We start from the raw sequence: 72089 nt of genomic DNA on the forward strand, positions 1-72089 counted from the left end.
TGAGTTGTAGTATGTTTTGAGCATGAAAATAATAATAATAACAAAGCAATGACGAAGGTCGTCATTGCAATTAGGCCTTTAAAAAAGATGTTGTATTGCCCTTTGCGACCGACCCAAGAAATCTTAAAAAACTACGGTCGGCTTTTTAGAAACCCTATAGTTTTTTTAGGAAAAAAAATGTATTAAAGGATTCAAAACTGAAAAATATCAGCCCAAAGAGGGATATAAAAATATTTTTAAAAATTGAAGAAAACAAAATATTTCCGACCGACCGACCCAGGTTTTGGCACCTAAAGGGCAAAACAACATCTTTTTAAACAATATGTGCAGTAATCGTTTCTTGGATGCAAGTACAATTATGTATTTTCTTCAAATAAAATAGGAATGTATGCATTTGTTAGTATAGGCCTAAATGTGAAAAGCGAATCGGAGAAAGCTTCGAAAGATAGGCCGCACAGTTGCCCATTTACTCCACCGGGCTGGACAGTGGCAATTGCAAATCAACGTCTTACCAATTTGAAGGGATATTAGTGCCGCGCCAGGGTGACATCTACAGTGTGAGTCAAAAAAAGTTCACACCTAGTAAATTGCTAATTATTTTAAAAACCATCTATGAACAGTCAATTATTATACATCTTATGAAAGGGTGTTTTATCCCAAATCATTTGGTATCATTTTTGTGTGGTATGTGTTCACGCTTGGATAAACATGAGGCATTGTTTGCAAGAGTGCAAAAATCGACTTGCGCCAAAGTTGCTTATGTGATGTTTGAATAAAACAATTGGGATTTGGGTATTAATTCGATTTTTGCAGATCCAAATAACATCCCTAACAAAATTAATCATGCCACATATATCAACTATCGAATATCAAAAATCAGCATCCATTGTGCGCGCGTGTGTGTGTGTGTGTGTGTGACTTTGCTTTTGCAAAAAGCATATGCAATGCATTTCATGTGATAAATTCAATTCATTCTCTCACTCCGCTAATCCAAACATAATATATGCTGTAGGCATCCCTTTGGCGCAAGTCGATTTTTACACTCTCGCAACCAAGGCCCCCTATTCATCCAAGCGTGAACACATACCACACAAAAATGATACCAAATGATTTGGAATAAAACAATTTTTCATAAGATGTATAATAAGTTACTGTTCATAGATGATTTTTAAAATAATCAGCAATTTTCTAGGTTTCAACTTTTTTTTTTACTCACACGGTATTAGACAACGAAACACCCATTTAGACCAGAATAAATATCATATCAATCTCTTTACCGCCTCATTTCTGACATGTCTAAATGGGCCTTCAGATATATGAATATGTATACAGTTCAGTTCAGTTTATTTTATTTTTGCACGGCACCCACTTCAAACTGTTCACAAAGGCTGTTCTTCCGCAGGTTCGTGCACAATAAAAATAAATGTACAATTATTATAAGATTAAACATATAACTTACAGATATTAAAAACAAACTTAAAACATTATTATGAAGAAGAAAAAAGAAAATGTACAAACTAAGATACAACCACCAAGTGTATAATTATAATCATGTTTATACTAAGTCAAGGGACCCTCTCACTGAGGCACACACATCGCACATGCACGCGCGCACACACACTATTTTGCATCTATAAAATGAATAAAATACAGCATTATTACTATAGGATTTCCCGGCCAAATTCGCGAGTTTGTCATTCGAATTCATTTACTTTGCATTTAAGTTAGCGCAGATCAGCTTTGACATGCCAATTATCATTCAATTTTCCCGATTTTGTATTTAATTTAGGATTTGGGTCGAAGGATTTCATAGATCTGTCATTCAATTTAGAAACTGCTCAACTAGCATTCAAATTAATCGTCACTTGTCGAGGCGTTATTTTTATCATTCAAATTAACACCTGTCATTCGTATTCGAATTATGTTTATTCAAGTTAGGAATGTTAGGGGAAGAAATGCAACACACGTTCACAGTTTAAAAAAAATGCAATTAAATACAGGATTTGCCATCGGGGTCTTTTCTGTTATTCCATTTCTTAATTTTGAGGAAAAAGCATATTTTGGTAGTCAGACATCGGGTAAAGAAGGGGCGAAATCAAGGAATATGGCATTTCTGAACGGAAATGTTCATATACCCCGGAAAAGTGGGGATACAAAAAGCACCTACCCCAGTCACAATATTGTACCCTTCCTCCATAATGAAATTGTGATAAATTTAAGATGAAAGACAAGACAAACAACTTCCTTACATGAAAATTTACACAAATATTGAGACCATCAAGTCCGTAGATGTAAGTCTTTTTTTTTAACAATCAAACTTAAAGGCTGATGAATATCTAATAAATTTAAAAGTATATAAAGGGTATAAATGCAAGAAAATAAAACAGGATGAAATAAAGATGAAAGAAAAAGAATGAGCTACAGAAAGTGTGTAATAAGCGAGAAATGTATATTGACCATTAATTTTAGTGCACAAAGTGCTAATTTGAATGCTACAAATGAATTAGAATGCTAGAAGTACACCGTCGCGATGTCAGAATATCGTGTTGCGCTAAATCGAATGACCAAATAGCGAAAGAAGCACTTTGTTCATTAATTTGAATGAAACATACATAGATTCTAACGAAAACTTCATAGATTTGAAATCTAGAAAAAGGAATATAAACCCGAGATATAACCGACAGTACTAAAACCGTCGAATTTGAACGCAAGACAAATTAATTTAAATGACAAACTCGCGAATTTGGCCGAGAAATCCTATAATATAAAGATATATAGGCCCTCCTCCTCCTTCTTTTTCTTCTTCTTCTCCTTCTCCTTCTTCTCTTCTTCTTCTCCTTCTTTTTCTTTCTTCTTCTTCTTCTTCTTCTTCTTCTTCTTTTTCTCAAGTGTTTTTATTGTTATTATCAGAAGTATTACTATCACTATTTGATAAATAATGATTATTAGTATAATCACCATCGTTAATTATAATTACTATAGCCTGCATTAAAAACATATTGTTTTTTGTTTAGTTGAAAGCTCTTTAAGTGAACAGAAATATTTCAACCATTTTAAGGTTGCTCTGAAAAAATAATATTTGAGAGTACTACTTGGGAGGTGAAAAAATAATGTTAATTTTTTGTTTAAATTGGTTTAGATTAAACAAATTAATTCCATGAATTTCATTGAAATGTTATAGATGTTCAGAAAAAAAGAAGAAGAAATATATATATATATATATATATTTTAAATTTTGATAATATCTTTTTAATAATAACTTTTTGAAGCAAGAAACAAAACAAATAAATCCTGCCTTCTTTTCGAGGTACTAAACATGGGCCTCGGTGACTCCAATAGTACCATTATCGTTATTATCCTCATTATGTATTATATTTAGGCCTATTGTTATTATTATCAATATTATTATAAATATTACTCTCCTCCTCCTCTTCCGTCTTCTTCTTGTGCTTTAACAAATTATTGAAAAGGCTCATGCACATTTCAAGAAAGTAGTGTGTTCATGAATAACCACCGTAGAGATAAACCTATAGTCTTACGCATGTGTCGAACAGATATAATAAACGATAACTCCCAAATGACACGATACGATACCACTGTGATCAAAATTTTCGACGATATCGCAATAAAATTGAAAGTTACACGGGAAATTATCTTCCTAACTGCGGTTTAGAATACTAACTGAATATAAATCTATCTACACACTTGTGTGTATAAAATAAACAACACGATCGGTATTGAAGTCTTTCGAAAAATAAATAAAGGCTATCGAAATTGCCTTCATAGATTGATCTTCAAAATTGTATATATCTTATCAAGGTTAAAAATAAGTACTGTATGTAATCGACGTAGACACATGCATTTTACATTTCTTTTGATTCACTGAAACATTATCACTAATGTTTTTTGTACAATCAAATTAATGCAATTTAAAAAGCCTTGACCATCACATATTGACATACGTGCACTCTAAACAATGCAAAAATGGTTTCTATAGTATAAGTAAATATGATAGAATATTGAAATTGTCCTTGCTTTGATGTGTTGAAAGTCTTCAATAGCGCGCACTTTTCACATTCATTTTGATTTCACGATCATTCGTCGCCGTCAACCCATCGAATTAATGTTGTTCCAAGTTTGTTTGTTTGTTTTTCTCTAAAAGAGAGAAATAACCGTAGTCTCCTCCACAGCAATTGACTTTCCTCCTTCCCTTAAACCCTTACCTTCTGCCAGTCAGGACCGATATTGATTTTCCACCATCGCAACAACAACAACAAAAAACATATATATTTGTATAGAATTTTAAAAATTATAATTATAATCGAACTATCTACACGTGTCTCCACGCGTAAACCACCGCAAAAAAAAATTTGTTGTTGTTGCGTGTAAATGAAATGAAACTGCATGCAACAAAGGATTTGCGCCTATTCAATGAGCTCTGTGTATATATGATACAGATATGTGAAGCGTACGTTTACGTCCTCATAATACATTTTAAAAAACGCCGCCATTTTGCCGCACCTCTGAACGAGCCTTGATGGGAATGATTTTTCCCTATTGCGACAAGACATGGTGGCATAATTATGCTGAGTAGGCGCCCCTTTGGCTGGGCCAATAGAGTCAATCTTTAGTTTGCTTTTGTGGTGAAGCGGAAAGTTGATTTTGATTCTGTTTGGATGCTCGTTAGACAAACGGAATATCATCAGTCATCAGAATTTAGATATATACAATTATCTACATCTAGTGGCATTTCTAATGAAATAATTTCGGAACCGCCCTTTCACTTAGTTGTATGAAATATATTTGAAAGACAATATCTGTAATATTGCGTTTGAAACACTGTAAAAACTTCTTTTATTAACAAATACATCCATACCCATTATTAACCAACTTTTACAAGAATAGAAAAGTAAGATTAAAGAAACTAGGAAAAAGAGATAAAATAAAAATTAAGGAGTAAAAAGTGACAGAAAGAGGTTTTTTTTTAAAAATAAAAAAAAACGTTGTATTTTATTACCTATAGATGGCTAGTTGTGAAATGCGCACGCGTGTGCGTTCAAAGTAATTTTTTTAAAAGATTCAAGTAGTTCCCTCCCACATAAAATATGGTACGGAAATAAATAAATCAAATCAAATCAAATCAAATTTAATATTCAGACGATAAGATTTTGACCTTTGAACCGAGCGGTGTGCTCGTGACACAACTTTATCCTCTATTAGCTATGATTGTTTCAAGTCAAATATTTCAAGTCAAATAAAGTACAAAATGGTACAACACTCTTATTATACCTCAATATACACGAAATGACAATTTTATTCTTTAGGGCACATGTAAGACAGTAATGTACGCATTCCAGTAGATATAATCCCCTGGCCTGGATGAATGGCATCCACATTCGAAAATCCTACCACCATCGACCACTGGTCTATGAATCCAATTTTCTTATCGTAGCTCTTGAATATTTCCCGAAGCTTCATGTCCAGTTCTCGCGCGTACCAATCGCTTACCATTACAGACGATCCCGCGCTCCCGTGCGAACGGGTATTCGCGCTTTTGATGACGACAAGCGTCTCGGGACTTCGGCGATGCAATCTTTCCACCGCGGCCTTTATCCTCCTCACTCGATGCTCATAGAAACTCATGTTTAAGGTGGTTAGATGCGCCCATAGTGTAAACACGTAGACTGTATCCGGTGTCGCTTGTAGCTCATCAAGAGCTTCCTCAATGTACTTCACTTCGGATGCATCCGTCCAGTTATTCCGGATCGGGTATCCGTGATGGCGATAGTGAACCGTAAAGTTGTTTACTTTGTCTTCGGCGATAGAAGGGCCAACCTTCCAATTAGATTGTTTAGTAGGCGGATTCGGTTTAAGGGAACTCTTAAGACTCATCACGAGGTATTCGTAATACTGTCTCGTGGTGGAGTCACCGTGGAAATACAGGGTTTTATTGGTGAGGCATTCTAAGGAACTGCTAGGGATTACAAAGCTACGAAGACGGCAGTAATTGGAATACCAGTGTCCTTTGAAGAAGTAGCCCGCTGCCATAGGGTTAGAAAGACTGTGGGAACCTACGGTGCAAGGGGGTAACCTCTCGTTAGAGCAATGAGCTGGACTCGATATATCTGAAAGACAAAACAAAAATTATCACTAATTTAAACATGATGGATTTCAAACGAATGAAGGAAAAGAACGTACAGAACTTTCTAATACCTATGTGATATATAAGGCCATTAAAAAAATATACATGTTTAGCGTCCCCGCCCACTTCCTTTTGGGGGCCGCCTTCCATTTTTTTTTTTTTTTTTTTTTGAAATTTTTGGATTTTTTTTTTTTGGATATTTTTTTTTGGTTGATTTTTCTGAAAATGTTTATTTGAAAGAAAAAAAACATGAAAACACTGCTAAAATGGATCTATTTCTGATTTAAAAACAAAAAAATTGTCGGCGGCCATCTTGAATGGCCGACTGTCAGGGAAATGTACCGAGCGGCCATTTTGAGCGGCCATTTTGAAAGGAAAAAAAAAAGGGCCTCCTCCTTCCTATTTTACCAAAAAAAAAACGGACGCTAAACATGTTTTTTTTCTTCTTTGGTCTAAATATCATTGAAATGAATTCGTAGTCGAATGGTTTAATAAGCACTTGACTTGAAATGCAAAACTCGTTGGTTCGTTGATTAATCTACACTTGCCACTCCATACCCAGGAGATAAATGGGGACCTGATGGTAGGATGACGTAAGCCTTTGTGTTATTGCGAAATGTACTCGCGGTGACCATCATATGAATTTGCTACATGTGTTCTCCTGTTACCGCCCTGTTAACGTGTTTTCCAGATAACGAACGAAGCGAAAAGGGCAGTTTTTTCTTCTTTTTTTTCTTTTCGCGTGGGTTTCTTCGCAGTGAGTATGGGCTGTATAAATTCTGAACCAACTATTCATTGATTCAAATGTTTCTGTTTTCCTATGTTTATCTGTATTAATATTCAGATTCATTCAGATTAAGTTGATGAATGCTAATTTATGTATGTTAGTTACGAATGAACGTCCTTCTGGTTACATTACGCGTTAATTCTTACCCTTTTCTGTGAATTGAACATGCATCCCAGTCCTTTAATGGTCGAGTGTACAGCAATATAATAATAATAATAATAATAATAAACTTTTTATATAGCGCTTATTACGAGCAATAAGCGCTTCCAAGTTTGGAAATTATTACCCCGGCTTTAGCTGTGCTGCCATATACGGCGCTCTAGCATTTCAAAGAATTAATTCCTGCCAGGTACCCATTAACATCACCTGGGTTGAGAGTGGCAAATGTAGATCAATGTCTTGGGGTCAAATTTGCCGAAGTTACAGTGACGACATTACATGTGGACCTTATCGGTTCACCTATATAGCTGAGACGATGAGCCGTGCTTAATTAATGCAAAGTCATTGTGAATATGCGTACTTCACATAAGATGATGTCATCAAGTCGATAGCAAGTTTTTAGGTCGTCAACTTCTGATTGTCAAAGCTTTAGATTTTGAGTTTTCAGAGAGCTGATACTCTTCTGACAGACACTAAAATATGGCATATAATTGAAATTAGTGTAATCTATGGCTTATAAGCTCTCCGTTGATATATAATTCATCCATTTTTTTATTTTTTTTCCAATTCGGATATGGTCTTTACGGATAAATATGATCACATAGGCGATGAAAGGTTGGTGAAGGATTAACTCTGTTTCATGAACTAGTTGTGTTAAATACATCTTTAATAATCAAACTTAGGGTGTATACTGCAGTATAAATATTTTCTTTAGAGAGAATGACATTTTATGAACTTTTCTCCTATAGGGCAAACGGGAAAAGCCCTTGAAAAGTACGACATGGAGTTGCCAATTAGCGTTTTATCTATGATGACTTTAATTATTTAGTTTCTAGAATCGTATCTGATTCTCCTCAAACCTTTATAATTGATCTGCTTCTTTGTTTTCTTTCTTTGTTTACAGTAAACGAAATTTCAAGGTGAACTTCCCTTCAAACAATGATCTGACTTATTGTTTACACTCACTTTTTTCTGGCTCAGTCACTGTTACAAAGTTGACTCCTCGCACTGGTATCGGTTGCTTTTGCCTGTGAAAATATAGAAATATATAACGTGGAAATACACTTAAATTGGCACCAATAAGTACAAATTACCTGAGTGCTGAATCAAACATGTTAAAGGGGCACGTTCCCGCCAGCGTCTTATTTTTTCGTACCACGGCGAGGCCGGATTCCTGTTTTATCATGAATATTCATTAGGCAGGGTCGGGGAAAGTCTCGATTCTCTTAAATATTCATATCGAGGTGGGAATGCACGACGCGCGCTATACTCGCACAAAGTGAGAAGATTTAGTTCACGGAGAATGCATATGGGTGAGTAATTGATTGAAATATCAGTAGATTAAGAGAATTTAGTCATTAATTTGAAAAAGCTGTAATTCGTGATCTACTGTAATTTCTTTACATTTTGAGACTGTTCTCAACAGATTTGTGGGGAAAAGGCTAGGAAAATATTTCTCTTGAAATTGCACTTTGATTTTCATCGTCGTGAAGTAGTTTGACTGCGGTTTGCCTTCATGTCACCCTTTAGAGGCCCGGGGTTCCGGCAGGCCCACGTTGGGGAATTTCGGTGCTCATCTGCATCAAGATAAAACTTTCTGATCAGGTTTTATTCCAAATTTGATCGTCATCGTGAATCTAATTCAGTTTTCACCAATCATCCATTGAATTTAAATCTAGATTTAACGTTACACCTTAAAATAATCTATGAAGTATGATTTCTTTAATAATCCAAGAGGGTTAATTCTTGTTTATATCTTTAGTAGGGTCTAGATGTCGACTCTGTTGGCTATACTAGTATTACTAAGACTAAGTGCTATCCGTTCGCTCAGTTGCATCATTGGTGCGTGTCAACTTTTAGACCAAAATTGTTTGTGACCATGGATAATCAAACGGCTCCAAACCATATTTCATTTAGACGTAAACCTGGAACTTATTAATAAAAATATTCAAAAACAAACAAACTAGACCTAGGATTCATTTATTTAATGTTCAGATGTTGTGTGTGTCCAGTGTGCTTGTCAAGTTGTCATAACTTTTCTAGATCTAGACCTATATTAAAGATTTTTTCTTCTCCAAAGTGTGCAGTTCATTTGATAAATCTATTTATGTTGGACGTTGTATAAGAGAAGACCCCTAGGGTAGTCGACAATTATGTTTACTTATACGCAGAGGCGGCGGAGCCTTTGGGCGGAGCAACTTCCAAAGTGGGGGGGGGGGGGGAACCAACAAAAAGGGCACTTTCTTGAAAAAAGGGCACCTTCAGAGGGAAAATATACCATTTTTTTGACATTGGTATATACCCCTATTTTGTGATTACATTATCAGGGATGATTTCAATATTTGTTTCTCTTAATACAGCATTTAAGATATTGCTTAAGTATCATACTTTGCAGTTTTTGGCTTGCAGTGCGAAAAATTACATCTTATAAAGAGGAAAACCCAATCCTGATGGGGTTATATAAGCATAATCTCATAACGGAAGACTGAATAGATCTGTGATAAGTTACATAATTATAACATCTATAACTATGGGCAAGCGTAGCGAGCGAGCTTTGTGGGAAATTGCTTTTAGTCGCTTGAAATTAGGGACACGTTTAATGATGAGAGGAAAAGGGGACACTTATCGAAAGGGTTAAGACACTTATCAGAAAAGAAAAGAAGCATGTGTCAAAGTACAAAGGCTAATTATCAGAGGTGAAAATGGGGCACTTCTTACACCTAAACAAAGAGGCATGCACCAGGGATGATAAGAACATGGGCATTTGTCGACGGAAAAGAGGCACCCATCAGATTTTGATAGGGGGCATTTATAAGCAGTGAAAAGGGGCATTTATGAAAAAGGGATAGGTTCTTTATAAGAAAGGAAATAGGGTACATATCATTGTTAAAAGGGTAATGAGAAGGGGAAGTGGCTCTTATTAAAAAGAAAAAGTGGCACATGTTTAAATAAACGGGGCACTTATCAAAGACGAAAAGTAATACCGGTAATTATGATAAGGGGTAAGGGTGCTTATAAGGAAAAAAGGCATTATATAGGAAGGAAAAGGAGGACTTGTCAAAATAAAAGGGGCATTTATAAGAGATGAAAAGAGTACTGACTAGGAGGGGAAGGGGTGCTTGTCAAAGTAAAACAAGTATCTCTCAGAAGTGAATAGGGTCATTTACAAGAGATGAAAAGGGGCACTTAAGAGAATGAAAAGGAACTATTTTCATAGATGAAAAGGGGCATTTATGAGAAGGGAAAGGGCCTATTTTTAAATGGGGGCACTTATAAGAAAAAGGGGCACTTATTAAAAATGAAAGGGAGCACATGTGAAGATATAAGGTGCGCTTATCCAAGTTAAAAGGGGTAGTTATTAAAAGGGGAAGGGGCACTTTAAAAACTTAATAGGGGCACTTGTCAGAGTAAAAGGGGCACTTTCCTATGTAAAAAGGGGCACTTTTCCTATGCAAAAAGGGGCACTTTTAGGGTACTTGACCAAATGGGAGGGCACTCTGCCCCCCCCCCCCCTCTCGGAGCGCCGCCTCTGCTTATATGGTATGTAGTCCACCTCTTCTTGTTATAATAAACTAATTCTACTTAGTACTGCTTCGTGTTCATAGGCCATAGAAACCACTGTTTGATGCACAAGTTAAATCTTCCATTTAGTTTTACTTTGTACTGTGGTTCATTAAATAGGAATGTTGATTTCCACACCATATTAAAATTAAGGCCAACCATGACATAAAAATATCTATTAATTTGAATTATGCTAGATCTATTTTATTTTGTTAAGGAGAAAGGGATGCCTTGATTGTCGTATTGATTTTCTTCTTCTTTTTGTTCCAAAAGATTGAAACTGAAGAGCTGGAAGGAGGACATTACAACATCTCTTATATTTGCAAGATGAAGCAGAAAGTCCCATGCAGGTACAGTTATCAGGTTATTTAGCACACACATATTAAACGACCACCTATTAATTCACTCAAAAGGAAATGGAACTAAGTTGACATTGCAAGCATATATAGTGGAGGGTATATTTTATTCTAGTTCTGCACCTAGTATACAAATATTGATGTCTTTTCTTTCTATGTTTACAAAGGAAAATTTGTCCTTATTTACAGGAGGTCCTGTGTTTAGAAGAGCCATATCAAATGCACATTGTAAGCACTACATGTAGGGTATACACAGGACCCCTCATTTTTTTTTGTAAGGGGTACTTTCACTTCTTGAGCAATGAAGATGAAGAAGAACACAAAATAAGATTGATAAAAGTCTGTTTATAGGATGTATTATGGTTGATATGTATCCATCAGTATCAGTTTTTAATTGAAGTACATGTACCTACTTTGTTTTCTCTCATGTAGGATGATGCCTCTCTACAGTGGATGATGAAGGCATTCTGGTTTGCAAACTCAGGAGAGGAACAAAGAACAGATGTTGACGGGATCATATCTAGAGATGCGGGCCTACTACACTTCATACGAGCAAGTGTGCTAATATACATGAAGGTACCCCCAATAAATTTTTGTGGAACAAATGTCATGGAGAAAATTATAGATCTGAAACAGATATTTTTCATTGTCAGTTGACTTGTAAAAGAATAATTGACTTAATATCACAATTGTAATTTAGATTAAAAATTAAATGTCAATATAGATGAAATATAAGTCTACATTACGTATGTTTCAGTAGCATTATTTCCAGTACATTCTCTGGTCAAAGTTGTTTGGTCATTTTATGTCCCATACTTAACCGAGTATTATTCAATTACCGGTATGAGCACGAGTTGTATTACATTGTATTACTTATTTCATACCTTGTCTGATCCGAGCTCCAGCAGGCCTATCGTCTTAATGGGATCATCAGTAATAATTTAAGATGCGGTCAGTATTTAAACTAGTCTTGTACAAAAAATAGTTTAGGTTTGCCCACTAGAACCCCAAGTGAATTTCAGTCCTTCCTTTTTCTGAGCAGGTATCAGGGTGTATGTTATTAGTCATTGTTGATTTTTTTATATCTTATTTCATTTTTCCATTCAGACTTGGGTTATATTTTTTTCTGAAAACTAGGCTACAACTTTAGTGATGGATGCAGAAGATATCTACACGAGACTACGTCTTAAAGATGCCACCCTCATATAATGAAAGAGGACAATAGAGATGGGTTTAAACTGGAATATTTACATGATATTTATTTGTATTATATGTTTGTAGAATACTACATTCAATAAAGCTAATGAAGTTTATCATCTTGTCGACTTTCAAATAATTAAAGATAACTAATCCTCAACGAATAAACATTAAAATTCTAACAATGTCAACTACCATCTTATAGGATGAAACTGAGGACTGGGCAGAAAGATTCTCCTTCAAATTTGATTGATAAAGGTCTATCAGTCTATATCAAAGATTGAATTAATCAATGATATTTTGATTATAATTATACATGTTAAAATTCATTTACCTCTATGGACTTCTGTATGGGAAGTTTTGTAGATTATGAAATTATTGCTACTTCAAGTATTGTATGTAAGAAGGTTTGAAAGACAACACTCTAAATGCATTAAATATGGAAACTGCTAATCCTCATTGCCTTTCGTATCCAAACTGGTAGCTTTCATAGAATCATGTTTCGATGCTTCCCAACTAAAGAAAACAGGGGGGGGGGGGGGGCTTGCTATCCTCTTATCTTATCCTCTGTACAAATATGACTATATGTTTATATGAGAAGGATTTAGAAAGTGAAATTTTGAATTATAGCATTACTGTTGGTAGAAGTAATGGCAGTGTCGGGAGGGGGGGGGGGGGTTCCTGGTGAAATTTACGGTATGCCAATGTCAAATTAATAAAAAAGAGAAAACTATTCTTAATAATAAAAATTATACAGTACATGGGCTGGCAAACCAATTACAAATTTCCAGTGTTAAATTCAAATTTTTTCTTTAACAAAATTATGTCAATATATTGTAATTAAACAATGTTTCACTTTCCTTTTTTTCAAGTTAGATATTTGAATAAAATGATTAACATACTTTCCGGTTTCTCTGGCCTCTACATTAAAAATGTTCTACTTCTAGCAAAGCTCCTGGAAAGGCTGTAAAAAGGGAGAGTGAAGAGAATGAAATTGAAATGTGGACAGTAATGGAGTGAATATGGAATGGTTGATGGTAGTTGATAACGAGTGAATGCAAATGAGTGGCAACAAGTACGACTGAAAGTGAGACAGAAAGGAATTGCAACAGGTTGCTCAGTCAAGAGAACAAACCTTGCAGAAGATAGTTTTCGAAAGACAGAGAAAGACAGAAAAGGGGAATTATAAAAAAAGGAAAAGGGGGCATATGTCAAAGGGGCATTTATGAGAAAGGGTTGGGGTTGGGGCTCCTATTAAACAGGGAAAGGGGCACATTTCAAAAGGTAAAAGGGCACTTGTTAGAAAGTTTAAGGGGACGTGTGTCAAAGTAAAAAAAAATGAAAGGGCTTTTATCAGATATCACAAGGGGCACTTATGAAAATGGAACAGTGGCACTTATTATGAAGTTAAAGGGGCATTTGTTGAAGAAAAAGGGGCACCTGTCAGATTTGAATAGTGGGTAATTATCGCCAGGGCCGTAGCCAGAGTTTGGGGGGGGGGGCACATAAATGTAATTGATCGACGTCCTGGGGAGGGGTCAAAAAGAGTTCAACCGATCTTGGATTTTTTTTTCTTCTTTTTTTCTTCAATGTATGTGAAAGAATATGTAGGTTTCTCTCGAGTTAGTCTCATCATGCGTGGGATCTGTGGGTGCTGGGGTTCCTGCAGCAACCCTGTACATGGATTTTCTTCAGTGGGTGCATATAACTCGTGGACTTCACATTGTAAACCTTCAAATGATGAATTATCATCGAGTCCCCCACCCCCCCCCCCCTTCCCTCATTATTTTAGAAAGAAACCAAAGAGAACTTTTAAGAGAAAAAGAGAAAGGAAAGGAAAAAATGGTAGCTAGGCCTAAACAAAAACAAGAGGCAAGATAAAAGAAAACAAGATTGAAGATATGGTATCAATATTATCTTGCTCCTTTCCCTTTTTCTTTTCTCTTCTTTTCATTTAAATTTTCTTGCAATTTATTTCTTTCTTCCTTGGTATCTATTCCGTATTCTTTATTTCTTCCATTCATTTATTATTTATATATATTTTACTTTTTAACTTTGTTATTCTTCTTTCTAATCCCATTTTTCTTTCTTCCTTTTCTTCCTTATGCAGTTAAGTGAGCATAGATCATAGAAATAATTTAAGTGCAATACACAAGTATTTTATTTTTGATAAATGTCTGTACGTAGGCCTATTCTTGTTATCTATTTTATACAGTTTATAATACTGTATCACATATTCAATACCATAATGCAACCTCTGCTTGTAATATTTAAAAAGCAAACCTAGAAATGATTATTTACCAATTCATGAAAAGAACTAGACTCCCATTAATCTCAGAAAAGTAGGCCTAGGCTACTCACAAATTACCTATCAAGACTCTTACTTGAAATATATGCTATATATCTTGTCTACCGGTACTGACATTTTGGCATTTACTAGTAATTAAACACAGCATTTATGACTGTATTATCTAAATGACCATGACATTGCTTTACTATGTCATATTATAGGCCTGCCATTAATCCAACGAACTTGTTATACACGATATTCGATGCTGCGCATGCCTCGATCATACATGAATATTCAAGAGAATCGAGACTTTCCCCGGCCCTGCCTAATGAATATTCATGATAAAACAGGAATCCGGGCTCGCCGTGGTACGAAAAAATAAGACGCTTCCCGCCAGCGACTTTGCGTTTTACACCCTGGCCTGGACATTTTCCCGGTAAATAGCAATGAAACTGCTTGAATGAGTCTAGTCTACGCTCCTCGATCTACATGTGCATGTATTTTCAAATAAAAATTTCTTATAGTCATTTCTTGCATCTAAATCTTAACACACTGTCAAATTATCTGTTCAAATTTCTACTATTGTTTGCTTTCACTTTTACTACATATTTCTTCTTTATATAACTATTTATGCATACACATACTCCTGTATCTTTTGTATTACTTCTCTGACATTGAAGGATTAGATTACCTTCACGAAAAAAAAAAGTATATGAATGTAAAGCAGTAAATAAAGTGCAAATGAATTCATGTAAAACTGGTGTATAATTTCCTTTATATGTTATGTGTCTGTACATTACACTAGACAAAGTGATGAATGGAAAAAGAGAGAAAGAGAGGTCTTATAAACAAATATCATGAATTTAAAATGAGAAAGAGAGAAAGGGAGAGAGAGACAGAGGTCTTAGAAACAAATATGAATTCAAGAAGTGAGAAAGAGAGGGGGTCTTAGAAACAAATATCATGAATTGAGAGCTAGAGAGAGAGAGGTCTTAGAAATAAATATCAAGAAATGAGAAAGAGAGGGGAGGGGGTCTTAGAAACAAATATGAAGAGAGAGAGAGAGAGGCCTTAGAAACAAATATGAAGAGGGGGTTAATGAGAGAGAAAGAAAGAGGGGTCTGAGAAATACATACGAGAGAGAGAGTGGGTCGAGAGAGAGAGGTCTTAGAAAACAAATATGAATAGAGATGGGGGGGGGGGCGGGGGAGAAATGGGTCTTAGAAAACAAATATGAAGAGAGATGAGGGGGGGGGGAGGTCTTAGAAAACAAATATGAAGGGAGAGGGGTCAAGAGAATTAGAGAAATTAGGTCTTAGAAACAAATGACATGAATTTAAAAAATGAAAGACGTGATCCCACAATAATAGAAAATGGTACGAGTGCAATATTTAAATCACAGTTTATGTATTACATTACCATTACACATATTATGTCGAGTGTAGTCTGTGTATGTGTCGTATGTGTACACGTGTGTTAGGGGGGGGGGGGGGGGTCCGAATCAGCAAATGGTTTGAAAGTAGGCTACACGTCAAAAATTGAAACCCTGAAGAAGGCGGAATTAAACCACAAAAACCATAATATTATTTGGTTTCTCTCTTTCCTTACTTTGATTAATTCCTTCTCTAATTTCTCTCTTTCTTTCAAGTTAGTTTTTGTTTTCTCTCTCTGCTTATGACATTCTTTGTTTCCTCTCTGTTCTTTAATTATTTATTGTTTTTCTCTATTTCCTTCTGTTGTTATTCGTTGTTTTTCTCTCACTCGTACGTCTCGATACAAAAGTACCTGTACCGCGTACCGCGACACTGGACATATAGGACGTACGTTGAGCATTGCAGAAGAGCTACGTGCGCGCGCAATATCTTGTCATGGATAGACTTTTCCCAGTCGGTTCCTTGAAATTTATTGGGAAAAGGTCCAGGCCAGGGTGTAAAACGCAAAGTCGCTTCCCGCCAGTGTAGTTATCGCTGCTCTAGTCATCGCCATCTTGGTTCAAAAGATCGAAGTACGCGCGTCCTGGCCTGCCTTCGCCAAGCCAGCTGATCGCTGCCGATTGTGACGTCACGAAAGTGGGCGGAAACAGCAGCCGAATCTTAGAGCCGAACTGCGATTGGTATTACTTCGGCACATGTATACGATAATTGGCATTGTGCTGGCATTCGGAACATGCCTTCTGCTTAAGAGCCGTATTCTGTTGGTGTCAATAGGCAGCTAGCACCGTCCGCCAGCAGGTACGTATTTTGAACGCCCTCTGGAATACGGGGAACATGCCCCTTTAACATATTCTTGCCTCGAGAGTACAGTGGCTGGTATCATATTAAATGACAACACCACAATTCTTTAAAACTACCCAGGACAAAAAAGTGAGTTATTGAGTAATTCAATGTAATGGATTGCGCGATGACATTTAAAGCCCCACTGTCCTACTTGTAGCTACTTGCTCCCTCTATATAGAGAACTTCCCAATCGGTGCCTGTTGGTCCCCCATGATCCTCTTTTTCTTATGTTAGTTGAGAGCTGAGTAAATGAGATAGCCACCTGTCAGTGACCTCGCTGTGTGGTCTAATCCCTTCTGGCCCAGTAGTATTGACGGTCTTTAAAAACTCTATATCCCTCCACTGCCGTCAATGAATATGAATTCTCTTAGCTTTTGTCCTAGCCCAGTGATCGCTCTAAATGACCGCCTTTTTTGATATGTGATAGTTTGATTATTGTGGGTATTACCCATGACAAGCAAATGAATTTAAACAAGGGCATCCGGAGGTAAAAAATCTCCAAAACTGTTCAGGGAGGTGGATGGTCTATACAAATACACCCCCACCCAAACTTTTACCTTGAAAAGAGGGGTATATTTGTAACAGCCGTTCTCTCTCCCACCCCCCCCCCCCCCCCCCCCCCCCCCCCCAAAAAAAAAAAAAAAAGCAGGGAACTTCCCCTATCCTCCTGGATACGCCCGCGCTTACCTTCCAAATAAACTCTCTTCATCCTTTGTCAGCATGGCAGATCGGTAAAGAGCCGCTGAGTATTTACTGTTGACACAAGTCCAAGCAAAGTCTGAACAAGTCAAATTGGTCTTGGTTGGCGCTGTGCAGAACCACGGCTCTGCTATCGCGTGTCTCGTTAAATCACATACGGTTGCCTGTTTGAGGGGAGAGGAAAGAAGAGAGAAGGAGAGAATGGGAGAGAGTATGTGTGTGTGCGTGTGTGCGTGTGTGCGTGTGTGTGTGTGTGTGTGAGAGAGAGAGAGAGAGAGAGAAGAGAGAGAGAGAGAGAGAGAGAGAGAGAGAGATGTTATGCATACTGTTTTACCCGGAGATGGATTCCGTTTTGATCTAGTTAATGAAGAACAAGTTTTAAATGTTATTAAGAATTTAAAAGATAAGAAGGCCTGTAGTCCAGATAATGTACTAGCTGAATTTTGGGAAATTATAATGACTTATGTTCTCAAGCCTTTAACATATATCATAAATTTGTCTTTTGAGCAAGGTGTTGTCCTTCTACAATGGAAAATGTCTCGTGTTCCTCCAGTTTTTAAATCGGGAAAAAAGTCTGATATGAACAATTATAGACCAATATCAATTTTTCCGGCGATAGCTAAAATTGTTGGAAAATTTGTATTTGATCAACATTACGGTTATATGGATCAGAACGGAATTATAGGTTGCAATCAGTCAGGTTTTCGCCCGAAACACTCTACAATGACATCTCTATTGAACGTCACGGAAGACTGGCTTGATAGTTTAGATAAAGGTAATCTTGTAGGCGTGGTGACCCTTGACTTAAAAAGGCCTTTGATACAGTAGACCAGGCGCGCCGGAAGCAGTTTGGGACTTGGGGGGGGGGGGCAAACATTCCAGGGGCAGTGACGTAATGAGAAAAAATGTTCGGAAGGGGGGGGGGGCAGACGAAAAATCTGCATCACCACCAGTCTTCCACGTTACATGCAGGTCCCGCGGGAACGTTTTTCAAAGTGGAGTATTATCGATCAGGTAGAGCGTAAATTTGCGTGGGGTCCAGGGCATGAGCCTCGGCAGGGGGTCAAGGGGCTGAGCCCCCGGCAGCTTAGGGGTTTTAGGTATTTAATTACGGTTAGATGAGCATCCAGGGGCCCTCTGTAAGGCAATCGACGTGTTCCAAGGGGGGGGGGTAGAGCCCCTAGAAGCTCAGAGGTTTTAATATTTAACTACGGTCAGATGAGCATTCAGGAGCCGTCTTAGCAGCGCCCAAAATACACAGGGGCGAGGGCGATTCGCCCCCGTGAGCTCCATAATCGCCCCCGTCAGGTTGCCCACGGGGGCGATTGCAAAATAAAAAAATCGCCCCCGTGGAATTATAAAAAAAAGATTATCTTTTCTTATATAACTTTAACACAATATTGAGTATCAATTTTCAAACCTTAAACCAATAGAATGGAACTTAGATGGCGCTTTCCCTCCCATCTCTATGAGTATTACCGATACAAACAACGGAAGCTCGCAGTGCACAGCTAATGCGGCCGTCATACTGCGCCGGTAGTACGTACCGGTGTGCACGCTGACGCCCAATATCTGCTGGAGCTGGAGACGATCGCGCAAGGACTGAAACATGGAGAAGTTTTTCGTTGTGAAAAGTGAGAATCCTCTGAAATCTGGTTGTTTTAAAAGACCAGCAAATAATGTAACTCGACCAATAAATCAATATTGAGAAGAAGATCAGCAAAGATGTTGCAGGGGTGTTGCAGGGGTGGATCTAGGCGGTTTAGGGGGTTTAATCCCCCGATCCCCCTTGGGCTGCCATGTGAAAATGTGATGTGCATAGAAAAGTGCTATCGTGTGTCCAGACCTACACAGTAGTAGATTTCAGTAGATGCCAGGAAAACATCACTAACGGGGGATCAAAATAGCACCAAAAAAAATCGCCTCGCCGCTTCGCGGCTCGTGGACGATGCTCCACATCGTATTTGGTTTACCCCCCCCCACCCTTAGCAAAAAGCTAGATCCGCCCCCGTGTTTTGGAAGGATATGGTAAAGACTAAAAGTAAAGAAATAATGTAAATAAGGTTGCTACGAATAATGAGGACGACATTATGTGCAGAACGGGAAGAAATGGAGAGAATGTCATCACGGGTAGGCGCAGATCCAGGATTTCTTAGGGGGGGGGGGGCAAATTTGAAATTATGCGAGCCAAATATTGGTACGTAATGGTGACCGGCATTGACGTAAATGGGGGGGGGGGTGCAGGGAGGGGCGATTTTTCCACTCCCTCCTCCGCAAAGCGCCGAAGCTTTGACGTTTTATTAAATCATTAGAGAAAGAAGGCGATTCGTTGCCCGTTCTCGACTCATAAACTTCGTCTGAATTCAGTTTCTCCCTTCGAGCGCGATATGCAGAAGCTTTGACGTTCCATTGAATTATTAGAGAAATAAGACGTTTTGTTGTACCGTTCTCGAAAATAATACTCATCTAAATTCATTTACCCCCCCCCCCCCCGTCCGCGCGAAGCGCGGAAGCTTTGACGTTTCATTAAATCATTAGAGAAAGAAGACGATTCGTTGTACCGTTCTCGACTCTTAATCCTTGTCTGAAGCCAGCCCCACTCCCCCTCTTGCACGAAGCGCGGAAGCTTTGACGTTTCATTAAAGTATTAGAGAAAGAAGACGATTCGTTGTACCATTCTCGATTCTTAATTCTTGTCTGAATTCGGTTCCAACCCCCCCCCCCCTCCCGCGCGAAGCGCGAAAGCTTTGGGGTTTCATTAAAATTATTAAAGAAAGAAGACGATTCGCTGTACCGTTCTCGACTCGGCTCAAGGGTTTTAGGCACTAAATTACGGTCAGCTGAGTATCAAGGGGCCCGACTTAGGGCCCTCGGTTGGGTCCAGGGCCAGAGCCCCGGAAGCTCAGGGATTTTAGGCGTTTAATTACGGTTAATACCTTATTTTGTTGTGACACTGGCAGTTAACTATTTTTTCTGACTTGCTCTCTTTCTTTCCATTTCTCTTTATATACTTTTTCAAAAAAAAGTGGAGGGGGGGGGGGGTGGGGGAGGGACCTCAAGGCTCCCGATTCCCGCCGTTCCGCGGGCCCTGACGTGTAGGCCCCTAGGCATCTCAAGAAGCATATTTCTTGCCTGGCTGTAAATTTAGGAATGTGTCATTTTACAACAAACGCATAAAAAAGTATAATTTACTAAAAAATCTCGGACAATTATGTCATTTCAGCATTATGTGTAAACCACCGTTATGGAATTAGAAATAAACCACGTTTAATTTAATTTCCCCCGAGCCCCCTCCCCAATCAGTACGCCAGTGCCCCCCCCCCCTGATTTACACTTTAAATAATAATAATAATAACAACATTTATAATGCGCACATATCCACCCCAAGAGATGCTCAAGGCGCCTAACAAGGTAACTGATCTCCCTAAGTTTTTTCTTTCTCTTTTTTTTCTTTCCCTTTCTCTCCTCTTTTCCTTTCCTTTCCCTTCCTTCTCTCTCTCTTTTAGGTTTTCTATCTCCCCTTCTTTTCACCTTTTTTTCCCCTCTCTTTTGGTCCCTTTTAGCTCTCCTTTTTTCATTTTCCTTCCTTCTCTCTTTTTTTTTAGCGGGGGCGGGGGGAGGCAAAGGCCTTTTGCCCCACCCCCATCCCGATCCGCAACTTGTTGGCGGGAAAATTGCAACTGATATCCCCCTTCTTTTATTTACTTCTTTCTCAATTTTCCTTCCCTTTATTTCCTCTTTAGTGACTGGTCCCTCAGAAACTAGTGCTAAGCCAGTCACAGAGAATTCATGATTTCAACTGATGCCTGTCAGTGCATTGTAAATTTGATTTTTCTTCAAATTTCATTTAAAAAATCTTTTCATATTGAGAAATATGGTGCATCGGCGTATGTGCTATGGTTGGAGCGTTGGATGCGTTGAACAGCGTTGGTGTATTATGAGGATTTATCATATTCATATTCTGAATATTTTCAGCGAATTGAATAATATTAAAAAGGATGCAATTCATAGTTGTACTCGATAATTCTCCCTTAACATATTCTCTCTCTCTCTCTCTCTTCCTGTCTTGCATAAATAAAATATGAAAATAATATTTTGCCTTGATTAAGAACAATTGAAATTTTATCAGTATTAAACAGGGAGAAGGAAAGGGGAGGAAATTAATCAAAACAAACATTGAAGAATCCAATTCAGTGTTCTTTTGTGATTCATAAGAATGAAAGTACATTAAAAGGTGAAATAATAAATTGAAGAGCGATGATAAATCAATTCCTTGACGTTGATTGATTGAATAAAAAATAATGAAACAATATGGTCTGAAGGTCATATATCTTCGAATATTAGAAAGTTTCATCCACCATCGTGTTGTTGAACACTATTTGCAATTTAATTTTAATGCGGTGACTTGTCGGTTACGAGCAGAAGGTCATTTCAGGCTTCTATATTCTATAATACTATCAACAGATATCTAGATAGAGACATCTCGTCACATCAAGCTACGAGAAAGTATATCATCATCTCACAGAATTCTACTCGAACACCGCATCGAAATTCTTTTCACCCTTTTTTTTCCTTCTTCCTTTTTTTTGGTCCCTTTTAGCTCTCCTTTTTTCCTTTTCCTTCCTTCTCTCTCTCTTTTTAGCGGGGGCGGGGGGAGGCAACAGCCTGGGAGGCAAGGTCCTTTCGCACCCCCCCCCCGATCTCCTTCTTCCCCCTTTTCTTTTCTTCTTCCTCTTCTTTCTTTCTCTTTCTCTGCTCTTTCCCTTTCCTTCTTTTCCTTCTCTCTCTCTCTCTCTCCCTCTCCCTCTCTCTCCCTTTTTTGCGGAAGGGGGGGGGGGGCAAGGCCCGCTCACCCCCACTGGATCTGCGCCTGCATCTACATTATATCTACTAACGTTAGACCCTAATAATGGATCTAGAATGTTGATTGACCTGGTCTCAGTGACGGGTAAACTTTTTTTTCTCAATTACTAGGTCTATAACCATGAAAACCGTCTAATTTTACTTTAGATTTTTAAACAGTAACAGTTACGACCTAAATTAGGCCTAAGGCCAAGGGCTGTACTCTACATTTTAATAACAAATTTAACGTTAACGTTAGACTTAACTTAAACTGTTGTTTCTCTGTGATACAAGTGGGATGGGAACACTTTTTTTTTCAACAGCAAAAAAAAAATCTTTCCCCTTTTTTTTCCTTCTTTTTTTCCCTTCTTTTTTTCCCCTTCCCCCCCCCCCCCCCCCCCCCTGGATCCGCCACTAATCACGGGGAAAAAAGTATTCAGCATTGTAACAAGTAAATTCCTAAGAGGGAAAATGCCGACTTAAATAAATGATAATGATAAAATACCAAGGAATTTAGGAGTGTCATGGGTACCAATTCAATGGAAATTTGTATTAAAATAAGAGCCCCCGTCAGCACTAAAAGAGCCCCCGTGAGAAGGCTCACGGGTCTCTTTTTTTGGGGGGGGGGGGAGGAGCCCCCGTGGACAAAAAATTAATTTAAGTCCTGCGTCTTAGGGCCCTTGGTGTGGTCCAGGGGGCAGAGCCCCCGGAAGCTCAGGGGTTTTAGGTATTTAATTAAGGTCAGATGAGCATCCAGGGGCCGCCTTAGGGCCCTTGGTGGGATCCAGGGGGCAAAGCCCCGGAAGCTCAGGGGTTTGAGGTATTTAATAACGGTCAGATGAGCTTCCAGGGGCCCGCCTTAGGGCCCTTGGTGTGGTTCAGGGGCAGAGCCCCCATGAGCTCTGGGGTTTTAAGCCTTTAATTACGGTCAGATGAGCATTTTTATACCTTATTTGTGACATTAGCAGGTCACTTATTTTTTTCTCCGTCTTTCTTTTATTTCTTCTCTTTAACATACTTTTTTTCAAAAAGGAGGGGGGGGGGGGCTCGAGCCCAGCCACTTTGCAGAGAATGACACAAAGGCTTCTATAAATTAGCGTATTTCGCCTGACTGTAATTTCGGAATTTCTTATTTTCCAACAAACGCATAAAAAGGTAAGACTTACAAAAAAAATGGAAAAAAAAATGCCGGAAGATCATGTCACAACATCAAAATTAAGAAATACATACCCCCCCCCCCTTCCCTCCATCAGCGTTCAGAGGCTCATGTCTTCTCATTCCTATAACAAAAAACTTTCCCATTCTCGCATAATATGTCCACGATATGCGTGTATTGCTATTATAGAGACCTCCATTGATAAATACCGTATACACTGTAGGTGACATGCGCAATGTTTATGAAATTTAATTCCTGTGAACTTTCCTTTTCTTTGAATGGAATTGTACAGTGCGTCCCAGAAAAAACGAAACCGAGAAGTATCGATGTTCTATCATAACTCAATCACAACTATAATTAATGAATGATACATATTTGGAAAGCTTAGAGTCTCCTCTTTCAGTTGATGCTATTCAGATGATGTATATTTCACGCATGAGTGATTAAAAGCAATTTGAAGGAAGGAAACTAAAAGGCATTTGGCGGGCGGTATCTGAATTTCGAAGAAAAAATCACATTTCTAGAAAGTTGATTTTCTGCCCTTTCATATGACACCTCAATCAGGAAAAATGAGCGAGGAATGACAAAGTTCTGTTTGTTTAAAGTAGTGCTTGCATTTCCATAATTTTATTGAACGAATTCGTTTTCACTGGCTGCCTGCCGTATCAATAAACGAAATTAACAAAAGACTTAACTCCGTTTCGTTGACAATCAGCCGTAGACGAGAGTCTTCATGCATAGCTGATTGTTAACGAAACAGAGTTAAATCTTTTGTCAAATCGGTTTTTTCCAATGGGGTTCATTCCAATTCACAAAAGATGCAATGTGGAATACCGCAGAGGTCAAATATTGGCCCATTGTTATTCATCCTGTTTATTAATGATATGCCTTTATGTCTGAAAACATGTAAAATATCTTTATATGCTGATGATATGTGTCTATATTACGCTAGTGCAAATCATCAAACTCTTACTGAATCATTAAATGCAGACTTATTACTTATTGATATTTGGTTAAAAAGGAACATACTTGCTTTAAATGTGCCAAAATGTGAATTACTTTTTATTGGAACGAAGAAACGGCTAAAAAATATTGTAGTACCAGATGTTTACATACAAAATGTTCCTCTCAAACGTGTAACCCACCGTAAGTATCTTGGAATAGTTATTGATGAACATTTGGATTGGGGTAAACATATTTAATATTTAAGAAAGAAGGTATTAACAGATATAAATTTGTTGAAAAGACTTAGACCATATGTTACACAGCAAACTGCACTTATATTTTATAAATCAGTAATTAAATGTATATAAGTTTGATTACTGTAGTGCAATTTGGGGGAATGCCGGAAAAGGAAGTTTAGACAGTTTGCAAAAGCTACAGAATAGGACACTCCGGGTGGTAATTCAAGTTGAATGGAGGTTCCCAAGCCGAGATTTAAAACGGAGAGATGAACATGTTCTATGTATTTTGTATAAAATAGTGCATGAAATGATATATGGTGGGTTTAGAAAGTACTTTTTTTTATTAAAGAATATCATTATGGCTTGAGAAATGCTTATAAAACCTTAGAACTGCCAAAACCACATATGAATTTAAAAAAGGAACTTATGTTATAGAGGCATTAAATCTTCGAATCAGCTACCTATGAACGTACAAAATATGTCTTTCTCTGTATTTAAATCAAGGGTAATATGAATATTAATTTTATATTTTGTTCGCTTAAATATCTATTTATATAACTATAACATCTAAAATAAACGCTGTCTGGAAAGGGGGGGGGGGGGGGGGCTTGGTAGTAGTATCTTGGTTTGTAAATTTTCATTTTTCTTTGTATACTTATGTTTTTTGCTTTTGTTTTTGTGTTTTTAATATTCCATATGCTATGATATGTGTTATCTTATAATTGTACATGTAATTTTTATATTGCGCACGGACCAACAGAAGAACAGCCTTTGGCTGAAGTTGGTGCCGTGCAAAAATAAAATAAACTGAACTGAAACTGAACTGAGTGAGAGAGAGAAGGGGTAGGAAAAGAGGGGAGAGAGGGGAGAGAGGGAAAGGACAGAGACTTGCCGTAACCATGAAAACGATCATAATCACAAACCCTGCAATTAGTGTAGAATCAAATGTGTGACGTTACTTGCGCCCCCCCCCCCCACCCCTATATTTTCCTTTATAAGTTATATAATTATTGCAAATATGTTTTTATACAACTCCTCACTCCTGTATGTAATATAAATTCCGTCATAATTGACAAGTTTCAAGTTTATAAAATGTGTTGTACAGAGCAAATTGAATAGGAGCTCTCATGATAAGTCACAGTGTTGCCAATTTGTCTTTAACTAATGACAACTTCAAATCTTCATGACCTTCCTATTTCTAATCGGATTTTGCTCGAACTTTCACTAATATGTTTCACTCATTTTTATGGAACTTAACAAAAGGGTGGACTTCGCTTTTAAAAGGTGGAGTTTTATCACAGAGCGAAGGTAAACTCTAAAAACAATTGTATAAACAGCAGGTGCTGTGGTCTAGTGGTACATTAACTCGCACCCATAGGCGCCGGAAGAAGGGGGGAAGGGAAGGCGCCCCCCCCCCAACCAACAAAATGAGAGGGAAACGCATTCTCGCCCCCCCCCCTCCACAAAAAAGCAGTAAAAGAGTACAGATTGTTTGTATTTTTTAACCAAAAAGAACATAACAAATAATAAAACCTGAATTGAACCACATATCAATTGGTTGACTTCAGAAAAAAGGAAAGTTAACAGGAATTAAATTTCCTATACATTCTGCATGCCCCTAGATTTATCAATGGAGGTTTTTATAATAGCGATACGCGTATATCGTGGAAATATTGTGAGAGGATGGGAAAGCGTGTTTGTTTTTATTGTAGGGGTGAGAAGAAATTAGCCCCTGAACACTGGCGTACTAATAGGAGGTTCTAATTCGATACCAGTGATTTACAAATGTTCCTGAAATGACATGATTTTCCGGTATTTTTTTCATTTTTTTTTGTAAATCATACCTTTTCACCCATCGAGGGCCCTAAGGCGGGCCCCTCGATGCTCATCTGACTGTAACTACATACCTAAAACCCCTGAGCTTCCGGGGGCTCTTCCCCCTGGACCTAACCAAGTGCCCTTAGGCGAGCCCCTGAATGCTCATCTGACCGTAATTAAATAAATAAAACCTCTGAGGTTTCGGGGGCAAAGCCCTTGGACCCCACGCCAATTTACGCTCCACTCGCTTCGCTCGCTACGCTCTACCTGTTCGTTACTACTCCACTTTTAAAAATGTCCCGTGGGGCCTGCATGTAAGAGTGGTGGTGATGCAGATTTTTCTTCTGTCCCCCCCCCCCCCAAAAAAAAAAAAACGTCTCTGCTCATTACGCCACTGCCCCAGGAAGGTGAGCCAGCGTGGCCGGTGAAAAAAATACAAATATGGTAGGGTAGCAGCGAAAATTATGCTAAATCGCCAAATTTTATGCCCAACCCCCAGACATCGAATTTGTAAGGAAATATCTGGCGCCGACTCAGCAAGCCGCTGAATAAGCGGGAGTGGGGGGAGGGGGGGGGGGGGTAGTAAGAAGCAATTTTTTAGGAAATATTTCGCGCCGACTGCGCCAGCCGCTGAATAAACGAGGGGGGGGGGGTAGTAAGAAGCATTTAAGGGAGAAATATGTTGGAAAATGTATGCAAATTGTGCTAAAAATGCTCAAATTATGCCAGAATTTTGCTAAAAATCGCCAAATTATGCCAGGCATAATGCCAGATACTAAAAGGGACAAAATTATGCCTGAAAGCATAATTATGCCAGATCTGGCAACTTGAGGTGAGCACCCTGGAATGTTGCCCCCCATCCCCCCCCCCCCCCTAATCCGAAACTGCTTCCGGCGCGCCTGCTCGCACCTCATTCCTAGGATAAAGGGTTGACATCCCAGCCCGGCATTTGACAAGACATTAATCCGCATTTGCAACTCTCCACCAAGATGTAAATGGGAACCTAGCTTTCGCTGGAGTAATAATTGCTGGGCCCTCAGAAAGACCAGTATTGATGCTGATGAAGCTTCCTTTGGTTAAAATTGAATATTATGCTCCTTCTTCTTCTTTTTTTTTCTTTTTCTCCTTCTTTTTTTTATTCATCTTCTTCTACTTCTCACCATCATCATCATTATCATCATCATAATCACCATCATCATCCTCATCATCATCATCATCATCATCATTTTCATCGTCAACGGTGGTGGTGGTGGAAGTAGTAGTAGTAGTAGTAGTAGTAGTAGTAGTAGTAGTAGTAGTAGTAGGAGTATTAGTAGTGGTGGTGCTGGTAGTAGTAGTAGTAGTAGTAGTAGTAGTAGTAGTAGTAGTAGTAGTAGTAGTAATAGTAGTAGTAGTAGAAATACATTTAGTACAAACAAAAGAAGGGTAAATTATTTCCTACTTACATTGGGTACGGGAGTAATTATGTTGCACACGGTGTCTTCTACAACAGATTTATTTCCAATCGTCCCGGTGAATCGTCCATTGTAGCCACATCTTGTTGGGCAAGTATCCCTTGCTCGTCTCAATACATTCACAGCCTCGGCTGGATGGACGAGACTTGCACGAACGAAGGTTTTCCCGACCCATCGTAATGTGAACGATGCCTAAATGTGGTGTCAGATGAGAGATAAAAGATGGCATATATCGTAATACATTTGTACAGAAGAAATACGATCGCATAAACTTTCGAAAAATTATTCCAAGGCAATTCCAATGACCTTACACGTCACCAATTAAAATGTGCTAATGTTAGTCCCTATTGGCGCTGAACATAATCTGTTCTTGATTTGTCTCGGATATAGAATAATTGAAAGTACACCTGATTTGATTTCGATATGAGGAGATAGCGCGACAAGATTATTATAAGAAGAAGGGGGGGGGCATCATTTCTTTTTACGAACCTTGTACTTGCCATCTCCAAGATAAGAAACTTCTCCATCGGCAGATGCACCGGCTTTAAGGTCATTATTGTAGATCCTGACCCGGATATAATCTCCTCCGTTTACTTTTAATTGATTCTTACTGTCTCTGGCCTCGATGATGACATCCAGACGATCACATATTTGGTATTTCCTTGAGGCATCGATGATGTAATACGTAGAATTCTTATCGCTCGTAACACCAGCGGTTTCCTTAAAGAAATAAATGAAAATAAAAGCATTTATTATGATAAACAATAATTGTAATATCAATAATGATAATGATAAGAATAATAATGATAATAACTATATCAAAAAATGATAATAATCATTATTACCTAGGGTTGGTCAATTCTGCTGGCCCTGCAATCATCATTACCCTAGCAATCGCCAGGTAGCTATTCAAACCTGAGTGCTATTTTTGGAAACGATCAAACAATTTTCCTAAAGAGTACTGCGTATAATGTTTTTGCAATTCCAATTAAATAATGACAGGGCCCATTTACAACACATTTGATGCATGAGACGGATAAAGGCGTAATCTTTAAATTTTGTCCATTTTGGGCCACTTTTCGAAGCCTTTCTTTCGCCCTTAGGGCTACCTATTTCCTATTTCCACTATCACAGAAGCTACAGACTTCTCACAAATTGCTCTGGATAGTCTGAGAGAAGTTCTTTCGTTTGACACGTAGTAACATGGGCGTCATTGCACGCAAAACGCTTTGACACGATTGCATTTCTGGTTCTTAGAATTATTATTACTATTCTTCAATCTTATCCTTATTTTTATAGTTATCTTTTGTAATACGTCATATGCCCAGGTTTTACTACTGTACTTCATCAAAGATGTCTTCCCAAAACTCTTAATTCGCTGCTAAAATATTATCAAGAGAAAAAAGGAAACATTGGAATAAATATTTGTTAAATAAAGTAATATCTAAAGAAGATCAAAATTAAGAATAAGGCGGAATATGAAATAGAAAAAAAAACATAAAGTAGAATATAGATCATATTAAAGATAAAGTTGAGTTCTGGTCATGCAATTGCATTGTGAAAGAAACGGTTGGGAATCGATCAGAAAAAGTTGATCATGTAGCATAAGTATTGGTGTGCACTGCAAGGTTTTGGAATAATCAAAATGAGGAGACATTGTCAATACATGTGTTTATCAAAATGACATGAAAACATTGGTTTACTCACGGGTCTCGAAATATTGAGGTGTGGAGTTGTTTGTTGGACGGTAGAAGCGTAATGTCCTCTAGTACTAGTAGATCCAAAGACCTGTTGGAATATGAAAACAAATATTAATTCTAACATTGAGAACTGGTCAAGCTTTACAAATGTGTCTTATTTATTAATTATAATTCTGATTAAGTTATGATAAAATATCAATAATTATTGGTTTCGTTTTTTCTAGGACGCACTGTTTATAATATATAGTTCGCTGATAACACCATTTTCGGCGGCTTGAATCAATAAGCCAGTTCGTAATTGCATAGTGCGCATGTGCCAAAATCTGGAACGAACTTTTCCAAATGTAACATGAACATATTAAGAGAGTTGAGAGAGCAATCGCGTTACCAGGTGGGGGTTCTTGGGGTGTGCTATGTTAATAATTATTATTATAACTATTATTATTGTTGGTGGTTTTTGTATTCTTTTAATTATCAAGATTATTATAGTCATTATTATGAGGTGGGCTGTATAAGGTACATACCACCTTATAATTTCGTTAGAATTGCCTTTATTTATTTATTATTCTTTATTTTTCTTATTTCGAACCACTTTTTTGTAAGCACGATTACTTAAAAATGGCTCAATCAAATGCATTCAAATTTGGTACACATATGTATAGGCATATGTACAACGCACAATAACGTTTTCAACATTGACCGTCACTGATGACGTCATCTAGGCGCCATTTTGTAAAAGTTTATGAAAATCAACTCATGATCATATCTTCATAACCAAAGGTTATTTCTCATTCATATTTATCATGATCAAGGTCAATATCCGTCCGGTCAATTGCAGGTCAAATAACGCGCGCGTGTGCGTACGTCCGCGCGTCAATGCGCGTGCAAAATTTTGAAATGCTGAAAATCGTCTCAAAATAATTTTGCATACGTTTTAGGTCATTCTAAGCATTTTATAAAAAATCGCGCACACACGCATGCGCGCGCGTTTTTCGCGCGTAAAACTAAACACAACTTAGAATCGCCATTTTTTTTCTTTCATGATATTCCACATATTTTTACAAACAAATTGATACTATTTTTTTATCTCTTTATGACAATTAATAACGGAATGATCGAACGTTTGACATAAATTTCCGTGCGCGTGAGCTCTTGTAATACATAGCATATATTGGAAAAATCATGCCTATGCAAATATCCATTATAGCTCTTTGTGATGCACCGGGGCCCTCAATTTTTTCATATTTAGATAGAGGATGAGTCGGAGATATGATTTCATGTCTCATATGGCCATTAAGTGTATCGTGACATCATCATAATGGCCTTCGAACTCAAAATACGAATTTGCATATTATGACGTCAGCATATTTATGGAAAATCGATTGTATCTCTGTAAATATTGCTCAATTTTCTTCCAAATTTCGATATGGTGTAGCTAAGACAATTCTCTACAAATTTTGATTCACGATTTTTCATTTCGACAAAAGCATCATGGCGTATTTTTTGCGATTAAAGGAGGAATGTCAATTTTTCACATTTTGCGTGTATTCTCTATGGGACATGATTTTTTTTCTCAAAACTCGATTCTACATTCCCGTCTTTCGCGAGCAATATCTTTGTCGTTTAAGCTTCATTTAGGCTGAACTTTGAGTATGTTGTAGCTGAGACAACAAGCTATCTCAAATGTGCCCTTTATTTTGTCTCAAATTTTAATTGGACCAGCCCACCTATACTTGTTCCAAACAAGTATTACAAATCTAGTCAGGTGGGCTGTATAACGTACAGACCACCTTATAATTTCGTAAGAGTTGCCTTTATTTATTTATCAGATGGGATGTATAACGTACAGACCACCTTATAATTTCGTTAGCATTGCCTTTATTTATTTATTTGTTATTTATTTATTTTTCTTATTTCTAACCGCTTTTTTGTAAGCACGGTGACTTGAAAATGGCTCAATCACATGCCTTCAAATTTGGCACACATATGTACAAAGCACAATAACGTTGTCAACATTGACCTTTACTGATGACGTCATCTAGGCGCCATTTTGTAAGATTTTACGAGAATCAACTCATGATCATATCTTCATAACCAAAAGGTATTTCTCATTCATATTTATCATGATCAAGGTCAATATCCGTCCAGTCAATTGCAGGTCAAAGAACGCGCGCGTGCGCGTTCGTCCGCGCGTCAATGCGCGTGCAAAATTTTAAAATGCTCAAAATCGTCTAAAAATCATTTTGCATACGTTTTAGGTCATTCTAAGCATTTTATAAAAAATCGCGCACACGTGCATGCGCGCGCGTAATCGCGCGTAAAACTATTACACAACATAGAATCGCCATTTTTTTTCTTTCATAATATTCCACATATTTTTACGAACAAAATGATACCATGTTAATCTCTTTATGACTATTAATAACAGAATGATCGACCGTTTAACATAAATTTCCGTGCGCGCGAGCTCTTGTATTACATAGCATATATGGGCAAGAACTTGCCTATACAAAATCCATTGTAGCTATTTAGGATGCAAGGTGACGCCAATTTTGTTTTCATATTTTGATAGATAATGAATTGGAGATATGATTTCATGTCTCATTTGACCCTCAATTAACTCATGACGTCATCAAAATGGCCTCCGAACTCAAAATTCCAATTTGCATATTATGATGTCAGCATATTTTTGGATAATTGATTGTATCACTGTAAATATTGATCGATTTTCTTCTTAATTTTGATATGTTCTAGCTGCGACAATTTTCTACAAACAAATGTCTACTATTGTTCATTTCGACAAAGGCATCATGGCGTTTTTTGCGATTGAAGGAGGCATGTCAATTTTTCACTTTTTGCGTGTATTCTCTATAGGACATGACTTTGTCTCAAAACTGGATTCTACATTTCCGTCTTTCGCGAGCAATATCTCCGTCGTTTTAGCTTCTTATGGAAAATTGATTGTATCTCTGTAAATGTTGATCGATTTTCTTCCAAATTTTCATATGTTTTAGCTGAGACAATTTTCTACAAATGCAGTGACCACGATATTTCATTTTGACAATGGCATCATGGCGTATTTTTGCGATTAAAGGAGGCATGTCAATTTTTCACATTTTGCGTGTATTCTCTATGGGACATGACTTTTTCTCAAAACTGGATTCTACATCCTGTCTTTTGCGAGCAATATCTCCGTCGTTTTAGCTTTGTTTACGCTGAACTTTGAGTATGTTGTAGCTGAGACAATAAGCTATCACTAGTGTGCCCTTTATTTTTCGATCAGATACCGGGATCATGCTCATATTTCAATTACAAAGTGGGATTTGTGCATTCCATTTTCCGTTTACGTGTAATCTCTATGGGAAATGTTTTGGTATATCGGTAACGCACTTGACTTCCGACCTCGAGGTCCCTGGTTCGAGTCCGGGCGTCACCAACAATTTTTTTCTTCACTTTTTTTTCTTTTTGACCATTCACTCTACCATCTCCTTTGAATATTAAAACACGTACAATCGCAAATAATGTAATAAACAACCATATTTACTTTATTATTACCCTATTATCACTTGATCCATTACTTTTTGCGTGTAATCCTTATGGGAGATGACTTTTTCTCAAATCAGGATTCTACATTCTTGTCTTTTGCGAGCAATATCGCCGTTATTTCAGCTTGATTTTTGTTGATTTTTGAGTATGTTGTAGCTGAGACTATATACTATCAAAATGTTCTCTCATTTTTTTCAGTCTGATGTCATCATGGTCTGTTGATGATAATCATCAACATCATCATGATGATCATCATCATCGTCATCGTCATCGTCATCACCATTACTATCAAGATCATCATCATCATCATCATCATCATGATCATCATTGTTTACATGTCTATATAACTTCTCCCTTTCTCAATATAGTAAATATTATAATCTATCATAAGACTTGAAGACAGACCACCTAATTCGTCCCCATGACGATTTAAATGTCTAGTTAGGTGGTCTGTCAATGACAGATCACCTATTGTTTTCGTCAGAATTTTCTTTCTTTCTTTATTTATTTATTATTATTATTATTTATTTTTATTTATTTCTTCACACTTTTTTGTTCACAGGATAACTCAAGATCGATTCAATCAATTTCCTTCAATTTTGGCACAGTCATAGGCCATTGTCATGAGACGTGACAGTAACATTTTCAAGGTCATCAAATTTTCATGACGTCATCCAGGCGCCATTTTGTGTTTTTTTTGGTACTTTTTACTCATGATCATATCTTCATAACGGAAAGGCATTTCTCATTCATATTCATCATGATTAAGGTCAATATCCGTCCGGTCAATTTCAGGTCAAAAAACGCGCGCGGATGCGTACGTCCGCGCGTCAGCGCGCGCGCAAAAAATAGAAATGCTCCAAATCGTCTTTAATTAATTTTGCATACGTTTCAGGCCATTTCAAGCATTTTTAAAAAAAACGCGCACACGCGGATGGGCGCGCGTTTTCGCGCGTACTGATATTTTGCAACATAGAATCGCTGAATTTTTTCTGTCATCATGTTTGACACATTTTTCCAAGCATTTTGATACCTTGTTCACCTTTTACTGACCAGTAATAACGGAATGAGCGTCCGTTTAAGATAATGTCCGTGCGTGCGAGCTCTCGTAATACATAGCATACATGGGCAAAAACATGCCGATACAAAATCCATTGTAGCGCTTTAGGATGCAAGTTGAACCCAATTTTTTGTCCATATTTTGATAGAGTATGAATTGGAAATATGATTTCATGTCTCATTTGACCCTCAATTAACTCATGACGTCATCATAATGGCCTCCCAACTCAAACTTTCAATTTGCATATTATGACGTCAGCAGATTTCTGGAAAATAGACTGTATCTCTGTCAATATTGATCAATTTTCTTTCAAATTTTGATATGATCTAGCTGAGACAATTCTCTACAAATGCAATTATCACGATATTTCATTTTGACAAAGGTATCATGGCGTATTTTTGCGATTAAAGGAGGCATGTCAATTTTTCACATTTTGCGTGTATTCTCTATGGGACATGACTTTTTCTCAAAACTGGATTCTACATCCTGTCTTTTGCGAGCAATATCTCCGTCGTTTTAGCTTTGTTTACGCTGAACTTTGAGTATGTTGTAGCTGAGACAATAAGCTATCACAAGTGTGCCCTTTATTTTTCGATCAGATGCCGGGATCATGCTCATATTTCAATTACAAAGTGGGATTTGTGCATTCCATTTTCCGTTTACGTGTAATCTCTATGGGAAATGTTTTGGTATATCGGAAACGCACTTGACTTCCGACCTCGAGGTCCCTGGTTCGAGTCCGGGCGTCTCCAACAATTTTTTTTTCTTCACTTTTTTTTCTTTTTGACCGTTTCACTCTACCATCTCCTTTGAATATTAAAACACGTACAATCGCAAATAATGTAATAAACAACCATATTTACTTTATTATTACCCTATTATCACTAGATCCATTACTTTTTGCGTGTAATCCTTATGGGAGATGACTTTTTCTCAAATCTGGATTCTACATTCTTGTCTTTTGCGAGCAATATCGCCGTTATTTCGGCTTGATTTTTGTTGATTTTTGAGTATGTTGTAGCTGAGACTATATACTATCTAAATGTTCTCTCATTTTTTTCAGTCTGATGTCATCGTGGTCTGTTGATGATAATCATCAACATCATCATGATCATCATCATCATCATCATCGTCATCCCCATTACTATCAAGATCATCATCATCATCATCATCATCATTGTTTACATGTCTATATTAAACTTCTCCCTTTCTCAATATAGTAAATATTATAATACATCATAAGACTTGAAGACAGACCACCTAATTCGTCCCCATGACGAATTAAATTTCTAGTTATTATTATTATTTATTTTTATTTCTCCCCGTTTTTTGTTCATCGGTTAACTCAAGATCGGTTGTGTTAATTTCTTTCAATTTTGACACAGTCATAGGTCATTGTCATGAGACGTGACAGTAACCTTTTCAAGGTCATCAGGTCATCGTGACGTCATCCAGGCGCCATTTTGTGAAATCACGTTATCCATCATATCTTCATGATGCCTAAGCAAAGGTCATTCATATTCATATCACATATACTTCAGGTCAACGGTCAACAAGTCATGTCATCAAAGGTCACATAAAGGTCATGACGCTCACGTACGCGCGCGTCAAAATTTTAAAATGCTCAAAATCACTTAACTATTAAACGAGAGTACGAATCAGGTCAATTTAAGCATTTCAAAATTTTCTGTCCGTACGTGTCACCGGGCGCGTTGCGCGCGCTCATAACGCGCGGAAAAGGTCAAATTCAAATTGTTTACATGATTTAGATTCCTCTTACCGTAAATGACAATTTACATTAATTTCAGTCACTCTTGACCTTTCATAAGGCCGTGAGCGCGCGTCAAAGTTCAAATTCCGCGCGTGCTGCTATGGGCAATATAATGTAAATTTGATCAAAAACATGCTACTTTATAAATCGAAATAGCTCTTCAGATAGTCCGTCGACCCCCAATTTTTATATCATGGTTGGAAAGAGCATGAGTTGGAGATATGATTTCATACCACTCTGACTCGTACAAAGTGAAACAAAATCTTCATATTTGCATCTAAACTAAAGAAAATGTATTTTGTTGATGACGTCATTTTTGTCTTTGTTTAATTGAGATTATCTCGGTTATCAGTAATCGATTTTCTCCCAGATTTCGATATGTTGTAGCTGAGATAATTCTCTATCACAAACATGTCATTTATTTTTTATTTAAATGACGTCATCATACTTAAATATTCGATTAAAGACGACAATGCATAATTTGTTATATTTGCGTGTTATGTCTATGGGAGGTCACTTTTTTCAAAACATGAATCTGCATGACAAGGTGTTTTGACCAGTATCTCGGTTGTTATTCAACAGTTTTCTCCCAAATTTTAGTATGTTGTAGCTGAGACTATTTGCTATCTAAATATTTCCTCATTTTTTTTAAATTAGTTGTCAGGATCATGCTTATGCTCATCATCATCATTAACATTATCGTTTTTATCGTCATATAACATTATCATTATCATCATCATCATCACCTTTACTATCATGATCATCACCATGTTCATCATGATCATCATTGTTTACATGTCTATATAACTTCTCCCATTCTCAAATCTATCATAAGACTTAGACAGACCACCTTATTCGTCTTCGTGACGAATTAAATTCTAGTTTATTTTTATTCTTTATTTTTCTTATTTCGAACCACTTTTTTGTAAGCACGATTACTTGAAAATGGCTCAATCAAATGCTTTGAAAATTGGTACACATAGGTATAGGCATATGTACAAAGCACAATAATTTTTTTAACATTGACCTTTGCTGATGACGTCATCTAGGCGCCATTTTGTATAATTTTACGAAAATCAACACATGATCATATCTTCATAACCAAAAGCTATTTTTCATTCATATTTATCATGATCAAGGTCAATATCCGTCCGGTCAATTTGAGGTCAAATAACGCGCGCGTGCGCGTACGTCCGCGCGTCAATGCGCGCGCAAAATGTTAAAATGCTCAAAATCGTCTCAAAATCATTTTGAATACGTTTTAGGCCATTCTAAGCATTTTATAAAAAATCGCGCACACGCGCATGCGCGCGCGTTTTCGGGCGTAAAACTATTGCATAACATAGAATTGCCTTTTTCTTTCTTTCATAATACTCCACATATATTTACAATCAAATTGATACCACGTTTGTCTCCTTGTGACCATTAATAACAAGATGAGCGTCAATTCAAGATAAATGTCCGTGCGCGCGAGCTCTTTTAATACATAGCATATATGGGCTAAAACATGCCTATATAAAATCCATTGTAGCTCTTTAGGCTGCAAGGTGACCCCAATTTTGTTTTCATATTTTGATAGAGAATAAATTGGAGATACGATTTCATGTTTCATTTAACCCTCAATCAACTCATGACGTCATCATAATGGCCACCGAACTCAAAATTTCAATTTGCATATTATTACGTCAGCCAATTTATGGAAAATTTATTGTAGCTCTGTAAATATTGATCGATTTTCTTCCAAATTTTGATTTTTTCTAGCTGAGACAAATTTCTACAAATGCAGTAACCATTATCTTTCATTTTGACAAAGGCATCATGGCGTATTTTTGCGATTAAAGGAGGCATGTCAATTTTTCACATTTTGCGTGTATTCTCTAAGGGACATGACTTTTCTCAAAACTGGATTCTACATTCCTGTCTTTCGCGAGCAATATCTACGTCGTTTTAGCTTCGATTACGCTGAACTTCGAGTATGTTGTAGCTGAGACAATAAGATATCTCAAATGTGCCCTTTATTTTGTCTCAATTTTTTTGTTGGATCAGCCCACCTATACTTGTTCCAAACAAGTATTACAAATCTAGTTTATTTATTTATTATTCTTTATTTTTCTTATTTCGAACCACATTTTTGTAAGCACGATTACTTAAAAATGGCTAAATAAAATGCCTTCAAATTTTGCACACATATGTATAGGCATATGTACAAAGCACAATCATGTTTTCAACATTGACCTTCACTGATGACGTCATCTAGGCGCCATTTTGTAAAATTTTACGAAAATCAACACATGATCATATCTTCATAACCAACAAGTATTTCTCATTCAAATTTATCATGATTAAGGTCAATATCCGTCCGGTCAATTTCAGGTCAAATAACGCGCGCGTGCGCGTACGTCCGCGCGTCAATGCGCGCGCAAAATGTTAAAATGCTCAAAATCGTCTCAAAATCATTTTGCATACGTTTTTGCCCATTCTAAGCATTTTATAAAAAATCGCGTACACGGGCATGCGCGCGCGTTTTCGCGCGTCAAACTATTACACAACATAGAATCGCCTTTTTTTTCCTTTATAATGTTGCACATATTTTTAAAAACAAATTGATACCATCTTTATTTCTTTATGACTATTAATAACGGAATGATCGACCGTTTAACATAAATTTCCGTGCGCGCGAGCTCTTGTAATACATAGCATATATGGGCAAAAACATGCCTATACAAAATCCATTGTAGCTCTTTAGGATGCAAGGTGACGCCAATTTTTTTAAATATTTAAATAGAGTATGAATTGGAGATATGATTTCATGTCTCATTTGACCCTCAATTTCCACATGACGTCATCATAATGGCCTCTGAACTCAAAATTTCAATTTGCATATTATGATGTCAGCATATTTTTGGATAATTGATTGTATCACTGTAAATATTGATCGATTTTCTTCTTAATTTTGATATGTTCTAGCTGCGACAATTTTCTACAAACAAATGTCTAGTATTGTTCATTTTGACAAAGGCATCATGGCGTTTTTTGCGATTAAAGGAGGCATGTCAATTTTTCACTTTTTGCGTGTATTCTCTATAGGACATGACTTTGTCTCAAAACTGGATTCTACATTCCCGTCTTTCGCGAGCAATATCTCCGTCGTTTTAGCTTCGTTTACGCTGAACTTTGAGTATGTTGTAGCTGAGACAATTAGCTATCTCACGTGTGCCCTTCATTTTGTCTCATACTTTAGTTGGACCAGCCCACGTATACTTGTTCCAAACAAGTATTACAAACCTAGTTTATTTATTAGGTGGTCTGTCGATGACAGATCACCTATTGATTTCGTTAGAATTTTCTTTATTCTTTATTCTTTATTTCTTTATTTCTTTATTTTTATTTCTTCCGTACACTTTTTTGACCACACGTTTACTCGAAATCGACATGGTCAATTTCCTTCAAATTTGTGTCAGTCATCAAGCCTTATGATTTCAAGTTTAATTTACCTTTTCAAGGTCATTAGGTCATCGTGACGTCATCCAGGCGCCATTTTGTAAAAATCAGGTCATTATCATATCTCGATAACGAGTAATCAAAAACAAACCATATTTGGTATACATCAACTTCAGGTCAAAGGTCAACTAAAAATGTTAACAAATTCCGCGCGCGCACCTCGACGCGCACGTACACGCGCATCAAATATTTATAATGCTCCGATTCGTTTAAAATTAATTTTGCATACGTTTAAGGCCATTTTAAGCATTTTTAAAATTTGCGCGCGCGTAATTATGCACGCGCGTTTCCGCGCGTATCCGCGCGTCCTGGCATTTTGCAACATGGAATCGCCAAATTTTTTCTATTATCATATTTATTACATTTTTCCAAGCATTTTGATACCTTGTTTATCTTTTTCCGACCAGTAATGACGCAATTAGCGGCTGTCAAAGTTGAACGCACGCGCCGACCTGCGCTATCTGTATCCACAATACATGGGCAAAAACCTGCCTATACAAAATTCATTTTAACTCTTCAGAATGGATAGATACCCCCCAATTTCTTTCATATTTAAATAGATTATGAGTTGGAGATATGATTTCATGTCTCATTTAACCCTCAATTAACTCATGACGTCATCATAATGGCCTCCGAACTCTAAATTTCAATTTGCATATTATGACGTCAGCAGATTTTTAGAAAATTGATTGTATCTCTGTAAATATTGATCAATTTTCTTTCAATTTTTTTTTTGTTCTACCTGAGAATATTCTCTACAAAACCAGTTTCCACAATTTTTCTTTTTGACAATGGTATCATGGCGTATTTTTACGATTAATGGAGGCATGTCAATTTTTCACATTTTGCGTGTATTCTCTATGGGACATGACTTTTTCTCAAAACTGGATTCTACATTCTCGTCTTTCGCGAGCAATATCTCCGTCGTTTTAACTTTGTTTACGCTGAGCTTTGAGTATGTTGTAGCTGAGACAATAAGCTATCACTAGTGAGCCCTTTATTTTTCGATCAGATGCCGGGATCATGCTCATATTTCACTTCAAAGTGGGATTTGAGAATTCCATTTTCCGTTTACGTGTAATCTCTATGGGAAATGTTTTTGTATATCGATAACGCATTTGACTTCCGACCTCGCGGTCCCCGGTTCGAGTCCAGGCGTCTCCAACAATTTGTTTTCTTCATTTTTTTTCTTTTTGACCCTTCACTGTACCATCTCCTTTGCTCATTAAAACACGTAGAATCGCTAATAATGTAATAAACAACTATATTTACTTTATTATTACCCTATTATCACTTGATCCAATATTTTTTGCGTGTAATCCTTATGGGAGATGACTTTTTCTCAAATCTGGATTCTACATTCTTGTCTTTTGCGAGCAATATCGCCGTTATTTCGGCTTGATTTTTGTTGATTTTTGAGTATGTTGTAGCTGAGACTATATGCTATCTAAAATGTTCTCTCATTTTTTTCAGTCTGATGTCATCATGGTCTGTTGATGATAATCATCAACATCATCATCATCATCATCATCGTCATCACCATTACTATCAAGATCATCATCATCATGATCATCATCATGATCATCATTGTTTACATGTCTATATAACTTCTCCCTTTCCCAATATAGTAAATATTATAATCTATCATAAGACTTGAAGACAGACCACCTTAATCGTCCTCGTGACGATTTAAATTCTAGTTATTCTTTATTTTTCCTTTTTCGAACCACTTTTTTGTAAGCACGATTACTTAAAAATGGCTCAATAAAACGCCTTCAAATTTGGCACATATATGTATAGGCATATGTACAAAGCACAATAATGTTTTCAACATTGACCTTCACTGATGACGTCATCTAGGCGCCATTTTGTAAAATTTTACGAAAATCAACACATGATCATATCTTCATAACCAAAAGCTATTTCTCATTCATATTTATTATGATCAAGGTCAATATCCGTCCGGTCAATTTCAGGTCAAATAACGCGCGCGTGGGCGTACGTCCGCGCGTCAATGCGCGCGCAAAATGTTAAAATGCTCAAAATTGTCTCAAAATCATTTTGCATACGTTTTAGGCCATTCTAAGCATTTTATAAAAAATCGCGCACACACGCATGCGTGCGCGTTTTCGCGCGTTAAACTTTTGCACAACATAGAATTGCCATTTTTTTTCTTTCATAATATTTCACATATTTTTACAAACAAATTGATACCATGTTTGTCTCTTTATGACTATTAATGACGGAATGATCGACCGTTTAACATAAATTTCCGTTCGCGCGAGCTCTTGTAATACATAGCATATAAGGGCAAAAACATGCCTATACAAAATCCATCGTAGCTCTTTAGGATGCAAGGTGACGCCAATTTTTTTTTAAATATTTAAATAGAGTATGAATTGGAGATATGATTTCATGTCTCATTTGACCCTCAATTTCCACATGACGTCATCATAATGGCCTCCGAACTCAAAATTTCAATTTGCATATTATGATGTCAGCATATTTTTGGATAATTGATTGTATCACTGTAAATATTGATCGATTTTCTTCTTAATTTTGATATGTTCTAGCTGCGACAATTTTCTACAAACAAATGTCTAGTATTGTTCATTTTGACAAAGGCATCATGGCGTTTTTTGCGATTAAAGGAGGCATGTCAATTTTTCACTTTTTGCGTGTATTCTCTATAGGACATGACTTTGTCTCAAAACTGGATTCTACATTTCCGTCTTTCGCGAGCAATATCTCCGTCGTTTTAGCTTCGTTTACGCTGAACTTTGAGTATGTTGTAGCTGAGACAATTAGCTATCTCACGTGTGCCCTTCATTTTGTCTCATACTTAAGTTGGACCAGCCCACGTATACTTGTTCCAAACAAGTATTACAAATCTAGTTTATTTATTATTCTTTATTTTTCTTATTTCGAACCACTTTTTTGTAAGCACGATTACTTAAAAATGGCTCAATAAAACGCCTTCAAATTTGGCACACATATGTATAGGCATATGTACAAAGCACAATCATGTTTTCAACATTGACCTTCACTGATGACGTCATCTAGGCGCCATTTTGTAAAATTTTACGAAAATCAACACATGATCATATCTTCATAACCAAAAGCTATTTCTCATTCATATTTATTATGATCAAGGTCAATATCCGTCCGGTCAATTTCAGGTCAAATAACGCGCGCGTGCGCGTACGTCCGCGCGTCAATGCGCGCGCAAAATGTTAAAATGCTCAAAATTGTCTCAAAATCATTTTGCATACGTTTTAGGCCATTCTAAGCATTTTATAAAAAATCGCGCACACACGCATGCGTGCGCGTTTTCGCGCGTAAAACTTTTGCACAACATAGAATTGCCATTTTTTTTCTTTCATAATATTTCACATATTTTTACAAACAAATTGATACCATGTTTGTCTCTTTATGACTATTAATGACGGAATGATCGACCGTTTAACATAAATTTCCGTTCGCGCGAGCTCTTGTAATACATAGCATATAAGGGCAAAAACATGCCTATACAAAATCCATCGTAGCTCTTTAGGATGCAAGGTGACGCCAATTTTTTTTAAATATTTAAATAGAGTATGAATTGGAGATATGATTTCATGTCTCATTTGACCCTCAATTTCCACATGACGTCATCATAATGGCCTCCGAACTCAAAATTTCAATTTGCATATTATGATGTCAGCATATTTTTGGATAATTGATTGTATCACTGTAAATATTGATCGATTTTCTTCTTAATTTTGATATGTTCTAGCTGCGACAATTTTCTACAAACAAATGTCTAGTATTGTTCATTTTGACAAAGGCATCATGGCGTTTTTTGCGATTAAAGGAGGCATGTCAATTTTTCACTTTTTGCGTGTATTCTCTATAGGACATGACTTTGTCTCAAAACTGGATTCTACATTTCCGTCTTTCGCGAGCAATATCTCCGTCGTTTTAGCTTCGTTTACGCTGAACTTTGAGTATGTTGTAGCTGAGACAATTAGCTATCTCACGTGTGCCCTTCATTTTGTCTCATACTTCAGTTGGACCAGCCCACGTATACTTGTTCCAAACAAGTATTACAAATCTAGTTTATTTATTATTCTTTATTTTTCTTATTTCGAACCACTTTTTTGTAAGCACGATTACTTAAAAATGGCTCAATAAAACGCCTTCAAATTTGGCACACATATGTATAGGCATATGTACAAAGCGCAATCATGTTTTCAACATTGACCTTCACTGATGACGTCATCTAGGCGCCATTTTGTAAAATTTTACGAAAATCAACAAATGATCATATCTTCGTAACCAAAAGCTATTTCTCATTCATATTTATCATGATCAAGGTCAATATCCGTCCGGTCAATTTCAGGTCAAATAACGCGCGCGTGCGCTTACGTCCGCGCGTCAATGCGCGCGCAAAATTTTAAAAATGTTCAAAATCGTCTCAAAATCAGTTTCCATACGTTTTAGGCCATTCTAAGCATTTTATAAAAAATCGCGCACACGCACATGCGTGCGCGTTTTCGCGCGTAAAACTATTGCATAACATAGAATCGCCATTTTTTTTCTTCCATAATATTCCACATATTTTTAAAAACAAATTGATACTATGTTTGTCTCTTTATGACTATTAATGACGGAATGATCGACCGTTTAACATAAATTTCCGTGCGCGCGAGCTCTTGTATTACATAGCATATAAGGGCAAAAACATGCCTATACAAAATCCATCGTAGCTCTTTAGGATGCAAGGTGACGCCAATTTTTTTTAAATATTTAAATAGAGTATGAATTGGAGATATGATTTCATGTCTCATTTGACCCTCAATTTCCACATGACGTCATCATAATGGCCTCCGAACTCAAAATTTCAATTTGCATATTATGATGTCAGCATATTTTTGGATAATTGATTGTCAGTATCACTGTAAATATTGATCGATTTTCTTCTCAATTTTGATATGTTCTAGCTGCGACAATTTTCTACAAACAAATGTCTAGTATTGTTCATTTTGACAAAGGCATCATGGCGTTTTTTGCGATTAAAGGAGGCATGTCAATTTTTCACTTTTTGCGTGTATTCTCTATAGGACATGACTTTGTCTCAAAACTGGATTCTACATTTCCGTCTTTCGCGAGCAATTTCTACGTCGTTTTAGCTTCATTTACGCTGATCTTCGAGTATGTTGTAGCTGAGACAAAAGGCTATCTCAAATGTACCCTTTATTTTGTCTCAATTTTTTGTTGGATCAGCCCACCTATACTTGTTCCAAACAAGTATTACAAATCTAGTTCATTTTTCTTATTTCTAACCACTTTTTTGTAGGCACGATTACTTCAAAATGGCTCAATCAAATGCCTTCAAATTTGGCACACATATGTATGGGCATATGTACAAAACACGGTAAGGTTTTCAACCTTGACCTTGACTGATGACGTCATCTAGGCGCCATTTTGTGAAATTTTCTGAAAATCATCTCATGATCATATCTTAATAACCAAAGGTATTTCTCATTCATATTTATCATGATCAAGGTCAATAAAAGTCCAGTCAATTTCAGGTCAAAAAATTGCAGGTGAAATAACGCGCGCGTGCTCGTACGTCCGCGCGTCAGTGCGCGCGCAAAAATTTCAAATGCTCAAAATCGTCTCAAAATTATTTTGCATACGTTTTAGGTCATTTTAAGCATTTTTTAAAAAATCGCGCACACGCGCATGCGCGCGCGTTTTCGCGCGTAACACCATTACACAACATAGAATCGCCTTTTTTTTTCTTTCATGATATTTCTCATATTTGTTCGAGGAATTTGATACCATGTTTATCTCTTGATGACCATTAAAAAGAATGAGCGTCATTTCAAGATAAATGTCCGTGCGCGCGAGCTCTTTTATTACATAGCATATATGGGCAAAAACATGCCTATACAAAATCCATTATTGCTCTTTGGAATGAACCGTGACCTTCAATGTTTTTTTCATATTTAGATAGAGTATGAGTCGGAAATATGATTCCATGTCTCATTTGGCCATTAAGTGTATAGTGACATCAACCCTTCGAGGCTATCAAGAAGACCCGTTAAGTGCAAAACATTCAGAGGCGCTCGTATTGGAGATGTTTGTGACATTGTTTGTGAGCAAGCTATTCAGCAAAATGCTAAAGAAGTAATCCTTCATCTAGGTTCGAACGATGTCACTTCACACGACGCAGATGAAATTGTTGCAAAACTTGAGTCCCTGGCAGAACAAATTGTCAAACTGACACCAGCCAAAAAAATAGGTGTCAGCAAGCGATTTCGAGAAAGTGCGCAGTGTAAATGAAATGTTGAAACTTCTAGCCAATCGCCGCAGCTGGGGAGTCGTGGACAATGAAAACATCACTCCTGACACACATCTCGCTGCTGATGGCGTACACTTAAACGGCTACGAAGTACGTGTATTGGCACAGAATATCATCGCATATCTTCGAGGATCCCGCCCTGCGTTTCATCGTGACCAGTTTCCATCAGCTACTGTTTATGTTTCTGATCCGGCTAGTTTGGATAACAAATATGCTCGGTTCCAATCTCAATATCCTGATGCTCCGTCTTTTCAGATGACGAGCAAAGCGAAATTCCGCAAGAAAGCGTCCGACCGTGTTTTCCCACGAGACTGGCTAGATTGTCTACAAACAGCCCGGAGACTCCTCAACAGTCACATAGATTAGACAATAGTCATGAAGACATTGATGACTTCAATCGATCAAGTGATTCAGTTCGAAATAGTGACAATGCAGACAGTAATAGCAATCAAGAAGCCTATCTTGAACTTGCTGATGATGGAAGTATACCAGTTATTTCAAAACGAGGATTACGTATGTGTCATTTGAATGTTAATTCCTTACCAAATAAACTTGACGACCTAAGGTATTTGTTAAGAAATTCTCCCTTCGACATCATTGGCCTTACTGAGACTCATTGTGATAACACGGTTAGTGACAACGAACTGCATATTGATGGTTATGATTTACTAAGGAAAGATAGATGGGTGGGGCGTGATGATTTATTTGAAGAACACCCTCCACTTTCAACATGTGAAAGATCTTGGGTTAAACTTAGAAACTATTTGGATAAAAACCAAGGTACGGAACGTGAAATCATTTTTAATTTGTGTTATGTACCGTCCGCCGAACTCTTCAGTTGATTATTTTGATTTAATGTCTGCTATGATGAGTAATGCTCTAGATTTTGATTGTGAACTGATTATATTGGGGGACCTCAACTGTGACCTACTTTCTGACAATGTCGATTCATCGACACGATCTCTTATGACTGTAATGCAGGGATCACTTTTGTCACAGTTGTTTGAGATTCCTACTCGTGTGACCCAGCATTCTAAAACACTTATTGACCTTATTTATACAACATGTCCTGACGATCACAGTATTTCAGGTGTCATAAAAACTCACATTAGTGATCATTTTTTGATATTCACATGTTTACATTCTAGAAGTGCTGGGAATGTTCATAACGATATCAAATTCAGAAACTTAAAAGAATTTAAGCAGGAAAATTTTGTCAACGATCTCTTTAACTTAATGTTTAGAGAATTAGCTTGTGTTAGCAACGTTGACACAGCTTGGAAATTGTGGTACAATCAAGTAATGTCAGTTATTAATAAACATATGCCATATAAACGCAAAAGAATGAGGAAAAAACCCTCTCCTTGGATCACAGGTGAAATTATTACATTGATAAATAAAAGAAAGTATCTCCATAACAAGGCTTTAAAGTTTAACTCCTCAGGATTATGGAAAGAATATCGTAGAATACGTAACATGGTAACAAGTTTAACTAAAAAATCTAAACAAAAGTATATACAGGGTTTATTGCAAGATAAGTCTGGTGACCCCGGTGCATTATGGTCTATTCTAAAGCAACTGTCCTCTAGCACTGGTCAGCTTTCCATAAAATTGAATATTAATGATGTTGAAATTTATCAGCCTGAAATTGTTGCCGAAAAACTGAACGACTACTTTATTGATAGTGTTTCAGAACTCCTGGGAAAAACAGATTGGAGAGCCAGTGAAACCACAAGTCCAGATGTAATTGTCAGTTGTCCATTGCCACAGGAGAATTGTGAGGACCTTGATCATGTTGATCGTCAAATTTTTGATATTCCTTCAATCACCTACGATTTTGTTGTAAAAGAAATTGATAGCCATTCTGTAAAAAAAGCGACAGGGCCTGATGACATCTCTGTTAAAATGTTGAAAATGATGAAATATGCCACAAATGTAATAGATGGTCCTATTTATATTTTCAACCTTTCTTTGTCAAACGGGCATTTTCCAAAAGCATGGTGCTTGGCCAAAATTCGACCTATTTTTAAGGGCGGTGATCGATTATGTATAGAAAATTATCGACCAATATCCTTATTGTCAATTGTTTCAAAAATTTTGGAGAAATGGGTACAAAAGCATTTACAGACATACTTATTAAATAGCGATTTCTTCAGTGAAAGTCAATTTGGCTTTAGACCGAAGCATTCATGTGAAAGTGCTCTATTGTGTATGGTTGATGACTGGGCAACTGAAGTTGATAGGAGTAAATTTTGTGGGGTAGCGTTTATTGATATGCGTAAAGCCTTTGATTCTGTTAACTACGATGTATTGCTGAACAAACTTTCTATGATAGGATGCTCTGAGAATGCATTGGCATGGTTTAAATCCTACTTTTGCTTTAGGGATCAATTGACAGAAATAGGGGGTAAATTATCCAATACAAGGTCAACTATCTCTGGGGTACCACAAGGCTCGGTTTTAGGGCCCCTGTTGTTTACAATATATATTAACGATTTGGTTTCCAGTATAAAGTCAGGAAAAGTTGTCATGTTTGCTGACGATGCAACTCTGTATGTTAGTGGTAGTAATCTTGAATCGGTTGAAAGTCAACTAAATTCTGCAATGAATGAAGTCTACAAGTGGACATCTAAAAATAGATTGGTACTAAATGATAAAAAAACGAAAGTGATGCTTCTTGGTTCTCGACAACGATTGAATACCTTGTAGGATAAAAAAATATCTGTTATAATTAATGGTACCTTACTCGAATGTGTATCTGAATATAAGTGTCTGGGGGTGTCGATTGATGATACTCTGACATTCAAATCTCATGTTACTTCTATTGCAAAAGTCATGAAACAAAAACTTGGCCTAATTAGAAGAAACAAGTATATATTTAATGTTGATCAACTCAAAAGATTATATTGGGGATTTGTTCTCCCCCATGCATTATATTGTTCAACCGTCTGGTCATCTTCATCCGAATCTAACTACAAAATATTAAACACGCTACACAAGCGCGCAGAATACATTGTACATATTGTAAGTGGATATACTTGGGAAACCTCATCGGAAACAGTTTTTCGAATACTAGCCTGGCCTACTCTAAAATAACTGTTTAACAAGTCAATATCATGCATGGTGTATAAATGTGTAAGTGGGGTAGCACCATCCCAGTTAAGTAGTAAATTTGTTCTAAATGACAATGTCTCTACACGTGTAACACGAAGCACCAACAGGTTGTTATTACGTATCCCTCAATGCAAAACTCAATTTTATCGGAGGACATTTGTACCAGTTAGTGTAAATGAATGGAACTGTTTGTCCGATGAATGCCGATCTGCCCAGTCCTTAGCCATTTTCAAAAAATGTATCAAACCTTGCAATAAATAGCTTTTTTTAAATGAAGGTGGAGGAGGGGGTTGCAGTGAGGTCAAATTCATTTTATGCTTGATTTTAATGTAATTTTTAGTTTGTAAACAGGTGGTAAACAGGTGTGTGTGTTAGCTTTCGTTACCCCTGTCATTTCTATATATAATATTGTTCATTGTCATATTTATGTTGTTTTTTAATCAGAGCCCTGTTCGGCCGTCAGATGGTAAAACGGTCTAACTCGAAAATCGCTGTTCTGAGAAAAATGACTTTGAAGTTTAGAAGTTTCAGCTTTTTTAGGAAATGGGTATAATCCATTTTTAGCAAAGGGACAAGAAGAAGCATATTAAACACTGATAACTGAAGAATTTTGTGCTTATTTGGGGTTTTAATTATTAAAAAAATGAGATTTTTGTGCAGATAGACTGTTTAAAAACAGCACATGCATACACTCCCACTACACATCATAATATGGTAAAATGGTCTATCTTCGAGAAAGACCATAAACACTATTGCCATAATACTAACTCGAAGATAGACCATTTTACCATCTGACAGCGATGATTAAAAAATCTCAATTCAGAAGGTTAAAAGGTTTATGTAAAATATAGCTCGTTTTACCCCCAAACGATATTACCGGCAATGGGCTAACTCACAGATAGACCGTTTTACCATCAAATCTGAAGGAAAAATACAAAAAAGTACCAAGATAGCGGAAATTATCTCTAAAAGAAGACATGATGGGATTTTCTCAATAGCACCATTGGAAATAGCGCCCTCACATGACCCGGAAAGTGAATTTACCTCAAAAAGTCAAAATTTCGAGTTAGACCGTTTTACCTTCTGACGGCCGATTTGTATGCCTCGATAATACAAAAAATAAACAATAAGATTCTTCCTCTTCCCCTCCTTCTTCCTAGTACATGTAGTAGGAGTAGTACTAGAAGCAGTATCACAATAATAATGACAACAATGTTTATTATGGTTGGTGTTGTTACTAATGTTATTTTTGTAATTATTATGTTTGTTATTGTGATCCTTATCATGATTATTATCGTTAAGATAAGTTATTTTTGTAATTATTATAATCATTATTATTGTAATCATTATGATGAATATGGACATGATGATTTTGATGACGATAAGTATAAGTATATAGTATTATTTTAATTGTTATCATATCATTATTATCATCTGTATTATCAGCATAATCTACAATGGCAGTAGTGTAGTATAGTACATGTAGAATTAGGCCTTATAGTAGAGGTATCATTCTGATCATTATTAGTCTGATTATCTTTTGCAATACGTCTAGACGATAAACTCATAACAATCGACAATTGTCATGAATCATTGTCTTTAAGTTTACCATTTAATGCATCTGGTTCGAATTTTGCTCAGGTATTTGGTACTGGATGATTTAAATGGTAGAAATTAACTTGTGTCCTATTCATTCTAGTCTTATTCATTTGCATTATGCTTTATTCATTCAAATTCTAATGTTTCTGACTGTTTTAAAGACAATATCTTATGTGTCGATCATAGTTCTATGTAGCTTGATATCTCACGGTAATTTAGAGAAAAGCAATGCAAGCAATGATTTCTGAATAGTAGCGACTATCGCGTTCGCCTTTGCTGTTCTTCAATAATATTTGACAAGCAGTATTAATTAATTTTTCAAGGACTCATGATAAATTCGTTTAACAGTTGATTACCCTCGGTTGATTCTTTTGTTCGGATTATTTGGCGGGGAAAATAAACGTGAATGTATTATTATTATTATTTGTTCATCGTCGCTACGATGCTCTTTGAATCAAAAAAAGCTTTTAGTGTTAGGCTTCCTGAAAGAAATTTCAATTGTTGTTAAGAAATGTTTGGTTGCACTCTGTAGATTATGATGATGTGTTTGATCTTTTTTTCAATACAAGATCAAACACATGATGAAAATCTACTGGCTGGATGCCAATAAGTTCTTGACAACAATAACAAACAATGAGCTAGTGCTATTCGGTGTGGCGTACACATGGCAATCACATGGTAGATAAAATTATGATCATCAGTACTGGGTCAAATAAATTAAAGAGAACTGAATTTGAACCCGGGCCATAGGCTATCCCCTCTCGTTCTCTCTCCTTCTCTCTCCCTCTTCGTCGCCTTACTTTCCCCTCTCTTACATCCCTGTGCATTTTGTATGCCTCGATAATACAAAAAATAAACAATAAGATTCTTCCTCTTCCCCTCCTTCTTCCTAGTACATGTAGTAGGAGTAGTACTAGAAGCAGTATCACAATAATAATGACAACAATGTTTATTATGGTTGGTGTTGTTACTAATGTTATTTTTGTAATTATTATGTTTGTTATTGTGATTATTATCCTTATCATGATTATTATCGTTAAGATAAGTTATTTTTGTAATTATTATAATCATTATTATTGTTATCATTATGATGAATATGGACATGATGATTTTGATGACGATTAGTATAAGTATATAGTATTATTATAATTGTTATCATATCATTATTATCATCTGTATTATCAGCATAATCTACAATGGCAGTAGTGTAGTATAGTACAGTACACGCCGAAAATCTCCGCAACACGATTTACACGATTCAAAATTTACACGATTCGAATGCTCGCGGGAATCGTGTAACCATTTATTTTACACGATTCGTCTTTTGCCAATTAAGCGAAATTTGAATCGTGTAAACGTGTAATCGTGTAAAATTACACGATTCCCCAATTCAAGTCGAATCGTGTAATCGTGTAATCTGCATGCCGAAAATCTCCGCAACACGATTACACGATTCAAAATTCACACGATTCGATTGCTCGCTGGAATTGTGTAACAATTTATTTTCAGTGGTGATGGTGAGCAGATTACGATGTCTAGTTTAGTAGAAGCAGGAATAACCAACAGCTGAGAGAGGGGGGGGGGGGGTGAACAAAGACAACGGGGACGAGGGGGAGAGCGAAGATTACGCATTCTGTCTCTCTTATATAATTATTTTTAATTGCGGTGTGTGTCTCTAGTTTAATTTTAGACTGTTTGAAAATGAAAAAAAATCAGTTCACTTCCCGAAAAGCACTCTCGGATGAAATCCTCGGTGAGAAAAAAAGAGAAAAAAGTGATGAACGACAAAGGAAGGGGGGGGGGGGTATTCCTTAGTTGTAAATAAATATAAAAATATTATAAAACTTAAAGGAGGGCTAACATAACTAAGTATGTTGTGATACTTTTACATTACAAGGCAGTACCAATTAGAAGTATGTTCACCAGCTCATTCGTTACTATAAATGTCGTTATACTATGTATTTTATTCCGTCATTATCCATGAGAATGCGAGTGGCGTCATTTTCCCCTACGAGAGTTCCTGGCCTTGGCTGGTAATTATGTTTTACGTCATTGGCAGCTTGAAAAAGGTCACAAACAATTACACTTTGATTACTTATTGCTTTTTTGACTTTCCTCATTTTTGTAAATTATTTTTTACAACATTGCATTTAGCTACATGTATGAAGAGCCACGGTCAAGGATTAATGGCACACTTCCTGTCACATACAAAGGAAGCTTACACTGAATGTAGCCTGTCATTTGACCCTCGCCGGGGACAAAGGGCGTTGCCCTAGCTACAGGTAGTGTTGTAGATCATTACGTAAAACCTATTGTTCAGAGGGTCACATGTTTAAGGGGGTCAAAGTAACAAGGGGCAAATGTAATAGAAACCCCTATAGTAGAAACGCGCTATGCATATACGCCCTGCACAGCTTCCAACATACAACAATATACAAGAATAACAGGTCAAAATTAAGTCAGCTTGAACAGGATAACCCACGAAAGCTCGAGAGCTTATTTCCAGTGAGGTCCCCGACAAACATGTACACAATTAATAAGTTAAAATAGTAACATTTAGAGACAGATAAGAAAAAGAAAATCAAACTTATTAAAGATAATAATGATGATAATGATAATAACATCATTGAACTGATGATAGAAATGATAATAAGTACAAGAAGAAAATAAGAAGGAGAAGAAGAAAAAGAGGAGGAGCTAGGAGGAAGAGGAAAATAATGATGAATATGTAGAACTTTATATTACGTAAAAAAACATAAGTATGTACAAAATGAAAAGGTATGAACCCGCAGAAGAATACAAATTTCAATCATATAATATGTCATTCGCTTCGATCTTCTCTGACTCTCAAGTGTTAGGTATTCCTTTAATTTCCTCTTAAAATAAGCAAAGTTTTCTATTTCCTTTATATCATAAGGAAGGGAATTCCTAATTTTGTATGCCATCGTAATAAAACGAACTACAAATACTAATTACTCTTTCTGGCAAGTTAAAGTTGAATCGGCTATTCCTTGTATTATAATCATGTGAGTCAGTAACGAGATCGAAGTTGGAAGAAATATAATGATATAATGCACGTGATGCAATACGAGTTCAAGACATCGGGTTTTTAGCACGGGAGTAAAATCTTCAATTACCTAAAAAGCACTAACCAAAAAAAAAAATCTGGACAAATATGTGCTTGTGCTATCACTGTCATTTGTATATGGTCACAAAATAAGATTTTAGGCCCTGTATTAGGCGAAGTTTCAAGGACGAAATTTAATGCTAGGATACAAAAAATAAAAAGTATGGCCGCCCTCCTAGGGGGCAAATGTAACAACGTTATAACTAGTATAATTCTCCCCACGTAACTGGAAAAAATATAATGTAGATGAGTCAAGCATATGTCATAGACATAATTTGTTTTAATTTTTTTTATTGGGGTTCTTTAAAATATTGTTTAATTGATGAAAATCTATCCGGCGCATAATCTTTGGGGAAAAAAAAGAAGAAAACAAATCTATTTTTCTGAGGGAAATATGATTTGTAGGTACAACTGTATTTGGTTAGGATTGCCCCATAGGTGTGTTACAATTACCTCGTGTTGTGGGGCAATTGTAACAGTTGACTACCGGTATTGATATGATAATGACTTGATAATAACTTGTTTCACTTAACTCAAACCTCGTCATATTTCAAGCCAAGAAATGCATCTTTCATTTCATATACCTTTAAGCAAGTAGCCTATATAACTATAATAAAGTTGAAATGTCAGAATTTTATTTCAGAATTGGAAACAGGTATTACAATAATATTGTCCTCGGTCCCCCCTAAGGATCTAAGCCACTGGTTACACGACAGGGGCGGATCTAGCCGGTGGTGAGGGAGGGGCCCCAATTCATGAAAAAATATTCAGCGGCGCATAAGTGTGTGGGGTGGGGGTAGTGAGCACTATTTTTGTTTTACTCAACAACCCCCCCCCCCCCTTGAGCGAAAAATAAAAAGGTAAAATTGTGGTAATCTTTTTTAAGACCTTTTTTCCCAGGGTGGGGGCCCGTCTTTTTTCCCTTTTTTTTTTAGATGTAAAATTTACGGTGCACTAGAAAAAGTGAGGGACCAACAGTCCTTGTGTTACATTTAGCAAGCGGTACAGCACCCCCCCCCCCCACGATTTTTCAAGTACCCCAAAAGTGCTTCTTTTTACATAGAAAAAGTGCCCTTTCAACCTTGTAAGAAGTGCCCCTTTGTAGATAGGAAAAATCTCCCTTTTACTTTGATGAGTGCTCCTATTAATTTTTAAAAGTGCCCCTTCCCCTTTTATGTCAAGATCATTAATTTTTTGGCTTTCCATTTTTTGGCTTTCCTCTTTTTCGTAAATTACATTTAACAACATTGCATTCAGCTACATGTATGAAGAACTACGGTCAAGACTTAATAGCACACTTCCTGTCAAATACAAAAGAAGCTTACTCTGAATGTGGCCTGCCATTGACCCTCGCCGGGGGCGTTGTCCTAGCTACAGACAGAGATGCTTACATAATACCTATTGTTCAGGGGGACCCCCTTTGAACATAGGATCTCCTGAACAATAGGTATTACGTTCGGATCTAAGCCACTGGCTACAGAGTACAGGAAGCAGTAGCAAGACGAGAATGAATATAATACGTGAATGGCCAACTGGCTTTGCGTTACGTTTAGCTAGCGGTACAGTGCCCACCCCTCCCTTTTTCAAGAATCCCCAAAGTGCCCCTTTACACGTAGGAAAAGTCCCCATTTTACTTTGACAAGTGCCCGTATTTATTTGTAAAAGTGCCCCTTCCCCTTTTCAACTCTGAAAAGTGCCCCTTTCATTTTGACACTTTTTCCTTTTTTTTTTTTTTTAACACGCGCCCCTTTTCCTTCGACGAGTTCCTATTTTTCTTTACAATAAGTGTCCATTTTCAATTCTCATAAGTGTCCTTTGTAATGTCAATTAAGTATTATCCCTCTTTAGGTACGAGAAGTGCTCCTCTTCACTTTTGATGCCCCCATCAACTCCGATTAATGCCCCTATTAAAATCTGATCAGTGCCCCTTTTCTTTCAACTAATGCTTTTTTCATCCCTCTCTCTCTCTCTCTCTCTTTCTCACTCTCTCTCTTTCTCTCAATATCTTTCCACTGCCCCCTTTATCTTTCTCGCCTCTCTATCTTTCATTGTGTTCCACTCTTATCTTTTTTATTTTTCTCTTTTCCTCTCCGTTTCAAAGCCTTTCTACTTCTCATTTCTATTTCTTTCACTATGTTTCGCCCTTCTTTTCTTCCGATCAATTTTTTTTTCGTTTTCCTCTTTTCTCTCTTGCAACGTTTTTCTTATCTTTATCGTGCCATTTCAACCCTCATTTTCTTTTTATAATGTTCCCTTCTCCTCGTAGGTATCTTTTTTCCTGTACTTTTCATCTATCATGTCTTCTTCTTTCTGACGTTTTCCTACCTTGTCTCATGGTGCAGGTTAGTAGAAAGTGATGAGGTTTATACACGAATATAAAGTACAGTAATTACCTGATGTAGGCAAGTGGGTGTAAAAAGCAATTACTTGGTTTAAGCGAGTGGGGAAAGCAAGACACGATTAGCAGATTGTTGCAGCTGGTCGAATCATCCTTCCAATGCCCTTATAACCATTATAACTATTTACACGATTACACGATTCAGAGCGACAGTCTTCAATCGTGTAAATTTACACGATTACACAGTTACACGTTTATTGCATCTGGTCGAATCATCCCACCAACGCACTTTATTATTTACACGATTACACGATTCAGAGCGACAATCTTCAATCGTGTAAATTTTCACGATTACACAGTTACACGATTCAGGTGAATCGTGTAAACCGTGTAATCCAAAAAATATATCGTGTAATCGTGTTGCAGAGATTTTCGGCGTGTACTGTACATGTAGAATTAGGCCTTATAGTAGAGGTATCATTCTGATCATTATTATTCTGATTATCTTTTGCAATACGTCTAGACGATAAACTCATAACAATTGACAATTGTCATGAATCATTGTCTTTAAGTTTACCATTTAATGCATCTGGTTCGAATTTTGCTCAGGTATTTGGTACTGGATGATTTAAATGGTAGAAATTAACTTGTGTCCTATTCATTCTAGTCTTATTCATTTGCATTATGCTTTATTCATTCAAATTCTAATGTTTCTGACTGTTTTAAAGACAATATCTTATGTGTCGATCATAGTTCTATGTAGCTTGATATCTCACGGTAATTTAGAGAAAAGCAATGCAAGCAATGATTTCTGAATTGTAGCGACTATCGCGTTCGCCTTTGCTGTTCTTCAATAATATTTGACAAGCAGTATTAATTAATTTTTCAAGGACTCATGATAAATTCGTTTAACAGTTGATTACCCTCGGTTGATTCTTTTGTTCGGATTATTTGGCGGGGAAAATAAACGTGAATGTATTATTATTATTATTTGTTCATCGTCGCTACGATGCTCTTTGAATCAAAAACAGCTTTTAGTGTTAGGCTTCCTGAAAGAAATTTCAATTGTTGTTAAGAAATTTTTGGTTGCACTCTGTAGATTATGATGATGTGTTTGATCTTTTTTTCAATACAAGATCAAACACATGATGAAAATCTACTGGCTGGATGCCAATAAGTTCTTGACAACAATAACAAACAATGAGCTAGTGCTATTCGGTGTGGCGTACACATGGCAATCACATGGTAGATAAAATTATGATCATCAGTACTGGGTCAAATAAATTAAAGAGAACTGAATTTGAACCCGGGCCATAGGCTATCCCCTCTCGTTCTCTCTCCTTCTCTCTCCCTCTTCGTCGCCTTACTTTTCCCTCTCTTACATCCCTGTGCATTTTGTATGCCTCGATAATACAAAAAATAAACAATAAGATTCTTCCTCTTCCCCTCCTTCTTCCTAGTACATGTAGTAGGAGTAGTACTAGAAGCAGTATTACAATAATAATGACAACAATGTTTATTATGGTTGGTGTTGTTACTAATGTTATTTTTGTAATTATTATGTTTGTTATTGTGATTATTATCCTTATCATGATTATTATCGTTAAGATAAGTTATTTTTGTAATTATTATAATCATTATTATTGTTATCATTATGATGAATAAGGACATGATGATTTTGATGACGATTAGTATAAGTATAATTATAGTATTATTATAATTGTTATCATATCATTATTATCATCTGTATTATCAGCATAATCTACAATGGCAGTAGTGTAGTATAGTACATGTAGAATTAGGCCTTATAGTAGAGGTATCATTCTGATCATTATTATTCTGATTATCTTTTGCAATACGTCTAGACGATAAACTCATAACAATTGACAATTGTCATGAATCATTGTCTTTAAGTTTACCATTTAATGCATCTGGTTCGAATTTTGCTCAGGTATTTGGTACTGGATGATTTAAATGGTAGAAATTAACTTGTGTCCTATTCATTCTAGTCTTATTCATTTGCATTATGCTTTATTCATTCAAATTCTAATGTTTCTGACTGTTTTAAAGACAATATCTTATGTGTCGATCATAGTTCTATGTAGCTTGATATCTCACGGTAATTTAGAGAAAAGCAATGCAAGCAATGATTTCTGAATTGTAGCGACTATCGCGTTCGCCTTTGCTGTTCTTCAATAATATTTGACAAGCAGTATTAATTAATTTTTCAAGGACTCATGATAAATTCGTTTAACAGTTGATTACCCTCGGTTGATTCTTTTGTTCGGATTATTTGGCGGGGAAAATAAACGTGAATGTATTATTATTATTATTTGTTCATCGTCGCTACGATGCTCTTTGAATCAAAAACAGCTTTTAGTGTTAGGCTTCCTGAAAGAAATTTCAATTGTTGTTAAGAAATTTTTGGTTGCACTCTGTAGATTATGATGATGTGTTTGATCTTTTATTCAATACAAGATCAAACACATGATGAAAATCTACTGGCTGGATGCCAATAAGTTCTTGACAACAATAACAAACAATGAGCTAGTGCTATTCGGTGTGGCGTACACATGGCAATCACATGGTAGATAAAATTATGATCATCAGTACTGGGTCAAATAAATTAAAGAGAACTGAATTTGAACCCGGGCCATAGGCTATCCCCTCTCGTTCTCTCTCCTTCTCTCTCCCTCTTCGTCGCCTTACTTTTCCCTCTCTTACATCCCTGTGCATTTTGTATGCCTCGATAATACAAAAAATAAACAATAAGATTCTTCCTCTTCCCCTCCTTCTTCCTAGTACATGTAGTAGGAGTAGTACTAGAAGCAGTATCACAATAATAATGACAACAATGTTTATTATGGTTGGTGTTGTTACTAATGTTATTTTTATAATTATTATGTTTGTTATTGTGATTATTATCCTTATCATGATTATTATCGTTAAGATAAGTTATTTTTGTAATTATTATAATCATTATTATTGTTATCATTATGATGAATATGGACATGATGATTTTGATGACGATTAGTATAAGTATATAGTATTATTATAATTGTTATCATATCATTATTATCATCTGTACTATCAGCATAATCTACAATGGCAGTAGTGTAGTATAGTACATGTAGAATTAGGCCTTATAGTAGAGGTATCATTCTGATCATTATTATTCTGATTATCTTTTGCAATACGTCTAGACGATAAACTCATAACAATTGACAATTGTCATGAATCATTGTCTTTAAGTTTACCATTTAATGCATCTGGTTCGAATTTTGCTCAGGTATTTGGTACTGGATGATTTAAATGGTAGAAATTAACTTGTGTCCTATTCATTCTAGTCTTATTCATTTGCATTATGCTTTATTCATTCAAATTCTAATGTTTCTGACTGTTTTAAAGACAATATCTTATGTGTCGATCATAGTTCTATGTAGCTTGATATCTCACGGTAATTTAGAGAAAAGCAATGCAAGCAATGATTTCTGAATTGTAGCGACTATCGCGTTCGCCTTTGCTGTTCTTCAATAATATTTGACAAGCAGTATTAATTAATTTTTCAAGGACTCATGATAAATTCGTTTAACAGTTGATTACCCTCGGTTGATTCTTTTGTTCGGATTATTTGGCGGGGAAAATAAACGTGAATGTATTATTATTATTATTTGTTCATCGTCGCTACGATGCTCTTTGAATTAAAAACAGCTTTTAGTGTTAGGCTTCCTGAAAGAAATTTCAATTGTTGTTAAGAAATTTTTGGTTGCACTCTGTAGATTATGATGATGTGTTTGATCTTTTTTTCAATACAAGATCAAACACATGATGAAAATCTACTGGCTGGATGCCAATAAGTTCTTGACAACAATAACAAACAATGAGCTAGTGCTATTCGGTGTGGCGTACACATGGCAATCACATGGTAGATAAAATTATGATCATCAGTACTGGGTCAAATAAATTAAAGAGAACTGAATTTGAACCCGGGCCATAGGCTATCCCCTCTCATTCTCTCTCCTTCTCTCTCCCTCTTCGTCGCCTTACTTTTCCCTCTCTTACATCCCTGTGCATTTTGTATGCCTCGATAATACAAAAAATAAACAATAAGATTCTTCCTCTTCCCCTCCTTCTTCCTAGTACACGTAGTAGGAGTAGTACTAGAAGCAGTATCACACATTAGGAAAACATCTCATTTGAGCTCTGCTCACCAGTTCACCACTTTTCCTGGAGCTACCATAATCTGATAGGAGCACTGACCACTGATAAAGGGATTACCAGTAGGGTCCATGGGGAGAGAGACAGCGGTCAATCATAGCCTAGTTACTGATAAAGGGATTACCAGCTGGTATCTGATATCCAGTCCAGATTCATAGTCTTCTCATCGCAGACCCTACACCTATATTTATAATAGGCCTGGATTCAGTGTGTCTATTAAGTCTCACTTCATATTGTTTTTTTAGCAAGTACTAGCTATTTAAGTTTCTTTTACGTAAAGAAGAGAACATTGATGTGCTTGGCAATGGAAAAATGCAGAAGGAAAATATAAAGGGAGGATAAAATAGGGAAAGACGGGTGATAATAAGGAAAGATGGAAATGGAGGGAAAGAAGGAAGAGAAAATAAAGAATAGCATAAGGAAAGATGGAAAAGGAAGATAAAAGAAGGTTTAAAAAGAAATACACAGGGAAAGATGGAAACAGAAGATAATGAAGGTTAGACATAAAGAAATACATGAGAAAAGATAGAGAGAATAAAACAAGGTGAAAATAGAGGAATACATAAGGAAAGGTGAAAATTAGAAAGACGGAGAAAATAAAGAAGGGCATAAGGAAAGATGGCTAAAGAAGATAAAATTAGGAGAAAATAAAGAAATATATAATGAAAATTAGAAAAGAGATGTTGAAAGAAGGAGAAAAATAAAGAATAATATCAGCCGAAAGGTATATAGAACAAAGGTGATTATAGTGAAAAACATGAGGAAACATGGAAAGGAAACATGGAAAGGAAACATTGAGAAGATAAAGAAGTTAATTGGACAAATAAACTTTTAAAAAAACACCAACCAACAAGCGTTAACTGGACCAAACTTTGATTGGTCATGTTGCTGCATAATAACCTAAAAAGGGCGACTTGAAATAATCGCACTGTCACAAGTATTTTAGTTTTTCTGCATAAATATAATCATTACCTTAAAACATAAAGGTTAGATGGCTTATGTATTGAATCAAATCATTAATAGGCAAGCTTGCCCAGTACCTCTTTGATCAAACGACACGGCAAATTTTTAAGAACGCTAAAAGAAAATACACTGAAAAATGGCCGCTCAGAGTGCCGGGCGCATTCACGATACTGCATGTGGCAAGCTGTTCCGAATTGGGTGGTGGAGTAACGCCTTTAACAGAGGCTATATTTGTCGACCTTACCCGACTTTCAAATGGAGAATCTCACTTTTCGGTGAACGGGGACCGAAATACCCCACTTGCGTGTCTGGTATTACAGACCGCTTTCTTTCCCGATATCTTCGCGTACACCAAGCTTCGTGAGAATGAGCAATCTCAGAATCTGGATGAATGTTGTCCTTGTAGTGTGAGGTTCATGAGTAATTATTGTTATAAACTACGACATATAGTATGGATGATAATGTTTGTCAAGTTTATTGCGGACTGTCATCCTCATAAAAGTATTAGATCAAGTAAAAAGGCTTCAATTAAAATAGTTAAACATGACCAGAAATCATTTCGATGTTAAGATATTTTTTGACGCACTTCTCGTCATGATATTGAATTTATAACATACAATGAAACGAGGACATCATAATCATAAAGACGTTCGTTGTGGAGATATGTATTTGCTTATTAATACATACAGTGACAAAAAGAATAATGTGCTATAATCATGAGCAAAAAACCAAGAGGTTTCAGAGAAAGGTAAAAAATCATCCGAGCAGTCAATTAGGCAATTCTTCAACAATCTTTAGTATCAAAAAGTGAAAAGGTTTAACTGTCGTGATAAAAATGAGCTTGTCATAGAGATTTATTATACAAGTGAGCATCGAAAGGTTTCTTTAACGAACTGCTATAAAATTTTGAAACCAAATACACTTGTGCTGAAATTTCATATCCTCAGTATCGAGAAGCATAATGTTCCATTATGGTTGCATCAACTATTGTAAAATAGATTAAGTCCTTCGATGTCTTGTAATGCCCTAATTACTCGGCTAATTATTATCTTTCTAAAGGATTGTAGATTTGAGAGTTTCTGTTTCTTTCGTGTTACATGCAATGGACATTCAATCATCACGGCTTGATGTGTTGTGGGGAAATAAATATTGTATCCTATACGTATACAGATTATATTAAATCGAATAAAAGTTTGATGAAATTCAATTCTTATCTTGCCAGAATCATCATTTTTTTAAATACCGTCTTTATAACGAATTCCAAGAAATATGCCGTCTGCCTAAACAACCACCCCCCCCCCCCTATTTCAAATTTGACGTCTGAGCCCCGGCCACTCCCTATTTTCAAATCCTTGATCTGCCGTTTGGGGGGGGGGGCAAGAAATAGGCAAAGAAAGTTGATTAGACCTTGAGATTACGCACGGAATAAATGTAACGAAAACAATATTTACAACATTCTATTCTTGCTTTAATACCTCAAAAATATTTAACGGTCAAACCAACAAAATGTATGTTTTCCCGGCCTTTCCTTATAGGCCTAGGCCTACACCATTTTTCTAAACGCGTTCGAGTTTATTTCGTCTATGCGAATAAATTTGGTGGCGGAGTAACGCCTTTAACAGAGGCTATATTTGTCGACCTTACCCGACTTTCAAATGGAGAATCTCACTTTTCGGTGAACGGGGACCGAAATACCCCACTTGCGTGTCTGGTATTACAGACCGCTTTCTTTCCAGATATCTTCGCGTGCAAGCTTCGTGAGAATGAGCATTCTCAGAATCTGAATGAATGTTGTCCTTGTAGTGTGAGGTTCATGAGTAATTATTAATTGTTATAAACTACGACATATAGTATGGATGATAATGTTTGTCAAGTTTATTGCGGACTATGTCATCCTCATAAAAGTATTAGATCAAGTAAAAAGGCTTCAATTAAAATAGTTAAACATGACCAGAAATCATTTCGATGTTAAGATATTTTTTGACGCACTTCTCGTCATGATATTGAATTTATAACATACAATGAAACGAGGACATCATAATCATAAAGACGTTCGTTGTGGAGATATGTATTTGCTTATTAATACATACAGTGACAAAAAGAATAATGCGCTATAATCATGAGCAAAAAAACCAAGAGGTTTCGGAGAAAGGTAAAAAATCATCCGAGCAGTCAATTAGGCAATTCTTCAACAATCTTTAGTATCAAAAAGTGAAAAGGTTTAACTGTCGTGATAAAAATGAGCTTGTCATAGAGATTTATTATACAAGTGAGCATCGAAAGGTTTCTTTAACGAACTGCTATAAAATTTTGAAACCAAATACACTTGTGCTGAAATTTCATATCCTAAGTATCGAGAAGCATAATGTTCCATTATGATTGCATCAACTATTGTAAAATAGATTAAGTCCTTCGATGTCTTGTAATGCCCTAATTACTCGGCTAATTATTATCTTTCTAAAGGATTGTAGATTTGAGAGTTTCTGTTTCTTTCGTGTTACATGCAATGGACATTCAATCATCACGGCTTGATGTGTTGTGGGGAAATAAATATTGTATCCTATACGTATACAGATCATATTAAATCGAATAAAAGTTTGATGAAATTCAATTCTTATCTTGCCAGAATCATCATTTTTTTAAATACCGTCTTTATAACGAATTCCAAGAAATATGCCGTCTGCCTAAACAACCACCCCCCCCCCCTATTTCAAATTTGACGTCTGAGCCCCGGCCACTCCCTATTTTCAAATCCTTGATCTGCCGTTTGGGGGGGGGGGGCAAGAAATAGGCAAAGAAAGTTGATTAGACCTTGAGATTACGCACGGAATAAATGTAACGAAAACAATATTTACAACATTCTATTCTTGCTTTAATACCTCAAAAATATTTAACGGTCAAACCAACAAAATGTATGTTTTCCCGGCCTTTCCTTATAGGCCTAGGCCTACACCATTTTTCTAAACGCGTTCGAGTTTATTTCGTCTATGCGAATAAATTTGGTGGCGGAGTAACGCCTTTAACAGAGGCTATATTTGTCGACCTTACCCGACTTTCAAATGGAGAATCTCACTTTTCGGTGAACGGGGACCGAAATACCCCACTTGCGTGTCTGGTATTACAGACCGCTTTCTTTCCAGATATCTTCGCGTGCAAGCTTCGTGAGAATGAGCATTCTCAGAATCTGAATGAATGTTGTCCTTGTAGTGTGAGGTTCATGAGTAATTATTAATTGTTATAAACTACGACATATAGTATGGATGATAATGTTTGTCAAGTTTATTGCGGACTATGTCATCCTCATAAAAGTATTAGATCAAGTAAAAAGGCTTCGATTAAAATAGTTAAACATGACCAGAAATCATTTCGATGTTAAGTTATTTTTGACAATTTTAGACAATATCATATTTAATTGTGTCCATGTACTATATCGAACTAGACAATTATGATGAAACTTGAAAGGAACATAATTATAACCAGGAAGTTCCTGATATAACTATGCTTATAAAGTGAAGCAAGGAAGATGAAACTGGCATCTCCCATGTATACCGGTAGCTATGAGAATGGACATAATCCGAACCTATATGAGACTGCGAATAAGACTAGAACATCATGGAGGAGTTCCAAGCAGTACTTATCAAGGTTGGGCTGGCGATGTCCTGGCAATGTTTGTTTATACTGCAGATTAGGGACTCTAACTCTCTCTTGCTCTGTGGTGAGCTTACCACCAAAATGCACCCCACTTTCGGGTCCAAAGTGGGGTGAAGTTTAAATGGACTGTTTTCGTCATGATAATAATAACAACAATGTTTATTATGGTTGGTGTTGTTACTAATGTTATTTTTGTAATTATTATGTTTGTTATTGTGATTATTATCCTTATCATGATTATTATCGTTAAGATAAGTTATTTTTGTAATTATTATAATCATTATTATTGTTATCATTATGATGAATATGGACATGATGATTTTGATGACGATTAGTATAAGTATATAGTATTATTATAATTGTTATCATATCATTATTATCATCTGTATTATCAGCATAATCTACAATGGCAGTAGTGTAGTATAGTACATGTAGAATTAGGCCTTATAGTAGAGGTATCATTCTGATCATTATTATTCTGATTATCTTTTGCAATACGTCTAGACGATAAACTCATAACAATTGACAATTGTCATGAATCATTGTCTTTAAGTTTACCATTTAATGCATCTGGTTCGAATTTTGCTCAGGTATTTGGTACTGGATGATTTAAATGGTAGAAATTAACTTGTGTCCTATTCATTCTAGTCTTATTCATTTGCATTATGCTTTATTCATTCAAATTCTAATGTTTCTGACTGTTTTAAAGACAATATCTTATGTGTCGATCATAGTTCTATGTAGCTTGATATATCACGGTAATTTAGAGAAAAGCAATGCAAGCAATGATTTCTGAATTGTAGCGACTATCGCGTTCGCCTTTGCTGTTCTTCAATAATATTTGACAAGCAGTATTAATTAATTTTTCAAGGACTCATGATAAATTCGTTTAACAGTTGATTACCCTCGGTTGATTCTTTTGTTCGGATTATTTGGCGGGGAAAATAAAAGTGAATGTATTATTATTATTATTTGTTCATCGTCTCTACGATGCTCTTTGAATCAAAAACAGCTTTAGTGTTAGGCTTCCTGAAAGAAATTTCAATTGTTGTTAAGAAATTTTTGGTTGCACTCTGTAGATTATGATGATGTGTTTGATCTTTTTTTCAATACAAGATCAAACACATGATGAAAATCTACTGGCTGGATGCCAATAAGTTCTTGACAACAATAACAAACTGTGAGCTAGTGCTATTCGGTGTGGCGTACACATGGCAATCACATGGTAGATAAAATTATGATCATCAGTACTGGGTCAAATAAATTAAAGAGAACTGAATTTGAACCCGGGCCATAGGCTATCCCCATCTCGTTCTCTCTCCCCCTCTCTCCCTCTTCGCCGCCTTACTTTTCCCTCTTTTACCTCCCTGTGCATTTTGTGGGCTGTATAACGTACAGACCACCTTATAATTTCGTTAGAATTGCCTTTATTTATCAGGTGGGCTGTACCTAATACAGACCACCTTATAATGTTGTTAAAATTGCCTTTATTATTATTTCTTTATTTTTCTTATTTCGACCCACTTTTTTTGTGAGCAAGATAACTTGAAAATGGTTCAATTAAATACCTTGAAATTTAGCACACATTATGTATAGGCATTAGAACAAAGCACAGAAAATTGTTCAACCTTGACCTTGACTGATGACGTCAGCTAGGCGCCATTTTGTGAAATTTTCTGAAATCAAGTCATGGTCATATCTTCATAACCGAAATCCATTTCTCATTTATATTTATTATGATCAAGGTCAATATCAGTCTGGTCAATTTCAAGACAAAAAACGCGCGTGTGCGCGTACGTCCGCGCGTCAGTGCGCGCGCAAAATTTTGAATTGCTCAAAATCGTCTTAAATTTTTTTTGCATACGTTTCAGGTCATTTAAAGCATTTTATAAAAAATCGCGCACACGCGCATGCGCGCGCGTTTTCGCGCGTAACACGATTACACAACGTAGAATCGCTATTTTTTGTTTTTCATGATATTTCTCATATTTTTTCGAGGAATTTGATACCATGTTTATCTCTTTATGTCCATCAATAACAAGATGAGCGTCAACTCAAGAAAAATGCCCATGCGCGCGAGCTCTTTTAATACATAGCATATATGGGCAAAAACATGCCTATACAAAATCCATTATAGCTCTTTGGAATGCACTGTGACCTTCAATTTGTTTTCATATTTAGATAGAGTATGAGTCGAAGATATGATTCCATGTCTCATTTGGCCATTAAGTGTATCGTGACATCATCACAATGGCCTTGGAACTCAAAAAAGGAATTTGCATATTATGACGTCAGCATATTTATGGAAAATTGATTGTATCTCTGTAAATATTGATCAATTTTCTTCAAAATTTCGATATGTTGTAGCTAAGACAATTCTCTACAAGCTTAGTAATAACTATTTTTCATTTTAATGACGTCATCATAGTGAAAATCTCGATTAAAGGCCTCATGTCAAAAGACCTTCATAATTTGCGTTATCCCTATAGAAGGTGAATTTCGTTCACGTCATCAAACTACATAATATTGTTTTTTAAAGAATTTTTAAGCAGTATCTCGCTTATTTTTTCTCTATTTTGTCTCAAATTTAAGTTGACCAGCCTACCTATACTTGTTCCAAACAAGTATTATATGTCTAGTTTATTCTTTATTTTTCTTATTTCTAACCACTTTTTTGTGGACAAGATAACTTGAAAATGGCTGGATCAAATGCCTTGAAATTTGGCACACATATGTATAGGCATATGTACAAAGCACAGAAATTTTTTCAACTTTGACCTTGACTGATGACGTCATCTAGGCGCCATTTTGTAAAATTTTACGAAAATCAACTCATGATCATATCTTCATAACCAAAAGGTATTTCTCATTCATATTTATTATGATCAAGGTCAATATCCGCCCGGTCAATGGCAGGTCAAATAACGCGCACATGCGCGTACGTCCGCGCGTCAATGCGCGCGTAAAATTTTGAAATGCTCAAAATCGTTTCAAAATCATTTTGCATACGTTTTAGGCCATTCTAAGCATTTTATAAAAAATCGCGCACACGCACATGCGTGCGCGTTTTCGTGCGTAAAATTATTGCACAACATAGAATTGCCATTTTTTTTCTTTCATAATATTCCACATATTTTTACAAACAAATTGATAGCATGTTTATCTCTTTATGACTATTAATGACGGAATGATCGACCGTTAAACATAAATTTCTGTGCGCGCGAGCTCTTGTAATACAAAGCATATATGGGCAAAAAAATGCCTATGCAAAATCCATTGTAGCTCTTTAGGATGCAAGGTGACCCCAATTTTTTTCATATTTTGATTGAGTATGAATCGGAGATATGATTTCATGTCTCATTTGACCCTCAATTAACTCATGACGTCATCGTAATGGCCTCCGAACTCAAAATTTTAATTTGCATATTATGACGTCAGCATATTTATGGAAAATTGATTGTATCTTTGTAAAAATTGATCGATTTTCTTAAAATGTTGATATGTTCTAGCTGAGACAATTCTCTACAAATCCAGTAACCACGATTTTTCATTTTGACAAAGGCATCATGGCGTATTTTTGCGATTAAAGGAGGCATGTCAATTTTTCACATTTTGCGTGTATTCTCTATGGGACATGACTTTTTTCTCAAAACTTGATTCTACATTCCCGTCTTTCGCGAGCAATATCTACGTCGTGTTAGCTTCATTTACGCTGAACTTTGAGTATGTTGTAGCTGTGACCAAAAGCTATCTCAAATGTACCCTTAATTTTGTCTCAATTTTTTGCTGGATCAGCCCACCTATACTTGTTTCAAACAAGTATTACAAATCTATTTTTATTTCTAACCACTTTTTTGTTAACAAGATAAGTTGAAAATGGCTCAATCAAATAACTTGAAATTTGGCACACATATGTATAGGCATATGGAGAAAACACATTAAAGGTTTTCTTTGCAATACGTTATCAGTTTTTGTCTCTTTAAAAACAAAAACAATTATATATGTAGTATTTAACTGATCCATATTCATAATGCTCTTAAGTATTTATTATTATTCCATACTTCATTTTACTTCTACATTCTACATTATGTGTGTTTTCTTTTGGTTATTGTTTTAAAGTTTGATTATTTAATATTTAACATGAATACATAATATGTTTTTAACTTATTTATAATCTTGTTAAACTTCTTTTTGTTTTTACTTTATATATATAAATATGCAAACAGATTATGATGATCATATATGTAACTTATTTAATTGTTTATCTTTTGGGTCTACCAATATAGTTCTAATTAAGTAAAGTGTTTTTAGCTTATTTCCTATTATTGTCGTGTTATGGTTGTGAATCTGTCAGTGTTATATTACTTTTGTTTATATGTCATGATTATGTTGTTTTTTTTTCGACACGGCCCTGATTGAAACCAGTCTGCGAACTGTTTCGGGCTTTTACCGTGTATAAATAAAATAAACTCAACTCAACTCAACCTTGACCTTGACTGATGACGTCATCTAGGCGCCATTTTGTGAATTTTTTTGAAAATTTACTCATGATCATATTTTCATAACGGTAAATCATTTCTCATTCATATTTATCATGATCAAGGTCAATATTAGTCCAGTCAATTTCATGTCGAAAAACGCGTGCACACGCGTACGTCCGCGCGTCAGTGGGCGCGCAAATTTTTTAAATGCTCAAAATCGTATAAAAAAAAATTTGCATACGTTTTAGGTCATTTTAAGCATTTTATAAAAAATCGCGCACACGCGCATGCGCGCGCGTTTTCGCGCGTAACACCATCACACAACATAGAATCGCCTTTTGTTTTTCTTTCATGATATTTCTCATATTTTTTCGAGGAATTTTAAACCATGTTTATCTCTTTATGACCATTAATAACAAGATGAGCATCAATTCAAGATAAATGTCTGTGCGCGCGAGCTTTTTTAATACATAGCATATATGGGCAATAACATGCCTATACAAAATCCATTATAGCTCTTTGGAATGAGCCGTGACCTTCAATTTTGTTTCATATTTAGATAGAGTATAAGTCGGAAATATAATTCTATGTCTCATTTTGCCATTAAGTGTATTGTGACATCATCATAATGGCCTTGGAACTCAAAATAGGAATTTGCATATTATGACGTCAGTATATTTATGGGAAATTGATTGTATCTCTGTAAATATTGATCGATTTTCTTCCAAATTTCGATATGTTGTAGCTAAGACAATTTTCTACAAGCTCAGTTATCACCATTTTTCATTTTGATCACGTCATCATAGTGAAAAATACGATTAAAGGGCACATATCAGAAATTTCTTAAGTTGCGTGTTATATCTATGGAAGGTGAATTTCGTTCACATCATTAATCTACATGACATTGTTTTCTAGCAGTATCTCGCTTTTATTTTTGCTGTAATTTGTGTCAAATTTTAGTTGACCAGCCCACCTATACTTGTTCCAAACAAGTATGATATGTCTAGTTTTTATTGTTTTCATTATGATGAAAATGAACGTGATGATTACTGTAATGATTAAAATTAGTAGTATTATTATAATTATTATTATATACCTCACTTAAGAAATCCAGCCATCTGATTGGTCGAAATTGCATTCATAAACTTTAACTATTTCTGTAAAATTCCCAATAACCATGGTTACCGGGAAAATAGGTCAGTCTCCATGGTTACCCCAAAGTGTCCACTCGATTTGTTAACTTTTATTTTCAGAAAAACCTTAAAACAAAAAGTTTGGCGTATTATTTTGTTGTTTTTATGTTTGAAGTGTTATGTTTTTATAATGGGGCGTTGCAAAGAATGTTAAGTTACAATCGATTGCAAATAACTCATATTGTGCAACTGTATCAAACGAAATCTCTATATTAAAACAAAATGGCGATATATTTTCAATAATTAAGTTTAATGTCAGTATAACTTAAATGTCAATATATTTCTAATCATCCTCGGGGCAATTGTTCACTGCACAGCCATTAATTTAAATCATTTAACATGTCTACATGCATATTCGGAATACGAGTCTGAATTCTTAGACTGGGCGCGCGGAAATGTACGTACGTCCAGGCCGCGCATATTTTAATTACACAACTGTTATCAAGCCAGTTTTTATAGTCAAGTATACTGTGCGAATGACTGGAGACAGAGTCTAGTCTGGATTGCTGGAGCTGTACATACTCGGGCGTGTAGCTAGCAGCGGCTGTGATTAGCCACATTAATCGTAGGCAGGGGCGGTGATCCCAGGGGGACGGGGGACACGTCCCCCCTGAAATCCGAAAAAGTGCAAAAAATGAATAGCAAACACTGACTAAAGACTGCAACACACTTATAAGCTCTGGAAGGCCCAAGAGTACAGCGTTTAGACTAATAAAAATGCAAACAAATATTCTCGCTCGTGATCGATATAGCATCCCTTGCATAATATCCTTCAAAATATACAAGTAAATATTGTAGAAAATCTATATTCCATTGTTATCTCGTAAGCACTGTTTACACTGTATATTTAAAAGATTAAGAGTTATAGAAATAGATCAGTGCTAGTGTGCTACAAAAATGAATATTCCGATTGCTCTTTTCAGTAAGGAGTAATACAAGATATTAAGTGTATATATTTGCCAGGCTGATAATTTAACATCGGTAGAGCAGTGGTCCTGTAATCCGGTGACCCGGGTTCGAAACCAAGTTAAGGCGCTAGTGCCCTTTTGGAAGGCATTATTCCCTCGAAGAGGATCTAAAGCCGTCGGCCGTCTGGTTGCTTACAAAAAACAAAACAAGCATTTATGCTTTCTTAGCAGTCAGGTAAAATACCCGCCACCATGCTGATATTTGCCATTTCAACTCCCATAGCGATATCAATATTATGACAGAGGCCTAGAGTGGAAAATAAAAATCCCATCCATGCCCAAGTTTCGTACTGATACTAAAATTTACCTCCTAAACTGATATTTACAATCCTTCGGACTACCCACAAGTTACCAGCAAAGTAAAAGAGGAATATTGCTTGGTTTTATAATATAGTTTTGCTAAGGAAAGTAATTTTTTAATACAACAAAACTTCAAAAACCTGTGAGGGGGTAGTCAGTGCCATCACCTTCGCCCCTCTCATTCACAATGCTCCCTCGTCCCTTGCACTGGCGTACTGATGGGGGCTTGAGGCAGTTGCCCCCCCCCCCCCAAAAAAAAAAAGAAGAAGATTCAAACGTATTTCTCACT

At 36.3% G+C, this 72089-nt stretch overlaps 1 protein-coding gene and 1 long non-coding RNA gene across 3 annotated transcripts; one reads left to right on the forward strand and one right to left on the reverse strand.

Moving 5' to 3' along the window:
* Nucleotides 1–3418: 3418 nt before the first annotated feature.
* LOC115925851 (NXPE family member 3-like) lies at nt 3419–29754 on the reverse strand. Its single transcript, XM_030989861.1, has 6 exons — nt 29629–29754; nt 28411–28641; nt 27913–28113; nt 17456–17631; nt 8055–8116; nt 3419–6125 (listed from the first exon to the last, which is right to left on the reverse strand). Exons 1-6 carry the CDS (start codon nt 29743–29745, stop codon nt 5314–5316), a joined length of 1599 nt encoding a protein of 532 aa, XP_030845721.1. The 5' UTR covers nt 29746–29754; the 3' UTR covers nt 3419–5313.
* LOC115926139 lies at nt 8236–12262 on the forward strand. Of its 2 annotated transcripts, none has more exons than XR_004064989.1 (3): nt 8236–8401; nt 10923–10999; nt 11438–11727. It is a non-coding gene; the product is annotated as an uncharacterized LOC115926139 (long non-coding RNA). The 2 variants fall into 2 exon arrangements; XR_004064988.1 differs by lacking the exon at nt 8236–8401 and adding an exon at nt 12113–12262 and having other exon boundaries at nt 10840–10999; nt 11438–11581.
* Nucleotides 29755–72089: the final 42335 nt, after the last annotated feature.

The sequence above is a fragment of the Strongylocentrotus purpuratus genome, unplaced genomic scaffold, assembly GCF_000002235.5.
Source record: "Strongylocentrotus purpuratus isolate Spur 01 unplaced genomic scaffold, Spur_5.0 spur5_scaffold_19, whole genome shotgun sequence".
Taxonomy (NCBI): domain Eukaryota; kingdom Metazoa; phylum Echinodermata; class Echinoidea; order Camarodonta; family Strongylocentrotidae; genus Strongylocentrotus; species Strongylocentrotus purpuratus.

Coding starts and splice junctions, on each gene's coding strand:
- LOC115925851 (XM_030989861.1), bottom strand. CDS start 29,745: ATGTTAGAATTAATATTTGTTTTCATATTCCAACAGGTCTTTGGATCT. Junction 28,642..29,628: donor ACCTCAATATTTCGAGACCC/GTGAGTAAACCA, acceptor TATTTCTTTAAG/GAAACCGCTGGTGTTACGAG. Junction 17,632..27,912: donor TAATTACTCCCGTACCCAAT/GTAAGTAGGAAA, acceptor CCCCTCAAACAG/GCAACCGTATGTGATTTAAC.